Source organism: Diplotaxodon limnothrissa, linkage group LG9 (assembly GCF_057381915.1).
Source record: "Diplotaxodon limnothrissa isolate DT_005_m linkage group LG9, D_limnothrissa_male_GT1.1, whole genome shotgun sequence".
In the NCBI taxonomy this organism is placed as follows: Eukaryota; Metazoa; Chordata; class Actinopteri; order Cichliformes; family Cichlidae; genus Diplotaxodon; species Diplotaxodon limnothrissa.
The window spans coordinates 8,583,831-8,654,142 of record NC_140604.1 but is presented as its reverse complement, the minus strand read 5'-3'; the positions used below and the strand labels follow the sequence as shown (position 1 = coordinate 8,654,142).

The following is a 70,312-nucleotide window of genomic DNA, read 5'->3' as shown; positions in this document are numbered from 1 at the left end:
GCACAAATACTTGCCAGCACCTCATTGTTTGTTGAAATCAGCAATTTAACAATCAGTTGGAATCCACCGATTACTGAGCGTGCCGTTTCTCCTGCATCCTAGAGTCAAAAAGTCTGTTATTAGCTGCAAACAAACACAGAAGATGATGAAGAGGGGAGCAGTCCAATGAATGAGGAAAGAAGAGATGAAAACGGCAGGATCCTTTTTAAAATTTAAATAAAAACAGAATGCAAGCATTTACAAATCATTTACACAAAGAGAAATGATCAAATGCTGAAACTTAATTCATGAGTTGAGAAATGGGTAACAAGAGAAAACTGGAACGGTTGTGTAATGTTAAAAAATATCACATCTCAGAAATGATTAGTTAATAAACAATGAGGCCATTGCATGATGATGATGATGATTCAGTGTAAAACAAGTATCCCAAAAGAGGCCGAGTCTTGAGTTAGCATGCAGAAGGACTGTCCTTTCTGTTTCAGACCACTTTGGAAAAACGGTTCAACAACAGAATAACATTTCTCAACATAAAACTAAATCAAGTACACGTATTACAACAGCATGGATCCACTGTAAAAGACTAATTTTGTGCATTGTTATTATTTACATTTTGAACCATATTCCAGCCTTTTTGGAAGTAGAGCTATATTCAGTGTCATTAATCTCACTGGTGGATGCTATGCAGTGTATTCGTATTCCAGTTTCCTGTCCTGTGTATTGGCTTTTGTTGAGCAAGCCAGATGCTCACAACCTTTTCCTTACTCCGGCCATAATTTGTCATAATGAAAAAGAAACATAGAATTTAAAGCTTAGAGGTGACATTTAAAACCTTTCCCTCAGTGTGAAACAATGTACATTTCATGGCTTCATGGTTTGAGTTCACGGTACTCTCTTCGACTTGTGGGGTGATGCCTACCAAACAACCAAAAGCTGGTGGGGAGCGCTGAGCGAACCACAGCGGAAGAGCTGGCAGAGACACCGGCTTCAGTTTGGTTTGGCACATCAGACCGCTGTTTAAAATCACAACTCACCATATCGTAAGCCACGGAAGAATACATCAAGGTGCCCGAGTCTGTAATGTTCAGTACTTTGAAAATAGAACCGAATTTTTCTCCAAAGCATACAATTATGGATCGCTGGATGCAAATCAGAAAGTACGCTTAATTTTGAGTCTGTCTTGACATCAATCTACATATCCAGAGCTGATGATGGGATTCTATCAAATTCAGCAATGAAAAATAGGCAGGAGCTGATTTACAGTTTTAGTGCACAGCTACTTTGGAAGAGCTTAATGTACTGTTGTGTTCTCCTCTCTTACAGAGAGCTCACAGCTGAGATCAAGCCAGGATGCGGTGTATGGGCCCTGTGATGCTGTGCCAGAGGATGAACCATGTGTGCAGTGCAGACCAGTGAGGGGGGTGCCAGAGCCAGGAGCTGACCCCCCGACGCACAGGAAGCTCTTCCTCAGGAATACTGATGATGGCTGGCCAGGAGTCCTTGCGACAGAGGAAGCTCTCTCAAGCCACCAGCTGCGACAGACTAGCCAGAATCTCTTTCATGGCCTGGACGGGCCCCCAGATTTGAAACCACAGCATTATGAGGCTGCACACGGAAAGGCCTTTCTTGCTATCCTCTCTCTCCCCTCCTCTTACCCAGGATGAAATGAAATAGAAAACACATTATGTGCTGTGCGTGATCTCAAGCTGAGGGGAGTGAGCCAAGCCCAGAATGGCAGCAGCATGCCCTGACCCCATCTCTAGAGCAATCAGACTTCTGTAGCATACATGGCTACTATGTAAAGGAAAAATAAATCAAGCATCTAAATGTGCCTCAGCATCCAAGGCAAATTAATGATACACCCCATTACGTGTGAGTGGGAAGGTTGTATTTCCTTGATTTAAGAACAAAGATAAATGAATGATTCACTTCTAAGTCTTTAGAGTACTTTTATGGTACTAAATCAACTTAAGTTGTAGACCTGTGGACACAGAGCATAGTGTCTGTCTATGTCTGTGTCCTTGGAGGGGCAAAAGTACCGTATGGGGCATCCAGCAGATGCATTTATACCATGGCTCTTTCATAAATCCACTATGGAACTGCTAACTCAAACCACATGGAGTTTTTATCTAAATAACAAATGCACCAAAGCAGCAGTATCAGGTTTCCCATGTCAATGGGTAAAGAGCGCTATTTAGCTCTTCTCATTGCTCCTGTCCCAGGAAAATCACCCAAAAAGCATGTTCATGAATTTCCCTAAAAACTGGCACACTGACATCCAGACAAACATTGTCAAACTTTGTTAGCACTCAACGGTGGGTCTGCAGTTCCCCCTCACCCTCCACATGGCTGCCATGCGTACACTTCTAGGCCAGAAAAATTCCCACTAGAAAAAGATTTCCCCCCCCCCGAAGACACCTGCCTGGGTCCAGTATGTTTAAACTTAACCAGACAGTTCTACTGACATGCTGTTTACTTTTAATCACTGCTATAATCTAATAGAACAACTTTAGGTGTGGCTGGAAACAATACAGCTGCTCAGGAGATCAAAGACCAGATGATATGTAACCCAAATTAAGGTTGATTGACGACACTGATTTGTAATAGTAAGCTAAAGACCTCAAACAACAGCATAAAGATGCTCATTATAACTTAAAAAAACCTAGATTGAATTGGATGGCAGCAACACATCTCAGAAAACCTGGTAAACGGAGCAATGTTTACCGCTGTGTAGCATCCTCTCTTTTTTTTTCTTACGGGGGGGGGGGGCACCCATTACTGACCTTTTCCCATGTCCCATTCTTGTACAATACAGCAGCTCAACAGCCCTGGGTCTTCTTTGTGACACTAATGCACCAAATATTTTCAGTTCGTGAAAGCTCTGGAGAGCCCTGGAGAAGCTATGCTATTGTAATAGGTGCATCACGCAGTGGCTACAGCTGTATATTCTATAAGAAACATGTCCTGTTTAAAAACTATTATGTATTCCTATTCTGTGCATGGTTCTATCTAAACATATATGAACAACATTCAAAACCATGTAGTGGATTGTGTGCCTCTGGAGCTAGTAGCATGATAAGGGAAGATTTTCAGCTGGGAAATCAGAAGCCATGCCACAGGATATTACTCAGTCTTTCTCCCCGCCTGCTTCCTAATTCACCAATCCCTTTGTGCCAAGGAAGCTTCTCTGCTTCATATTAGTCCAAGGTTCATGTAAGCCTCTTCTGACACAGCTCTGCCCCTGCTAACCTCCCAGCAGCAGCAGGTTGAAGGAAGGGCTTAGGAGACAAGCTTGATGATATAAGATGGCTTCTGTTTTGTGAGAAGGATAACCCTTCTGAAATGACACGAACACTGCAGAACTCTTTGATTTACAGGATAAATATGTGCTGGTGATGTGCCTTACTTCGCAGGAACAGGACAGAGGCAGAAGGCCAATTAACTTTAAGTCACGGATAACTATAAGAAATATGCACTTCACTGTATTTCTGCATTCTCAACGCACAAAGAGCCCAAGCAGCACTAGACTGAACATCTGCACTGGGGTTTTTTAGCAGCGACCACACCAGACGGATTCCATCAAGCTGGTCAATGATTCTGAAGAAAGAGAAAGACATGAAAGTGTTGTGATGTGAGAGGGAATGAAAGAAAAGAATGAACAAGCAAATATAGAAAATCTTAAAAAGTGTTACATTGTGATTTCATTTAGATCTTTCACTAAAGCTAATTCTCTGCTTGAAAGATATATGATAATATCTTTTTAATCATGTTTATTTCTCAGAGCCCCTGCTGTATCAGCCCAGCCAGCACCAGGCTCAATCCAAATACAACCAAACAGGATCAAAGCGTCAATCGATTTCAGCAGTGGCTTTTCATCGCAACTTGCCTTCAGTTTATCTAGGTTTCTTTCCAGGGTCTGAAACCCTTCTACTGTGTGCTCACTCAAATCATTCTCCATGGAAAAAGATCAGTGATGCTAGGGCCAGAGGTTAACTCACATACATCTATGTGTAGTGTTTCATACATGGATTTATAAATAGAACCCGAGACAAATTTACACTTTACATTGGTGGCTTGTTTTTAAACCAGAACCAAAAAGAGGAGCACTTTCCAAATCAAACAGAGCCAGAGACAGGTCGTTCTATATTTCATTCAGTCTGAGTGAAGTTTACTTAAGCGTGAGCTGTATTTCATGTAGTATACATGCCTGTTTTCAAAACTGCAGTCAAGGTCTGAGAACTCAAAGAATTACGCCACAGTGCACCCGTTGTCTGGTATAAATAACATGTAACGTGTTCCCCATGTGTGCTTCCACCAACAAGGCCGACATTGAATGTTGTCATAATTACTTAAACACTCCCTAATCACAGTATCTCCGTGACTGGCAACGAGTGAACACTCATCAGGGACGTCCCTTGCGCCATCTGTCTTCCGTTTGCACATAAATCAGTCTAGAGGGATCATAACATCAGATTCGAGTCTGCTGGGCCTCTTAAATCCGGCCCCAAAACAAAAGTGAAGCGTCATATCGACCGCCAAAACTGCTCCGTCTTCCCATGAAGCAGGTATGAAATAGATTAGCAATGAAGTTGCAGCCGACAGTGATGGATTAGAGGAGAAGACCACAAACCTTGGAGGCATTAAAACAACGTGTGTTCGCTCTTGTAGCTACACAAGATTCAGGAAGTGTTCAAGTTCAAGTTCAAGTTCAACTTTATTGTCACTTCAACCATATACAGTTTAAAAATACACAGTGAGGCGAAACAACGTTCCTCCAGGAACCAAGGTGCTACAAGACAAGTTAGTGCAAAAAAAAATAATAATATATAATATATCTAGTAATAATATTGTGCAAAAGAGCATTTACAGGTTGGTGTGTGCGATGGTTTGGTGGTGTAGGTCAGTGTGTTTGCGCTTGTGTTGGTTAGTCAGTCCAGTCTCAATGTTTTGAGGTATTTGAGTTAAGCTGAGTGATAATGTTAGTGTATGTGTGTGTGTGCGTGTTTATCAGTCAGTCCCTTTTTGCTGGATGTGCGTGCCCGAATGCTTCGGTACCTTTTTCCAGATGGCAGGAGTGTAAAGAGTGTGTGAGAGGGGTGTGTCCGATCAGCCACAATGCTGGTGGCTTTGCGAATGCAGCGTGTGGTGTAGATGTCCTCAATAGAGGGTAGAGAGACCCCGATGATCTTCTCTGCTGTTCCCACTATCCGCTGTAGGGTCTTGCGGTCTGATATGGCACAGCTCCCAAACCAGACAGTGATGCAGCCGCTCAGGATGCTCTCAATAGTTCCTCTATAGAAGGTGGTCAGGATCGGTGGTGGAAGCCGGGCCTTTCTCAGTCTTCTCAGAAAGAAGAGACGCTGTTGGGCTTTCTTGTGCAGGGAGCTGGTGTTGAGGGACCAGCCGAGGTCCTTCTCCAGGTGTACGCCCAGGAATTTGGTGCTGTCAACGATCTCCACAGAGGAGCCGTTGATGCTCAGCGGTGAGTGGTCGCCTCGTGTCCTCCTAAAGTCAACAACCATCTCTTTTGTCTTGTCAACATTCAGAGACAGGTTGTTGTCCTTACACCAGTCCGTTAGTCTCTGCACTTCCTCTCTGTACGCTGACTCGTCGTTCTTGCTAATGAGACCCACCACGGTCGTGTCATCAGCGAATTTAATGATGTGATTTGAACTGTGTGTTGCTACACAGTCATGAGTCAGTGTTATGTCATTAACCACACATTGCCTACTGGTTGAGAATGAAAACAAACATGTGAGTATTTCATGGAAAACTTGAAAGTAATCAATGTTTGTTCTGGGTCTTCTGTAGTTATGGATGACCTAAACGACAATGATGATGAGAAAATGATTGTGATGATCAACCAAAGGGGGGTTTAGAGAAAAAGTTTCTTTAGTTATAATGAATTCATGTTAACTGACAGGATTGTTGTAGCTAACTGTGTGGTATCATTCATATATCATCGTAAGTGTTAGCTAGCCAAACACTGTTTATCATTGGTAATCTGAAAAACAGTGCTAGCTGTGTTGGGTTGAAGCAAGAAATGGCCAAATGTGAGTTATGTTAATTGCTCAGCAAACTGCCGTACACATTCACACATGTCTCAAAATAAACTATAGCTGCAGAACATAAAAAGGTGGCTGCTGAAATAAAGAAATGTCTGTTTACAGCTAAGTGTGAAGGCAGAAAGGTTCCACACTTTGGCCTAAATATGATCATCGTGAGAAAACATGGAGAGCGTGATGAACAAATGTAACACATTTTTCCCCATTGTGTGAGACTTACCACAGTAACTGGCTATATTTTATCGTGCTGACAATTTTTTTATTGAGCTCCTTGGTTTTTGACTCCAAACAAATGTAATAGGTTCACACAACAGCATTAACAGCCAACTAACAATGGGAATTCTGACATTAGGCTGCATTTGTGTCCACTGCTAATTAAGACGGGTATTGTAGTCCTTAACAGCCTCGTAAAAGCAATGAGGTACAGATGGAAGCTCCGCAAAGCTCGGCGGTATTGAGGGTGAGGTTAAATGAGCAGAGAATAAAGAGTGCTCTGGCCTCTGCTTCACTGTGTTTTCTCACTCATGTAGTCTTGGACAGGGCAGGGTTTAGGTATGTTAGTCTGACCAGCTCAGCTCCTAACAGTGACCGCAGGCCTATAGTAAAACACTAGGAATTAAACCGCAACCATATTTAACACAGCAGGTACAATAAACAAAGCTTTTAAAATCTGTCATTAAGCCGGGGATAAAAGGGTAACCTACCTGCATAATTACAAATTTTAAAAACAGGAGATTTCTTGAAGCATCAATGCATGACCAGTTAATGATACCGTGTTTAGATCCTAGACTTGATGTCATTCTTTTGTAAAACCGTATGACATCAATGCAAGGTTGGGAATATGTATGTTTGGACCTAATTTAGTAATAACAGTGAGTCAGACATATCACATTTTAAGAGACACCTCATATGAGGCTGTTTGTCTTGTCTGTAAATTATACTGCAAACTTTAAAGATCATGTTAGCTAATTGGATGTACAGAGAGAGACATAGCCTTACAACATATTATCCTAACCAATCACAGTGGCTGGTGAGATTGCCTAAAGTGGATGCATAAATCAGTATGTCATGTTTAAAACATGGCATCACCCTTAAGATAAAAAGGAAGACCAGTTCATGTGATGTTATCGAAGTCACGTATTGGGGACCTTGTTTTCTCTGCCAAGAGCCATGTCTTTTTCTCTTTTTCTCCTTTGTGGTTGACAAGCAGCAGCTGTGGTGAAACAGGTCTGAGTTGGAGCAGCAATGAGCAGATGGTCAGCTGCAGTGACAAAGAGAAACTGTGGTTCTGCAGTGACAGAGCAGCGCTTGACTGTAGGAGGACGTAAATCAGAGTTGCAGTATTGGGTAATGCCAGCAGCCAAGATTTGATGAAATGTAATCATGCAAAAAAGCAAACTTAAATATCTTTTAATAAGGGTTGCAGGCTTCCTTCGGACCCAATGAGTATTTCTAAAGCTGGGTACTCCTTCCTCAGACATCTCAAGAGTAAAATTTTAATCTGTGCTGGTGCATGATCCAATTGTGCTTAAGCTTCGGGAATGAAATCATGGCCAGACATTCTCCTTAACGATTTTCTGATAGGGAGCAGAATTCATGGTTTCACTGAGTATAGCAAGTCGCCCAGGTGCTGAAGGAGCAAAGCAGGCCCTGACATTACACTATCATCTTCTCTGTTCTGTTGGTTGTTATGAGTTTCTTTGGATGGTGGCATGATGTGTTGTTGTTGGGTTTTTTTTAGATTTTTTAGACTACTTCACTTTATTTGACAGGCTTGATTCTTCAATCACCTTCTAATACATTTAATAGTTGCTGAGAAATTTCTAGACCACAGTGTGAAGTGGTTTAACCAACGGGGTGGCTGTAGCTCAGGTGGCAGAGCAGCTCAGCCACTAATCAGAAGATCGGTAGTTCGATCCCACGCTGCCTCCTGGCTGCATGCCAAATATCCTTGGGCAAGATACTAACCCCATGTTTGCCTACTGGTGGTGGTCAGAGGGCCTGGTGGCGCCAGTGCCCGGCAGCCTCGCCTCTGTCAGTGCGCCCCAGGGCAGCTGTGGCTACAACGTAGCTTGCCATTGCCAGTGCGTGAATGTGTGTGTGTGAATGGGTGAATGACTGAATATAGTGTAAAGTGCTTTGGGGTCCTTAAGGACTGAGTAAAGTGTTACCCCACACAAGGCATGCATGCCTAGGCTTAATTGCATCTGCAAACCACATTGCAACCCACCTCATCTTTGCTCCTTTGTAACTGCTGTTTTTGACTAAATCAACATAAAGAGCTCTCAGCCACACTACGTCCTATATCTTACTGTAACTCAGCAGTACAGACAGCTTTCCCATGGTTCCTCACAGTTGTCCCTTGTACATTATTTGCATAACCAAAGCTTTGCTGCGGCTTGGAAACACTTCCTCCCTCTTTTGCTGTGATTTTTCCTGTTTGCCACTGCTATAGAGTGGTAAACTATAGTAAACATTTAAAGGGGATATAATGCGGTTGCAAAAACCTCAACAAACCTCTGATGTACAGTTAAGTTCTACGACTGTTTTTATTCACAGTTACGGTTGCTGGCATCGTGGCCTGTAAGCTATTGTAGATGGCCAAGGTCATTTGGTTTTGGTCAGGGTCCACTGACAGACAGCCTATTCCTGCAAGTGAAAACACAGCTAATGAACAGAAGAGCTGCCAAAGATAACTTCAGTGAAATTCACCATAACAAAAAACAATGGTTTTCCTGTGCCATTGCTGAAGTGTCTTCTGCACTTGACTACAGTAGAATTGTCTTGTAATCACAGACATAGCTTTTGATAAATGAACAGTAGGCTGTGTCTGTTTCTGTTAACCCAATCCCAGCTGAAGTAATCACGTGATGGCAAGAGCAACATTACACAAAACTGCCCGAAGCGGCTTTTACTGCAAGGACTGGAAGTTTATCTGAAGACGCAGGAATCACAGTGGAGCTTCTGTGGAGCAGATTTTCTTTTTTTATGATTGATTGTTTGCCTTTTCCTGTTTTCATTCATCTGTTCTAGTCATAACCAAGTGACCAAGTCTAACCAAGTGGAGAAAGATGAAATTGTGCTTTATAGATGTTTTATAGAGTTTTTAGGCAGGCTGAAGTGAAAGTAAGATATTACAGGAATGATGAACTTAGAAAGAGAAAGTTATCTGCTGAGATTGAAATTAACAGATAAATCACTCTATTTTTAAAAAAAAATGTTGTAGAGCATTGAATGACTTAGGTGAGCATAGAGTGTCTGTGAGGTAAGGGGAAGAATCATTTAGCCAGGCAATTATGGTCTGCTCATCACAGGGCTGGAACAGAGGTAAGATGGAGGGGTAGTCAGTAATTGGAAGCGAACCCCACAATCTTGACCCCGAGCATTACTGCTCTGGCAAACACAGTCCGCAACTTGGCAGTTGTGACTTTCCATTGCAAAGTTATTCCCTCACCCTTTTGTTGAGGCTTTTTACAGGATTTTTGTGTGTCCATAACACCTCAGCATACAGACTCAAGGAGCCACATCTGGATGCATCCATAAATCTGCACAAAATAATGTTGCAGTGTTTCCAAGCAGGCTTTCTACTAAGGTTTTCCTCATACATATAGCTTTGACCCAGGCATCGTGGTACTCCTATGAATAACATGAGGTTATGGCAATGTGGCTTTTTTCCAAACGCACTTACATTATGAATTTAATTATATTTCAGGACATCATCTTTCATTTTGATCCATCATTAATCAAGAAAATGGCTAATAAGTGCTGCTCCTTGTCTTGATTGCAAGTCCTCCCTGCCTCATTCTCTACTGTCCAGAGCATGCAAAGCATCAGTCACAGTGTTGTATCCAGGTGTGTGGCAGACGGCGTGAGAACCCCATCTCAAGACTCTGGAGACAGACGTGCACTGGAGTGTAGCTTTATTGCTGAGTTACATATGCTTAGAATCCTACACAAACTGGGGCATTACTACGAACAGAACACAGAGAGTGACAGGAAGACCAACAACAATGTGACAAAGAACTAAGTAAACTGAGGGCTTAAATAAACACAATGGGCAATCAGGGAGACACAAGGTAACACAGGTGAACCAAATCAGACTAACGAGAAAGGGAAATAGAACTGAACATAATGCACACAGTACAAGAGACTGCCACAATAAAACAGGAAGCTTATGGCTCAGGCACAGGAAGATGGGGAAAGAAACACTGAGACGAGACTGACTAAATATCGAGAGCAAGGGACGCAGAGAGCAGAGAGAGAGACAGAGGGTGACATAACACAGACGAGACCAAGACAACCAGGAGGCAAAAGGGAGCTGACTTAATGAAAAAGTAGCTAAGAGTGCTGTTGTTTGCAGTGGGCCACAGGCTCTGTTTCCTCTGACTATGAACTTAATGAAAGAAAAGAGAAGAAAACAGACTCTGCCTCTCATTATTGCTGTAACAAAACATATTCCAAAATGATTTTCATTTCAGTACGCCACTCAGCCTCTGATTGATTCTGAAATGAGCAAATGCCCCTAAAACCCTGTTACCATTAACAGCCTTTCCTTTTTGACAGTAATGGCTTTGTCGCTTCATTCCAAGCTTTTGCCTGACCTAGACATTTTAAGTGATTCAAATAAGCCTGAGAGAGTACGAAAAAACAGATCCACTTACAGATTCAAGTGGGCATTAAAAACATTTGCTGTGCATCACGCTGGTTTCCTCCCGAAGAGGTGGCCAATTTCACCTTCATTCATATCCAACTGTGCATGTCATCCAAAAAACAAAATATAACACAACACACACGGGAACCAAACCACAAAATGAGAGAACTCTATTCATATTACGGCCTGTTGATACTCTTACTAAGATACCTTTGTGACATGTTAAATTTAGAGTGAGGGCAACCAAAGTGTTTTTTAGTGTTTGTAAATGAAGTGTCACTAAATGTGCTTTACATAAGATTAATGGCATCATTATAATTACTTCTATTATTGTTATTATCAGTAGCGGGATAACTGTTTTACATAGTAACAGTGTGACAAGTCATTAAGTATGGCAGAGAGCCTGTACTGGCAGCAAGTGTATTAAGCTGCCACATTACTCATGGCAGTTAGGATGTTTTATCACCATGCCAAGCTGCAGTTAGCCTGGTTCCCAATTTTAGTTGTTTTTTTAAAGCCTTATTTGTTTAGAAATGACTAAGACGTCCGCTGAAAGCCTTATTTTGTTCCATGAAGAGGGAACTTCTCTCTTTAGCAGTTATGCTTCTATCATTAAGTATAAAGTGTGTGTTAAGGAGATACTGATTTGTCCATCTTGTTCTAAAAGGATAATATTCTCGTAGTTTTGCTTCAAGTGAAGGTATTCATGCTAACTCAGTGTGGCAGCAGACACTCCAGTTTCAGTTGGGAGGACTTAACCTAGACTTTAAATGCAGGATATCATTGTGTCAGTTATGATATATGAAGTGCAGAAAGCCTTGTGAGTGCTACTGAACCCTTTTTCTTGTTATTTTTAGAATTCCACTGAAATCGGAACTACACATAAGAAAAAAGGGATTTTCACATAATCTTACCTCTGGAAAAAGACTTCAACTTCGTATAGTACTTTTTTTTTTATCATAGCAATTATTAAAACAGACTAGTTTATCAGCTCCTTTGCTAAACTGAAAGGACTTGATTCTGAATTGATTAATGTGGTAGCAAGGTGTTAAGTCACTGCTTGCTGTATATTATAGTCCCACACTCACAGTGACTAAGAGAATAAATAATACTAAATTGTTCTTTTAAGAGAGTACTAGTGGAAATGTGTTGAGCTGCCAGGGCATGCTCTGAGGACATTGTTTATTTAAGAGGGAAAATTACTGATTTAAAAATCATCTGACACTAAAGTGCAAGTCCAAAACCATCGCACAAATGTCATTACTATAGGAACCAGGCTAGATGACAATTAAACAAACCCCTGCCTATCAAGACAAATGATTAAAGGCCCTGTCAGCCTGCATCTACTGACATTAGAAAATCAGAGAAAGTCAGTCTGCAGCTGATTCTTTCAGTATGCCCATTTTTGGTTCATTTCTAAAAGGCCCTAACCAACACATCACTTATGTCTATAAAATCAGCACGCACGCTTGATCCTTTGTTAGCAGCGGAAAAGACTGAAATCTAAACGCAAAGACTTACATAAAAGATCAGAGCGGATAGAATCCATACAAAAACTTTACATTTTATACAAATAATGACTTCAAGGAGAGACAATAGTAAAGGAGAGATATGACAACAGCATGCGAGTGGAAAAAGTGACACAGCTAGTCGTGAATGAGTGAAAGCCCCCATAAAAATAACATGTGGTGATGGTATAACATCCTTGATGCACGCAAGTTGGTGCTCTATATCCATCGCTGCTATTGATGTATTCACAGACTGCTGTTAATAACATCTTCCTGGCAAACATATGATCCAAAAGTAATGGGCACATGTGGATAATGCAATGGTTTACTGCTATCAACCAGCTTTTCCACTGAGGGTCATCAAGTGATTTGTCAAAGTCATACTAATTGTTGTCACTGCTTAGGTTTCCTTGATCATGCCTAAAGTCTGAATGTCAGTCCTGTAGCTCTCCTGTAGTTAGACAAAAATAAACAGATCACATAACCATGAATGATACCACCGGTCTTAAGTTTTGAACTTAATCTTGACTTTTATTATCATTATCGCAGCTCAGCTCATATATATTTGTTAATCTTATATCACTGGTTGTTTTAGTTTCACTGTCTAGACTGTTAGATGTGTAGCATTTAATAGAAGAAAAGTGTACAAGCATAATGAAATCACAATAGTTTAAACTTTTAAGGTGCCAAAAGGCACCTTATTTGATTGTAATGTGAAAACTTGAAACATCCACCACACACTGGGAGCACTTTTCAATTAACTTTACATATAAGCAGAATTAATGAAATAAAAAACAAAACGGGGATTTCTTGTGAAATAACCTGTCAGACAGGAGTTATTATTTAAAGCCGAGTATTTTAATATGTCTCAAAAATGTGTTTAGATGGGGATCAATAAAACTTCATGGAAAGACCGTATCCAACAATCATGGAATCATCGTCTCTTAATACTGCCTGCACTTACTAATTCAAGCAAAGACAGAAATGGAAGATTCCAGATCTGTGCTCTCCTTCCGGGAGTCAGAGCTATTATACACAAGCTGCTGACTCATGCTTCTGATGTACTTGATGTCAGAAGCATGTCCGTCTGACAGACAATTTCACCACTTAATACATACTTAATCTGAACATTGAGTGTGTTTGTATCTTTATCTTTTTCTTTTCTTTCTTATAAAGTGTCTTATTGTGTGCTCTGTTCAATCATCTCAAAGAAAGTCAATGAACAAAACAGCAAACGCAATGTCAGATGAAATTCTGTCAAACTACCACTGGAGAACAGAATTTACAGGAGATGCACCAAGTTTTGTTTTCAGAGTCGCGCTTGTTGCTGCACCTGCTGCACTACCCCCAAATCAGCTAATACCAGAGTGATGGCCTAGTCTCTACAGCAAGCCAGGACTATGAAGATTCTCAGCATGTCATCATCCAAGTTAGCTGACTGATGCTATAGTAGTGTTTGCTGATGGTAGGTTCAAACAATGCCATGCTCCATACAAGTTAATGATAGGCAGGCAAAGAAGCAAAAGTATTGCTTTTGATGTGGAACTGCTACTGACTGCAAAAGAAAAACAACCTCTTCTAGAGTAGGTCATGATTACACCTGCACTTTGGTCCAAAGTGAAATTCAGACAGATTTACTTGGGGCACATTGGTTCACATCTAAATTATTGAGCACTTGAGTCGTACAGAGATTCTGTTAAATGTTAAAGTCACACATGCAGCTTAGGTCTTTACATTATTTTTTGATGACACTGCAACTCAGGAGTATAAAGGGATTAGGAACATTAAGCTCTGGGCATAGAATCCATGTCAGTAGGATCAGCTCATTGTTGGTTCTGGACTTTCAATAAATGTATATGCAATAAAAAAATCAAGGGAAATGGTTAGCCTTCTCATTTCCTTTGCAGTATATGTTTTAACACTTTTAATAGATGGTTAATTCAATATAGAATCACACTATTGTGCAGAGTATGACTTGACAAATTGTTATCAATCATAGGCCCCTCTCACCTCTGATGCATATTCCTGTAGGTTGCCAGTCACTGGAATAAGCATTTTCTGAAGTGGAGACTTGAGCTGGGGTCCCAGCAGAGGGATACCCCCAGCCTTACAAATGGTTCATAATGCTAAAGCCCCACAACAGGCCACCTCTATATCGTCCTCCTGGTTGGGAATCAGGCTGGCTAAATTAGGAAGGCAGTCCACCTGATTGGAGATATAGACGCCCCTAAACTTACATGTAGATAGACAGTTAAAGCCGAGTAAAATCTCTACATGGAAACTCAGTGAGACTGATATAAATTCAGGAACTAAACTGAAAAGTTTGTCTGCAAGATTTGGGTAATAATTGATGGTTCCAGATGGAAATAGCAAGTTTTTGGCCCTGATTACAGGTGTAATTAAAGTTCTATTACCACTGGGTCTGAGAGGATGAAAACACCAGAGATGCTAGGAGTGGAAAACTGTCAGGATAGATGTTGATGTTAGGTCTGAAAAGCCCAGTGTGACCATTTATGGCCATCATTCTGTGTTCTAATCCATAGTTCCTGGCCAGCAAGACAGACCAGGCAAAGCTATTACGGACTGCACAGTTCAAAGGTGGTCTTGTAGCATAGCGTGAAATTAATCTGCCTCCGTGAGCAACTTGCACATGAGAACATCCGATTTGGGGCTGAGGAAAATATACAAGGCATGGTGGCTTTAATCAAAGGTCCCTCCATCAACAAACATAAATGCAGGTTAGAGGATGTAGGAGACATTCTATCTGGTACCCAGCACCCACTTTCTAATTTAAAAAAACTGGATGACCACTATCGGGCATTTACTGTGTGAAAAGGGAACATAATTCTTTGATTCAAGGAAGCTAAAACAACAACAAATTTTTTTTACCCTTTGAACTATGTTAATATATAGATTTCATCAGAATAAAACACATATTTTCACAAAAGTGTCCAAGTTTTCTGAAGTTAGTACAAAAAAGTACTACATCATAAATAAGCTGACCTGTGTTTTCAAGGAAAATCTGCCACTGTTGGACATTTTTCGTTATTACCAGTACAGAAAGATCAGGCTCAAATCTGCAGTGTTTTTTCCTGCTGCATTCCTCACCATGGGATTGTAGAGCTTGAGCCATGTCACACTCTGAACTTACATTTTACTCTGCTTACACTCACCAGTTTATTGATACCACCATATAACCTGACATTTCTTCTTGCTCTGCGGAACTTGGCCACGTTAGCGATGGTCTCGGCAGCTAAGGCCTTCAGTTCCTTGACTGGTGAGTCCAGGATCTTCACTATGCTCTGCACGCCTCTCATGTCAACAATAACCCGATGGATTAGAGATCCAATCTAATCACAAGAACACACATTAATATTAAATATGACTAGTTAAAAGTTAGGCAGCACGGTGGCACAGTGGTTAGCACTGTTGCCGCACAGCAAGAAGGTCCTGAGTTCAATTCCACCATCAGGCCGGGGTCTTTCTGTGTGGAGTTTGCATGTTCTCCCCGTGTTTGCATGGGTTCCCTCCGGGTACTCCGGCTTCTTCCCACCGTCCAAAGACATGCAGTTTGTGGGGATAGGTTAATTGGATAATCCAAATTGTCACTAGGTGTGAATGGTTGTCTGTCCCTGTGTGTTGGCCCTGCGACAGACTGGCGACCTGTCCAGGGTGTACCCCGCCTCTCGCCCTATGACAGCTGGGATAGGCTCCAGCGCCCCAGCGAAAAGGATAAGCGGAAGCGAATGGATGGATAGTTAAAAATTAAATTTGTTTTATGACAGAGAAATTTTTAAGCAGCCAAATATTCATTTCCACTAAAAGTAGATAAAATGTTGCAGTACAACCCAGTTGAAAAGCACCAACCCACACATCTCATTAGGAATGCTATAGAATAATTGCTACCCCATTTTTTAAACAGCATGCTTTCTACCTTGCACTCATGTTTCTGAAACTAAAACACAGGCTGGCACACATGGCCAGCTCTGTTCATGCCAGCAGGCCATGCAGGTCCAACTTTGCCATGGCAACTCACTTTGCATTTGTGTTCATCTGTATCCAGCAAGTTAAGGAGGACTTTAAGGCCACCTGTGTCCTGGATAGCCATTTGGCATGACTCCTGCATCAAATTAGTCCATCATGGCACAAAGAGTGTCAACAGTCTGGTCACCATCCTGAAACAATAATTTCAAACACAAATGAATTAAAAAGTAGGAGAGGAGGAAATAACTGAACATTAAGAAAAGCCTCCCTCCATTCCCTCGGACTTCTCCTTCCTCTTACACTCATTGTGTTGTTTCTCTTTATAATGCTACTCCTGCTGTTTTGTTTATGCCATGGTCTTGTTCTATATGTGTTTAGCGTTGTCGTGGTTAACACTGATGGAATGAAATAATTTGCTAACAAAGAGCACGGTGCTCTGGTTTCATGCAAAAAAGGACAGTATTAACACTGAAACCCTGACACTAATTTTAAGTTAGAATTCAAAAGTTGTGTGTTTTGTCAGTTGCTATATACACACAAATCAATTTAGACCAGTGATTAGCAACTTAGTAACTACAACACTACTCAGTCAACAAGTGGTTTGAGGGAGGAAAGTCTGGTCTTTGATTTAAATTCAAGCCCCTCGACAAATATGGGAGAGGAAATGGAACTGATTAGATTTTATTGCCACTTAACTTCAATGTGTTCACAAAAAACAGAAAAAAAGAAAAAAGAAGAAAGAAACAATACGGACTTAAAATAGTGCATGTGTGGTCAAATGCTGTCATGCGCCGCAGTTGCAGAACCTTAATTTTATTTTATTGTTTTTTCCTTAAATTTAGAGTCCAAATACTAGTTTTTGTTGGTTTTTTCATATACTCTTTACATAAATCCACATAATGTCCTAGCTGTGGATGGATGATGACAGCATTACAGCACTTGAAATACCAGCGTTACAGTTCTTGCTTTGTGATGGTTAAATGCAGGCAGTGGTGGTGTTTTTGCTTGTTTATGACTGTGTTTAGTCTGAATCACATGCAGTTATGTAACAAACTTGGTTCACATACAATGTTTTCCATCATGACATTGAGTGTTCACAGCAAAAAATGCAAAAGTTTTATTCAGCTTTGACATTCATTTCAATTCAGCTTTATTTATATATCATCAAATCACATCAACAGTTGCCTCAAGGCGCTTTATATTGTAAGGTAAAGACCCTACAACAATGCAGAGAAAACCCCAGCAGCCAGATGAGCCCGAGTGGGAATAAACAATCCCTTTTAACCAAAAGAAACCTCTGACAGAACCAGGCTCAGGGAGGCTTAGGGTTGGGGGTCAGGCATGTCACTGAAACGTCCAGTCTAAAATATTCTGGCAAGTGAACCATCAAATATTGCTCCCTTTATTGCACTGATTAAAACATGGCACTGATAGATTCTCCTATAGTAACTTCAAGGCTGCCTCTATGATTCCAAGGCAAACTTTGCACAAACAACTGTGAGACTTCACGAGTTATTTCACGCAAAAACAGGACATGAATCTATCATGTTCTGCTAACAGCTACCCATATATGTAGAAAACAGCCAGCGAGTTTTAAGCAGCTGTTGGAGGGGCTGGCTGATCTGGTCAGGCCTATAGCATGGTCTCAAGTAGTGTTTGATCATATCTCGCTCACAAAGCAGTACTCAGCAGGATAACAGGCACATGTGTTCCCCATATCATGACGCGAGCCTAAATGTGAACCATTTGTCCATTAACAGCAGTGGATCTACTGCTTCCTTTGTCTCCTTCACTCTCACTCTTCAAAGGGTTCGGCGGGCGAGTTTCGTACCTTGTAAAAACAACAAAAAAAGCTGTGTTTAGGAGTGATAGCTGGGAGAAAAACAGATCATGTGCTTTCAGTTTTGGTAGCTTTGGTCTTGAAGTTTTGTCGACATTCTTTAAAATACCGACAACATCTGACAATCTTTTATGGTGAAAGATCTTTGACTTTCTCCAAGCGTGATACAGGCAGATGCTCAAGATGGAACAAATTCAACCACCATTCGACCTCAGAACAAGAAATTCAAAGTAGTTCCAGCAAGTTTAATATCTGTTTCATGAGGCCTGGTGAGTGTTTGCATGTTTGGAGGGGGCAAAGACAAGTGAGTCAACAATGTGTAACAACAGCCGTCACGCAAATTCTGCTACATGATTCACCAGTAGGCTGCAAAGGTCTTTAATATCAAAGACTAGAAGCCATAGGCGATTTAAGACCCTTTTTTTTTTTTTTATCAGAGCACCCCTAAAGATAACTATTAAGAGTATTAACAATAGTTTATTTTAGTATTATTTTCTGTAATTATCTTCAAATGTTAGACTTTCCTAATTTTCCTATTAACGACAGTACAGGATAGATTGATATCATGTTAAAGTCTCTCACACAAAAGGTGTTGGTGTTTTAGCAGCATCTTTTATCATTACCCTAATAACTTTCATTGTTGCTGCAGAAAGAAGATGCTGAGGTAATTTCATGACACACATCAGTGGTGCTTATTTAAAATTATAAAGCTGTAGCTTCCATTTTACCCACATTCATTGATGATGAGGATTTCACAAATGTAAGAAGTGTGTTGTCCTGTGGTCAACTTTCTCTTATAAAAATTATTATAACATTATATTTTTACTTATACTTCTTCTAAATATAGCATATTGATATGGATGCTATCATTTTATAGGATTCCTACCACTCTGAACATGGCTCAAAGAGGCTGGCTGCCACTACATTGATGTGTCCGACTACAAATCTGTTTACATGATGCTCTGTGCTGAGTCTGCATAATAATGGGAGAGGTTGTATGAATTCCAAAACAGTTTGTGTTGTGGAAGGGTGATTTTTCAGTGTCTATACTGAATAATGTTACTTTAAGTGCTTAATGATTTGGTGGACTGCCTCTATGTGATTACCAGACTGAAATAACATTGTGCATGTTTCTCAGCTGCTTTGCTACAAATAGTTATTTAACTTCTTTAAGGACTGAGCCTTTGAGTAAACACAAAATTGCAGTTTTTAAATGATGATTTCATTTATAAAGAGAAAAAAGCTATCCAAACCTACCTGGCATTATGTAAGTAATCAACATCTAATACTAACAAGAGGTTGTGCCACCCTTGGCAGTAAGAACTGCAATCAAACATTTGTGATAAATGGCAAACCGGCAAGTCTTTCACATCGCTGTGGAGGAATTTTGGTCCACTCTTCTTTGCAGACTAGATTTAATTCAGTCATGTAGAGTTTTCAGGCATGAACGACCTGTTTACGGCTATGCCAAAGCATTTCAATTGGATTCAAGTCTGGATTGGACCACTCCAAAACCTTCAATTTGTGTTTTGAGCCATTCAGAGATGGACTTGCGGGTGTATTGTTGGGTCATTGTTCGGCTGCATAACCCAAATTCTCTTGAGCTTTGAGACACCAACGTTTTCCTTCATAATTTTCTGGTAGAGAGGAGAATTCATGGTTCCATCAATAGCGTAAAATTGTACAGGTCCTGAAGCAGCAAAGCAGCCCCAGACTATCATGCTACCACTTCCATGTTTGAATGTTGGTATGATGCAGTTTTTATGAAGTGCTGTTAGTTTTATGCCACATGTCACGGGACATAAACCATTCAAAAAGTTCTGTCTGATCAGACCACAGAATATTTTCCCAGAAGTCTCAAGATGTTTTTGTTAAATGTGAGATGAGCCTTTCAGCTGTTTTGGCTTGGAACATTTTGCCCAGTGTCTTTGTCTTTGCTGAATCATGAATGCTGATCTTGACTGAAACCAGTGAGGCCTGAAGTTTTTCACATGCCGTTCTGTTTTTTTTTTTTGTTTTTTTTGTATTAGTCATCAATGCACTCTTACAGCAATGTTGTGTGAAATACTTTGTCAGATAGGCCTGGGTCCCTTTAAACTTTTTTTTCCCTTAATAAATTAAATCTTTATTTAAAAACTGTATTTTGTATTTAGACAGGTTACGTGTTTGTAATATGCAAATATGCAAAGAATAAAATAAAATCCCCCCCCCCCCCCCCCCCCAAAAAAAAACAAAAAAAACTCAGAGAGCGGCAAACACTTTATCAAAGCACGATATCATGTGAATTACTTCTGATAGTATCATTACTGTGAATCCTTTTAGCTGCATTAATTATGGAAAAGAAAGAAAAAAGTGCCTTTTTTAGTTTGCACAGCTCTTTGGTCAACCTGGCAATGAACTTGCCTTGACATTGAGTTGTTTAAAGCCATACAGTGAGGCTAGGGAAAAATCATTAAAAAAAAAATCATAATACAAATAAATTCATACTACATATACTGTACAGCTTAGTTAATGTATTAAAATACCAGGGACAGATACATCCCAACCACTTTCCTATTAAGAACACTTTGGATTTGTCACCATGTAATTAATAAGCTTCATTAATAATCATATAGCAATAATTGTAATAATAATAATAATGTCTGATGAATTGCAGTAGAAAATGGGTTAAGAAGGGATTAAGCAGTAGAGGATCCAATTGCATTCACAAGCTCCAATGGTGAACTTGATATCAGCCACATAAAGATGCTTTACACATTTTTTCTCTTCCTTTACTGCAGGTGTCTCGGCCTTGAGCTACTAAATAGCTGCAGCCTCCACAGTACTGAATGGAGGTCTTATTCTAGTCTGGTTTCCTCTGGAGCAGCAGACTAGATACTGCAGACACAGACTGCCCTGGCTGAGCCTCTCTCGGTCTATAAATCACAGCACTGAGTATGTGGGAGCTGGGATGGGGTTAACAGTGCTGTCAATGATAGCCTGTTGACCTCAGGCATTTAGACATTTTGTGTATGTGTGTATGTTTGTGTATTAGTGTGTGTGTGTGTGTGTGTGTGTGGGGCTCAGTGGGATATTTCCTTTCAGCAGGGGTTAACATGCATATTAAGCATGGTGCTCAAATACATAGGAATGTTTCAGCAATGCCTGATTGGAGACAGGGGGACTTGGGCCACTCAGAGTGTTTCATACCAATTATTGTAACACAAAATGATTCAGACTTAGCAGTTTTCATACCTCTGTGCAGTCTACAGCAGACATAGAGAGAACAAACCCATCCCTTTCATGGGAAGAGTACTAAAAGGACAGAATGACTGATTACACGTTGTTTCTTGACTCATATTTGATCTCCTGTAATATTAAACCTGATCACTTAATAGGGTTGGCAGTCATAAAATGAGCACAGTACATGTTGGGCAAAGACTCGGGTCTTTGCAACCCAAAGACTCGGGTCTTTGGGTTGCAAAGACTCGGGTCTTTGCCCAGTTGAGCTGAACAGTTGCTTGACTTTTTTGTAAAAATAAATCTCCACATTAGGCATGCTATAAATGCATTACAGGCACTAAAAGCACAATTGTTTTAACTGAGTGCTGCAGTTATTAAAAGCAGCATCAGGAACAGATAATTATTCACAGTACAACATAATTAACTCCAAATTCACTGCTGTTGAGAAAATGACATGACATTGGGATTTTGCACACTGGAGATGAATTTCAGTGCAGCCATTAGCAGGACGGCCGTCATTAGAGGAGCACAGGGCAGTAGTGCTGGTAGTACTGGGACTGCCCAGCAGAGGGGGAGAAACCATAATGAGGGCTGAGCACAATGTTGTGTGTGTGTGTGTGTGCGTGTGTGTGTGTGTGTGTGTGATGTGATGTATTTTAAAGCTAAGGAGAAAGTCTGCTCTAACAGTGACACCTTAGAAACTTTAAAAATCTGATGACAAAAAACATTTAGTTAAGAAAAAACGAAAAAGCAAATTTTCTTGTTTTAAAATGACAATTATTAAAATCTTTACAGCACAAAGTTTATGTGTGAACTGGTAACATATTTTACATGAGACAAAATATTTTGTGAGAGTGTGTTTGTTTTGTTGTTGTTTTGTGTTTAGAAAGCCACATGTCTAACATCACTGATAGCAGCTAGTGTATTTGTATTTGTTTAACATTGCTTAGTCCCGATAAGTAAAGCAGCTCTTCTTTTGACTCCTCTGCATTTTTTCCATAGCCTGTGCGTTTATAATAATTCGCAGAATTCTTGTCCTAGCATGTTACCATAGCATAGCCACAGGTCACCGTTATGCGGGTACAAAAACAAACACGTCGGCAAATATTCTTACATAAATATCATTAAAACACAAAACAGAACATCCATGTGTCACTTTATGAACGTGTTAAACATCCTAGAGTACAAATGGCTGTCTATAGTGCGAAGGAGAAGGAGAAAAAAGATCTCCTCCTAAAATAAAACAGATATTTAACTTGGCTCATGGTAGCTTTCAGTGTCTGATGGTAATGATATTATAAAATGACGACTAGACAAACCCCATAAATAACTGTGCTGTGTGGCGTCCAGACAGATAGAAAGCTGGGACATGTTGGTTACGGCATTGTTGCATTGTATTGAAGCAGGATTGCACACACAACCCTAAAGCTCGTGCCACAATCCCACTGAAAAGCACAAAATCTAAAAACCAGAGAGTTTTTTGTTTTTCTTTTTTTAAATCTGAATTTCGTATCGTTTACATCTTTTTTTTTCTTTTTTCTGGAACGGAGCAACAGCCTGCTTTTAGAGTGGGAATTTCCTTCCATTATATTCTGTTTAGCTAAGCTAAAAATATTCACCAGGGCTTGTACTTTATGGCAGTGTTTTCTATAAAAGTTTTACTTGCACTGTGAATGATCTTATTTAGCACCAAGCTATGGGCTTCGGAAGCCAAATCAGCAACATCAGGAAATCCCACACTGTGTAAAAATATGAAATCTAGACTGAAATAACACTCATTTTCTTTCAACTGAAACAGCATTTGAGGTATTGTTACGGCTAAATGCCAAAGGACAGGCATGCAGCAAAATACGTTCCTTGAATATCATCTGTCTGAATGATGCTGTGCACATAAACAGATAACTGGGCCCACTGAGTGAGGCAGGGTAATTGCTCAAGTCAAGGGGTCGGAGGTATTCACAGCCAGTCTGGGCCATTGTCATTCTGTCCTCTTTTTCTTTTCCTTCCATGTTTTGACACATTAATATTCACCATATGCCCCGTCAGACCTATCACGAGTGCATTTCATTTTTATGCTTCTGCGGTGTGGGCAAACGATGCATGCAGCTGCTGCCGTCAGACAGCTCTTTCCCCCTGTGCACTTGGCTCGCATGTGCAACCAAACAGGCCTGTGTCAGAAACCAGGAATCCACGAGCCGAGTCTACCACTTCAATAAACATCTCCCTGCAAAGCACCATTTTAAATGGGAGCGACCTACACTTCATTTCATCTGACATCCCTTTTGTCGCTGAGTGTGCCTTGATGTGATTGAACAAAACAGACAGGTGGAATTATGTGAAAGGAAAATATCCCATTATAAGTTCTGGTGCACATCCATGGCTAAATATTATTTTCCTTGAAATGCAATTGTGGAGAGTTTGTGGAAATTTGTATGCTGATTCAGGTCAACATCAAGATTCTTGTACAGACAGCAGGAAAAGATCTAGTATGTCTGTGGCTCAGTTCAATTCACTGTTTTTGGATGAAATCCATGAGAGGAAGGAAACACTGTTGTGCAGAGTGAACTTCTCATACCTTGAGATACTTGACCAGTTGAATACTGGACTTGCCAGTATTCATAGGGCAGGTCTGTGTTAGTCTCTGGATGGCGATATGCCTGCTCTTCTTCCTCTTCACTCTCAGTGGAGCTCTCACTGGAAAGTTCCAGCTTTGGACTAAAGATTACAACACCAAACGTTTGGGACAGACAATAGAGATAAATAGAGGGATGGAATATAAGATCATAAAATCTCTTGTCTGGTGTTTTAAGCAGGAAATAAAGATGGTTATCCCACACAAGAAGATCCATTAAAGACCGAAATTCAAGTCTTCACAGAATTTAAGTAGCAGGAAAATAAAATTGGAGTCAATATCATGAGGGGAATGGAGCCGTTATCATACAGAGTCAAAGTTCTTGCTGTATACTGATGCAAACAGAAATGCAGATGGTGTTTTAAAGCTGCATGGGCCATTTGGATGAATGTATCATGAAAATATGGCACTGTAGAGCAATGAAATCTGGTACACATTCAAATGGGCCCACTGAGAGGCAGTTCCCAGGTACATGCAAATAGCATTTCCAGGGGAGCGTATTATCAGACGGGGCTGGCTGATAGATGGGGTTTTTTCCACTACACAGTATGATAAACACTGAACAAGACCTTCCTGTGGCTGTCAGGCCTACACTGATGTGAGGTGATGAGTGTGACTGAGTGAACGCACCCCGGAGTCTTTATTGCATGTATAGAAAATGATGATCAGCAAAGATTGATGTCAGTGACTTAATGATTTATTACACTTGCAGTTTGTATACAGACAACATTCAAGTATGGAGATGGCTTATGTGCTGTACCTGCCAAAAGCCAAACAAGGAAAAACCTTTTACTTAGCTTCTTGTTCAGAACAATTTTAGCAGCTGACAGTTTTTAAAGCAGAAGTCACAAATGGTGAAAAACATCCAGTTAATTCAGTTTTCACTGGGGGGGGGGTGGGGAGGGGGGATATGACTATATAACAAACTGTGTCAATATTGAAATAGCAAACGGATGGTTAATAAGTCAAAATTCTTTAACTTAGACCACATGTAATATTAATGCATTTAAGTGTAGAATGAAGTCACAATAAAAATTCAGCCAAGATTTTAGATTTTTAAAAGAATCTCATCTTTACCAATTTGGGCCAAGCTTTAGTGTTTTCAACTTAGAGAGAAATGCCCTTCTCTTGCAGCCTGTTATCTAAGAAATGTTATCTAAGACCTGCAGAGTCAGAGATGTAACTCTTGGGTAGTCACCTGCCGTTGTTGTTGCATCAAGGATGGCAGTCTGGTTTCTTACTTGGTAAGTCACGTTGCATTAGACAATTATAAGAGAGCTGTGCTGTTCATGGGTCACTTTATAACTCCATTCGTAATTGTAATTACCCTCAATCAGAAATTACATGTGTTATTCCTTTTTGTTACCATGGCAACAGGTGTACTTACATTTGTTTCATTTTGTTGCCTGTACTTCTGACCTATTTGGTTTTAATTAGACGTACAATCAGAACTTCTACGGTTCTAACCTTTACTGAGTTTAATTTGCCCCAGCTGCAGAGCAAAAACGAATCCTTATAGTTTCAGAAAAAAGGAAGTTTCTGGTGTCCAGGTAAAGAAGATGCAGAAAACTCTGCTTTCATTTTGGTCATGGCTTTTCTGTCTCAGAATGTTCTTCTTCTCTCCAGAACTCTTATGGCATTTACTTTCCTGTGTTTTACTGTAATGCTGTGAAATAAGAGACATTATGGCTGCTTCTATTTTAGCAATGGTTAGTTTTCAACATAATCTTTATTTAACAATTCAAAAAAGACCTCAGCAGATTTATTTTTTTTAGCCAGTGAGACACGTTTATCTTGGTTGTATTTTCAAACTAATCTCTAAGCTCTTTGTTTTTAATTAGACATACAATCAGATTCCTTGCACTTCTAACCTCTACTGAGTTTAATTTACCACAGCTGCAGTGCAAGAAGGAACCTCTATAGGTTCTGACAAAACAGAACTATCTTACCATGTCTGGGAGGACATGTGTGCAGGTGAAGAAGACACAGAGAATTTTGTTTTCATCTTGTTCTTGGCCCCTTGTCCTAGACTCTTTTATCCTCTTCAGAGCTCTTACGGCCTTTATTTTCCTCTGTTTTACTGTAATGATGTAAAATAAGAGTCATTATGCCTGCTTCTATTTTGAAAATGGTTATTTTTCTAACATAATCATTATTTAACAATTCGAGACAGGGCTCAGCAGACTTTTTTTTTCTTTTTCTTTTTTTTTTTAGCAATTGAGATACTTTTATCTTGAGCCAGTTTCTCCTCAAATGGGTACAGTTATCACAAGGTACAGCTGCAACAGCTCAGCCCTTGCTAGATCTATTTATCAATCAAAGACCATATGTGATAGATCTTTTGGGGATATTTTTTCTCATACTTTTTCCCAAGTTTTGCATCTGTAATTGAGCAGAAAGGGTTTCTATTATATGGAGAATTTATTAACTCTGACTATTGTGTAATGAGGAATATTTGCACTTGCCCTTAAATTTATAAACCATATAACCATCTCTTTATAATGTGTGACTGCTGGCAGATGCACTAAGCACATGTGTTGAAGGCCTGGCATCACAGTCATCTAAAGTTCATCTGCTATTCAAGAAGAATCTCTGCAATGCAACAAAAATTCAGGACACTTCTTACGTGAGGAATTATCACATACCCACATGTAGAAAAGACACTAAGTCCACTCCATCGTGGACATGGTTCATATATCTTCTCGCGGTCTACCCTGTAGAGTGTACGCTGTAGTTTCTCATGCACATTCTTTTCCTGTTGCTCGTAAGACCTCTGGGGTTGGCCTTGTTCCTCTCCATCAACCGATTCCACATGCTGAATCTTTTGTGTTGATAGTTCTTGAACTGCAGAATCCTGCTGGTAAGGGGGAAAGCCAGAAGCTGAAGACTGAGTGTAAATACCTCTTCCAATTTGCAACAGAATGAGCAAAATCTGATTGTGAAGTGCTTTGTAATCTGGCTGTAAATTTGTCAAGTTTATGCTTATTAAAACAAAAATAGCTATTCTGATTAATCTGTTTCGCATTTATTTCACTTTTTATCAGTCAATGTGGTGTATTTTCCACTTACGCTTTGCAATGATTTGTCTCATTATCGGAAAGTCATCGCATATCTATGTCAGACAAAGAATTGCTCATGCTACTCAGAAGGCGAATACTAGAAAACCCTACATGTGGCAAATAAAAACATGAAATTCACATAAAAGCCCCTTCTCAATCCTATGCAGACTTGAAAAAATCTTTATTTTCTCAATATTATTCTTTATTGAGGTATTGAAATAAAATAACAAACTCTCATTGCTTTGCACAGAAGAGGTCTCTCTTGGTTAAATGGCTGAACAATGTCAAGAAGTTCATTGTTTCTCGACATTCACCTAAAACCTTACAGCTTGGCTCAGGCTAAGTAACGCCTTTGTGTCACTGTTATTCAGGTAAAGTTTTCAAGGTCTTTATACCAAACTTTACAACCTACACACAAACGCCAGTAAGACACATATGAAAGGTTTGCAGGCATGAGAGTTTTTAATCACAGACACCTGCTTTTGCAGAAGTAGCTCAGTCTGTCATTGGCTGTTAGGAGCTTGAGATTTTTAAGGGCAGGGGAAAAGAATTAAAACGTATTTCTTTGGGTTGTGTTCATGCACAAACTGGAGCCAAGTTGCCTGATCACTTTTCCAAAGACTTGTTTTTCATAAAACACAAAGTGACCTTCTATTGGAAACATAAGTCAATACACCCAACCACAGACCCACATCCTGACTTTATTAGACTAACCAACTTTCTTTAATTCCATTATATGTGAAATGGACAAAGTCCATTTGCTTACACAGAAGGGAACACTCGACATTTCTTAACATGCTGCAGTAAAAAAAAAACCTTAAACCAGTACAGGTCCAGAGACAAATGCTAAGCAGGGCTGACGCCTGAAATCTGAAGTTAAAAAAATATTTTTATAGCATGTAACATTACACCATTAGGACTTTTCAAGTTTCTTCATTTGTCGTTTTCATAAAGCAATCGACTACTAAAACCTAAACCCCAAATGTTTACATGTGTTTGGGGCAGATTTGTATCTAATTACTTTATCCATACTGATGGAAAATCAGCAGGGCAACAAATTGTGAAGCCAGTGGCCATAAAACATCTGTCAGTGTGAGAATTCCAGCAGCTGCTGGTGAATGGTTATGGCAGTGAGGCAGTCTGTATTAATTTCAGGATGTGAATAACAAAAACAATTGACAACCCAGGGATTTTGTGTTTTTCAGTAAGCATCTTGTGCATGCATACACACAGCATGTTCCATTTCCAATCACGCTGTGATGTCAAAATGAATCCGCAACACTGAACAGAGAAGGCTAGTCTGCTTCCTCCCTGCGTTGCAGCCACCATCTCCGTTGGCTGCTGCAGCTCATTTGATTGAGGCTGTCCAATCTAATAGAACTGTTAAAAAAGACCTGCTTCCTCAGACTGAAAATGAGCAGATATGTTTGGAGATTAGGTGTTGTTATCTTTGGCTATCGTCTTTTGGGTTTGGGCTCCATTCTGCAATCAGGGAACTGAGGCGGAGCAGTGGAAGACTGTGTTCCTGACTGTTGCTTTCTCAAATTAAAACTGCAATGGGCCAGACTGACAAGAAGGACTACAATTATTCACTATCTTGTATGGATGATATAGATTTGATTGATGTTGTCAGCAATAAGTCAAATGGATTTCAATGTGATGCATTCTAGCCGCATCACATGAAAAGGTTTAGCTGAAGTAGTTACAGGACACTGCATGCTGCACATATCAAAGGAGTTAAAGAATCCAAGAGAAAAAAGACCTTGACAGTGATTTGTGCCTCCACACACTTATTCACAGCTATTTATACGGCTGTTGTCCATCATTTTTAGATCGTTCAGACTAAAGGCATCATTCTTCACAGAGCACTCATGAAACATAAAAGCCTGAATATGTGTATATAACTTTCTTTGTTATAAATTTTTTTTCTTTCACACAGGTCAGCCCCATACTTCTTATTGGTTTATTGTAGTCATCATAAACCCTATGATGGGTTTCGTAGAACACTTTAGATCTTTACATTGCCTACTGTATGAAAACATACAGACATCACCACTATGCCACAAATATGAAGAAACTACTTTTAAAGGGAAAGCTATGAAGACTAAAACTATCTAAATGATTGATATTTTGAGTCTTACCTAATACGTGTAGAATTTAACTTATATTTTCATTTCAACACAAAAGAAAGTATGACTGTTCAGAAAAGTGACTGGTACACTGAATATATAGTTCTTCTCTTAAAGGCAAAAATGCACTTTAGCCCCCCAAAATATCACACTTTGACAATCAGCTAAAATAGCTGAGAGAACACCACGCTGGTGTAAACTGAGAGTAAGTGCAGATCCTAGACTGATTAGCAAAGTCTGGTTTTGAGACCTCAGAGAGGAGTCAAGCATTGTCACATCACTGTCTTTGTGACTTCAAAAAACTGAATGTGGCAAACCCTGGTGGGATGTGACAAACTAAGGGACACTGCAGGCTCATGCCATAACCACCCAAACACACTGTAGTCATATCCAAAAGCAGACCCTGCTTTGTCGTTTATTTGGACTCTAACAATAATTGTAATTTACAAAATGAACATCATATTTTATTCAGTAAGAGGTGAAACTACCAGTTAAGACCATAAATACATCAGGAAAGTGTTCGGTGAGGTCATAAATTGAGAAAGCAAAAGAATGTTTTCCCATAGATTTCCTGGCTTGTAGAAGAGCTGCCTCCTGCTGGCTGCTAGAAACAATGCAGATCTAAGACACTTCCACATTAGATCACTTTTCAAACTTGTGTTTAAAACTGTGTCCATTTTTTGCGATACTGCGCCGATGTAGCCTAGAAATCTACAAACATGAACAGCTGTTTAATGGTAATGGCAATGCAGTGTATCAGAGTAACCATCTGCTTCCAGTGCTAATATTTACGATAAGAGCAACAGAGTCTGTTGGAAATTTAAAGAATTTGGCAGGTATTTGTTCTTGAAACAAAGTACTGAAAAAGAGAAGAATTTTGACGTGAATGTGATGCAAGATGAAAACCAAAGAGAATGAGAAAGTGAGCTTAGCCTGATGGGACTTTGTTCCAGTCCAACAAATACATCTTTTCACTGGATAAATAAAAGGCTGAAGGTTCTGATACACGTTGCCTTCTTTCACCATAGTTTGTGTTTTTCTTCATCTCCTTGTTCACCTTATTTCCCCTCACAGTTTCACAGTAGATTGTTGCCCTGGGTGTGGTTTTGTCTCTTCCTGTTAAACGGTAGTTCTTTCTCCCCACTATCACCGACTTCTTGTTTATGGGGGATTTTTTGATTGTTGGACTTTCCTCTCTAGTATTGTAGGCTTTTTGTCATAAATATAATGTACCTTGAAAAGCCTGTTGTTAGTTTTATATAAATAATATTGAACAGAATTGTGCTAAAGTCAGTGCAGATATTTGGATTATCCATATGAATACCATTAATGTCTGTAAAGTGTTTTGAGGGAATCCGTCCAACAGTCGTTGGGAAATTTAGAAAGAGGTGGCGGACAACAAACATCCACCACATCCGCAGAGCCATGCTGCCAGTGTGTAGTATTTCTATGAAGCAATACTAATATTAGTATTAATACCTGGTAATGACAGTTCGAAGCATGAGATGTAAAGCAAACATCCAAATAAATCCCGACATTAAAAATTATTCAAAGAAACATTTTGTTTTGTTAAAATGACTTCAGCTTTCATCTCAAATGTAGTTTATATGTATCACAGTGCTGCAAAACCACACTGTAAATACATTTACATGTCAATTCTGTTTGATCTTTTGTAAATGCTATTACTCATACTGATCTACTTTTGATTCTTGCTTTGAAAAGCTGTGCAAATACTATTGTTCTTAATTACACTCATACTTTATTTGGATAAGAATGACAGCCAACAAACAAAAAACTAGACAGTGATGAAATACCTCAAACAGACCTGATATCCATGCAAAGCAGACAGTAAGCAGTAAGTGCTTTTCAAAGGACCTGATGAGCTTGTGATGATGCCACATTTTCCAACAAACATCAGCTCAAGCAAGAAAAAAATATGTTTTTAAATGATTAACAGATTTTCGAGAGCAGATGGAGTCCATTATTGAGGCGATTTGTTATGTCGTCAAATTTCTAAAGCAGGAAATAGCACTACTGAATAAATCACACAGATTTCAATGTCTGGAAATGAGCAAGTGTGTGTGCGTGTGCGTGTGTGTGTGTGTGTGTGTGTGTGTGTGTGTGTGTGTGTGTGTGTGTGTGTGTGTGTGAGTGAGTGTGTGAGTGTGAAGGGGGTAGGTGGTGGGAGGGATGTGGCTCTGCTGTTTTGATGTTGGAACAGGGAGGAGGTCAATTCAGAAATTTTTCAACACAGTGACAACCAGACACTAGCTCACTAGCGTGGAAGAGCACAGACGCTGATTACACAATCTGTTTACGAATATGAGTCACACAGCATCAGATATCAAATCGAAGTATTAGAGAGAAGGAGCTTGTTCATAAGACAAAGAGGCGTTTCAGCACCCACACATTTTTGCTTTGAGAGTTATTATTCACAGCTAAAATAAAAAGACAAGCCTTAATGTGTTGATGTTAATTGCTTATATTCCACTCCACCTGGTTGTTTGTGTTCTCAGCAAAGTGTGGAGATCTGCTCTTCAGAAGTGTTACCAGGTCTTTGTAAGTATCACTTGTTCACTCATATCCATGCTCCTGCCCCTGCTGTTTTATGCCCTGTGAAAACAAAGTGAAAAACAGCTTCATTAATTCTAAAAACCACAATTTTAATGTGGCCCACATGTCAGCTGGAATAGCTAAGGCTAGAAGCTCCAAGTATCTGAAAGCAGAGGAAGTGTAAAATCATACAAGTTGCTGAATTCGGTTATGACAAAGCTCCTCTTTGAGGTTTCATTTGCATCAATGTCACCTTTTCAGTTTCAGAGTGGACTTTTTTCAACTTGTGTGAACCATTTTCAGTTGAAGAAACAGTAATAGGAGTCTTAAAGTTTGTCAGCTAAATCACTGGTGGAGTGAAAGGTGTTGCGGCATGTAAAATCCTCAAATAGAAAAGAGTGCAAAGCATGAAAGAAGCTCTCTTTACAATAACGGGATAAGAGGGAGTTGCATTGTGGGAGGCCAATAAGTCAATATTTTCACCAGACAGGGTACTGTGCAAGACTCCTGTGTGCGAGAGTCTCCAGTTTCTTCATATTTTGCTAGGACATAGGAAATCTATGTAACTTGTGCAAACATACATGGAAGTACATTATTTAAGATGTCTATACACTCACTTTTATACCTCTCTGCCTCCATAATGACATCTCTCACCTTCCTAACTTTTCTGAATGTGGTGTGTCGAGCTGCCTACCAATACACAAAACAAAACACAATTACTCAAAAATGGCCAGGGATAAGAACTAGACTAAAATGACCAAAGAAGCAGCCAATGTCCAAAGAAAAACTTTAAAAGGGCTGGAGAAGTACTCCTCAAGGCCACTCTAAACAAACACAAGTCTGACTTCTTGGTAATAATAATGAAAATTTTAAAAAGTCAGGGATGGAGCAAGACTTTGCACATTGATGTGTTTATAACAGATATAGTTCCAGCATCCAAATACAGTGGTAAGTTTTTTTGTTGTCTTGAGCAATTCAATATATTTTAAAATGTCTTAATTCTGTCTTAATCAGTTCTTACAGAATAGCCTTGTCTGAAGATGCAGCATAGCACAGTGCTTCATATCTGATTATACGTTTGCACTGTGCTTTATTGCAATATGCTGCCTCTTCCAGCTGGAACAATGTACAGAGGGACTTAAAAATGTCAGAAGAGATTACTGGTGGTGTCAGTTTTTAATGGTGTGGAAAATAGCACTTGTGTTGAATGCATCTGCTTCTTTATTGTCTTTGCTTTGTTCTGGTAGTTTTAGAAACTGCTTATACATCCCAACTTAATATTGTCTAAGCTCTTTTGCTATGTGTCACACACATTGTTTGTTTGTTGCTATAATAATGTACTTTCTGCAGTCTTGTCTTAAACTCACTAAAATATTTCTGCTTAGATCAAAGGAAAGTCTAATAATAATAGAGCATTAAAGTTTGTGGACAATTTCTGTTTAAATGCAACCCAATCACAGAATTTTTACTTGACTTCTAAAATGAGTTAAATAGAAGACAACTGAAGAACTGAGACAAAGATTTTATAAATTACAGTTTTTTTAAATCCAGAAAAAAAATCCAGTGTTTGCAGAAGGAAAATTAGCAAATTTAAAGATAAAATTTGAATTATCAATTGCAATAAATGGGATGACAAACAGGTGTCAGTGATCACCCTGTTTTGATGATGACAGTCTGTGTATGAATGGAAGAAACTGAAGCCCATCTTCTATTGCACAGAAGTGGTTAACAGACCAAGGTTATTTAAACAGTGGGGGTTTTGGTAGACTGGGAGGTAAAAATGGAAGCCAGAGTAACTTCTAAATGGCTAAAGATCTCTTTAACTCTGGCCAGTGTCCATGTGTCCATAATCAGGAGAACACTAAACAACAATGGTTTGTATTTCATGACCACAAGAAGAAAGCGACTTCACCCCAATGAGAAACTGTAGTTTCTGAAAGGTCACATGGACAAGCCAGAAGACATCTGGAACAATGCAAAGCCAAAATAGATCCTGCTGGTTTAAATGAAAATCATTCTGTTCCATGAAAGGAAAACACTGCACTGCAATGAATGACTTTCACTGTAACTGTGAAATATGGTGGAAGTATCAAAGTTTGGATCTTCTGAATTGCATCAGTGATTTCTAATGGAAAATTTTAAGACAGTTCTCCTTGAATTACACATAAAGAGAAAGTGGGTCAAGCATCTAGGCACTAATCCCATCTTGCCAGAGAATAGTCAAAGAAGGATGAAGAAAATGTTTTGTATTTTGTCAAAGTATTGATCTTTAACCAACAGAAATGATGTGGAAACACTTCACGAAGTTGATTTTTTTTTTCTTTAGGTCACGAGCAGTTGTCTAAGCATTTCACTGCATATCGTACTGTGTATGACTGTGTACGTGACAAATAAAATTTGAATTTGATATAACACCCCCCACCCCGCACCACCCCCCAATCAACATCCTGGAGTTACAGCTGCACTTTCATTCCTCCAAGCTGATGTGAAAGACTGACCAACAGTCACTGAAGGCAAATAATTTAAAGGTTTTGTGTTATTTGTGTAATTGGTTTCCTTGCTTTCTGGCTTTGTGTGAAAATGTGACTATGTTGTAGGTTTGGATAGAAATATAAAAGATCAAAATGTGGATCACAATGCCTTTAAACATAGTTTTAGCACATTGTGCCAGCTGTGCTGCACTGTCACAGGGCTCAATCACAAGGTAGCAAATCTCACCCTGCACCTGTCAAGATGGTGCACCACAGCCCCACCCCCACCAAAAATAAATAAATAAATAAATAGATGAATAAAAATAAACAGGAAAATAACTCCTACTACTCCTACTAAATTGTTTAAGTTATGAAGGGCAGCATGATATCATTTCACAACAGATTTGTCCCCAAGGAAGGAAGGAAAAGGAAAAGGTGAAATCATCACGTGTTTGGTCTGCTAAAGAGGAGAAGGAGAACAGCATGAGCCCAAGGCTGAGCCATGGTTTTACTTGTAATATAAATCATTCACTAAAAAACTAAGCCACGTAGTGACAACATCATCTTTCAACGCTGATTTGGAGAGTACTTTTTTTTGGAAGTAGAGGGTGTCACTTTAACCAGAGAACACAGGACATAGACTGCATTTATCACTTGGTGTGTGATAAATGCTGCTGAATGCTTTTATGAGCATGATAAATCCGCTGCAATGAAGCAAATAGCGTGACTGAAAAATGACTTGCAAAACTGGAATCTAACAGATACACCTATACACCTATATTGCCTAACAGATACACCTATTCTGTCCACTCTTTGGAACAACAACAGATTCAGTTCTTCTGAGAAGGCCTTCCACAAAGCTTAGGAGTTTTTATGAGAATTTTTGGCCATTCTTCCAGAAGTGTATTTGTGAGATCAGACATTGATGGCCTGACTGAGAGTTTATGCTCTAATTTCTTCCAAAGGTGTTCTGTCAGATTGAGGTCAGCACTCTGTGCAGGCCAGTCAAGTTCTTCCACACCAAACTCACTCATCCATGTCTTTATGGAGCTTGCTTTGTGCACAGGTAGCCATGTTGGAACAGGAATGGGCCAACCCCAAACTGTACCCACAAAATTGGGAGCATGAAATTGTCCAAAATGTTTTGGTATACTGAAGCATAAGAGTTCCTTTTATGAATCCTCCCTTCCCCCAAACTGTACACTTGGCACAATTCAGTAAGACAAGTACTGATCTCCCAGTGACCGCTGAACCCAGACTTATCTATCAAATCGCCAGTCACTTGATTTGTGCCAGATATTGCATTTTCACTGTTCTAGAGTCCAGTGGGGAAATTCTTTACACCACTGCATCAACATGTGCTTGGATGCATCTGTTCAGCCATAGAAACCCATTCCATGTCGCTCTCTACGCACTGTTCTTGAAGTAAATGGAAGACCACATATGGTTTTGGAGGTCTTTAGTGATTGACTCTGCAGAAAGTTGGTGACTTTTGCGCATTATGTGCCTCAGCATTCTCTGACCATACTCTGGGATTTTACATGCCCTGCAACTTCATGGGTGAGTTGTTGTCATTCCCAATCGCTTCCAGTTTGTTATAATACCAATCACAGTTGACTATCCACATATAGCATCCAGTAGCATGCTGGAAAAGACTGAGCAACACATTCTTTCACAGACTGCTTTGCAGAAGCAGTCTGCATGCCTAGGTGCTTTATTCTTACCCTTTGTAAAACGCAGATGGGAAAAAAAATCTGAGGTATTGTCATCACCCCATCAGACCAGTGGTTGGGCTAAGTGGACACCCAATTTTGTGGATGTGATAACTCAAGAACGAAGCCATGTAGGTGTTTGAAATTGATACCACAAATGTATCTATTAAAAATCTTGGATGAGTTTGAATCTCAATGATGAATTAATATAATGAAAAACTGAATGAATTAGAGGAAGTGGCTGACATCCAGAAATCCTACCAGTGGCTGGACAAAGCTGGACTGAAAGACAGCACAGAGGCAAAGCTTGGGGAGTGGCTCCAGCAGATCCCAGGAACAACATCTGAGATCTCTCTCCAGAAGAGCACAGTCCTAGGAACAGCAAAGATACTGCATGGGAACTTCAAGCTCCCAGGCTGCCGGCAGAAGACCCAAGCTTGAAGCATAAAAGACTGCACGCAGGGGTGAGAGGGTAATTTATATATTTAAAAATGTTTTTACATAGTCTGTGTAATAACTGATTACTGAATACAAATAAATATCAAATATTTCTTTAAGAAGGTTTTCAAGGATCTGTTTGTCCACGTTTTGGAACAACAGAAACAGTTTGACCTTGACCCCCAAGTCGTTGGCTAGGCCTTCCTCCTTTCTGTCTACCACACTTACTGCATCAGCACGGGCTTCTCTCTCCAGGCCAAAGGCAAAGCTCCTACCAAGAATCCTAACCACGAGCTCTCTGTTTTCTGACAACACAAGAGGTGAGTTGGGTTCATTTTAATCTATCAAAACAGCTGGTCTTGAATGTACTCTGTTTTTTCTTACAAGCTAAGCTAATATTATCTCTCCATAACAAATCCACTGGCAGTATGAAATAAGTATTACTATATTCATCATGTATCCATCTGTCAAAGAAATATATATTACTTTATCTCTTCTTGGCAGTGGCCCTAAAGTAAATGCATATCTGTAAAGAATTACCAATGGTGGCATAATTGGATGGCTGTACACAGTAACAAGGAGGACAAACACATTAAGTCTGTGGGTTATGGAGGAATGCTGGTGGTTGGACTGCTTAGGATGCAAATTGGACTCAAATTTACCTTCTAGACATGCCCGAACCTCCGCCAACTTCTTATCATCTGCCAGATGAAGCAGTTTAGAGAGCTGGCTGAAGCTGCGTACATAAACAGTCGGTGGAGAGAGCTGCAGGAGTGGATGGCCCTCACTATCTCTTTCGTGGGACTGAACATCTGAGTCACAAAGTAGGAAATAAAACAAAAAAGAAACTTTAATTGCCTGAAATGCTTAATGGAGATCTGAGTCTTTGTTTTTGTACTTTTCCAGGTTCATACTATGAGACACAAAGGAAACCACACACTTAAAGTAGAGCAGACATTCTGATGAAATACAGTGGAACGTTCTCAATCTTACTGAAGCTGAAAAACAAATTAATTACAGTCCACATGCAGCTTTGAGTATGTCTAAGGTAAAAACATTTGGACACCATGGTGACAGAAAATCCTGCACAGACACATAATACTGAGAGCCAGCCAGCTGCCCGCTTCATGATTAGACCAACCTGATGTCGTAGTCTGTTTTGAAATCAGACGCCACTAAAGTGGTACTCCACTGGAGTGGCTCCTCAAACACATGTTCAGCTTCCTGTGGGTGTTGGGAACTAAAGCGCTCCACAAAGTGCAGGATTTCTTTCAACAAGGACTCATTCATTGGTGTGGATGCCAGTTTGCCAGTACTAAAGCTGGCCATGGTCCACTGGGCAGCCCTGGTCAATGATATCCCCATCGCTGTGTCTGGGATACTCTAAAACTTAACATTAAGAGCATGTGGTTCTTAAAGATTCAGCATGGCTCTTCGTTTCCGAGTTTGGAGCCCCATGTGGACCTTCATTAAAAAAAACATAAAGGTCAGCTGTTTCATATTCAAACCTTTACTGTCAATCGGTGTTCTTGGACTTTTAATACACACTTTAATTTTCTCCTGCCTCACTTTTCATGAGCATCTCAAAGTCCTCCATAGCTTGTTAGTTCAGGACAAAGCAGCAAGGCTGCTAACGGAAATATCCGGCGGTCACATATTAAACCTTGCTTCCCTTCACTGTGAAATTCAGAATCTACTTTAAAATTCTACTATTAGCATAAAAACATAGAGCTCTACATGGACAGGCTTATATAGCAGAGCTTTTAAGACCTCGTGGATGCAGGCAGCCTCGCCAACCAGGGTCTTCTCGCTCTAAACAATTAATCTGATTAGAAATATATCATGTGAACTATATCACTGTCATATTGGGGGCGATTGTGGCTCAAGAGTTGGGCGTTCGCCTTGTAATTGGAAGGTTGCCGGTTCGAACCCCAGCTTGGACAGTCTCGGTCGCTGTGTCCTTGGGCAAGACACTTCACCCGTTGCCTACTGGTGGTGGTCAGAGGGCCCGGTGGCGCCAGTGTCCAGCAGCCTCGCCTCTGTCAGTGCGCCCCAGGGTGGCTGTGGCTACAATGTAGCTTGCCATCACCAGTGTGTGAATGTGTGTGTGAATGGGTGGATGACTGAATGTAGTGTGAAGCGCTTTGGGGTCTTTAGGGACTAGTAAGACGCTATACAAATACAGGCCATTTACCATATTTAAAAGGGAACTGAAGTCTTTACATGTTCAGACTGTGTGGATTTTGGTTCCTTTCAAGCCATCTTTCTCCTGATTGACGTTCCCCTATAAAGGTTTGATCTTTATGTGCATAGTCAACTGTGCTTGGTATCATAACAGCTTCATTTAGATGTCCATATTAGGAATGTGGCCTTTGATATTTAGAAAGCCAAGAGTAGAAAAATGTCCTAACCTGGGTATTTAGTGCAGTTTGAAGTCTGAGTTTTTGCCTTACATACATTGACGTCGTTATTTGAAACTTTGCTGGTGATAATAGACTGGCCATGAGGACTCATTCAAAACAAATAAAGGCATGTTTTTGTTTTGACACAGTTTACTCTGCCTCTTTTTTTAAATTTTTTTTTGCACTATACTGGTAAACATGATGGCAAACGAGCTAAGTCAAAACTTACCAAATCCAAACTAAGGACAGCTTTGCATATCTGTGTGTGTGTGTGTGTGTGTGTGTGTGTGTGTGTGTGTGTGTGTGTGTGTGTGTGTGTGTGTGTGTGTGTGTACACTATCAGCAGTGGTACTTTACCTGTGTCAAGTCTAACTTTACAGTTAGACTTGCAATTGTGAGAGACTCTAAAATGTCAAGTCAAATGTTGTCACAATAATAAAAAAAACCCTGTATGCTTTCCTTTTTAGAGTGTCCACATGACCGCATATTTGAGAGCCTATTTCCTCTCTCAGTACTGGTTTGGCACTGTACTGCAGGCAAACACTGGGTAGTGAAAACATTCTATTTGAGAGGATATGCTGTATTTAGGCACAGCAAATAAGTTCACGCAATTCACTCAAAGTTATTAATATGCCTGTCAATGCAGGTATGTGAACTCTGATAAAATACTACCTTTGTATGTGTAGACTGACAGTACCTCTGCTGTTCTTGTCAAATTTTAAAGCACCCCAGGCATTTTTTTCCATTGCCTGGGGTGCTTTATTTGTGATTCATAGGTGGGCAATTATCTGTCTTTGGGAACAAATTGTGTCTTCATTGTCAGACAGGTAGCCAACCAGCATGTCTACAGCCTTGGTGCAATGCCTACCTAAATAAAGTGGAATTATTTTTACACCATTGGGGTGAGTTGAATTGAACAAATCACTCTGAGTCTCTCAGGAGAAGAGAGCCTCAGAGTGCATCAAGAGAGAGGATTCTCACTGTTGTTGTTGTTGTGGATTTATGATTTGCTGCCCTCCAGGTATCACATTTGGAAGTGTTTTTAATTTAGATAGCTTGTACATTAAAAACACTTCCAATGTTGCTTGAGTTAGAGAGTTGGTTCAGGCAATGAAGCTCAGACACCAACTCTGACATTAACCACATGCAACTGTGTGTAAGGCAGTAAGAAGAAAAAAATCTAGTGAAGACGGATGGAAGACTAAAAGAAAACAGTGAAGGAAAAAGAAGGATAAATGAGGGTCTTAATACTCAGGGTCTCATTAACTTGCCTAATTGCTGTTCCTTAAAGGGGATTAAATGAAATGTTCCCCACAGCCTGGGTCTTTTACAAAGTAAAACAAATATACACTGTGCTCAGAAGCACCTGCTCACTCTTAGATCTTCTCAGACTAAAACCTAATACAGCATAATAAACACAACTGCTCTCTGTGCTTTTTCTTTGCAGAGTGAGTTGAGTTACTGATTGGACTGCATGGAAACACACTGACGACACACTAAGAAAGTCAAAGTTGTGTCTGTACACACTGACATCGTGATTGCATCCGCTCACTGTTCGTCCAGCCGCCACAACACTCCATTAACACCCAGATTAAACATACACTAAGGTTGTGCATGCGTAACAAGAGTGATGATGTGGAGGTGCGCAGACTCCTTCCTGCTCCTGCTCCTGCTCCTGGTTTGAAAAGAGCTGGAAAAGCGTGTCTCCTGTATTTCTTTCTTTCTTTGTTTTTCAGGCAAGAGCTCTGATGTTTTTACAGGCATCTTGTCAAATCCAGTTGAGCGCAGCTTATAGCTGTGCGGTTAAAGCAGGAAAGGAAAAGGGTGACACTGGTCATTGTAATGAGCACCTGCGAGATGTGTCTCACTAATTCATGTGAGTTTCTGAAATAGAAAACAGTTTAAGGGACTCTAAGAAGAGGCTGTGACCACATCCCCAACTTGTAAAAAGCTCCAGAAGCCTGTCTGTTTTTTCCCATAATCCTCTGTGTTTTTAGGCATGGAGAACAGCGGGCAAGTGCTTTTAAATTGGATTCAGCATGGGTGACTTATGATTGATAGGAAGCTTGAAGACATGTCATATAATTTTTTTCCCCAAGGAACAGTTCATGGCACATATGTACTACTCTATTGAGCAGCCTTGCTCTGGTTATCTTGTTTGAATATGACAGACAATGGTGAGGTCATTTGGTGGCTATAAGAACTGCCTGACTTATTGACTGTTTAAATAGGCACTAGTGCAAGAGGCCAATGGAAAGATGCATTAGTCCCCCATTACATTGTAAAGAACAGTGATAGAAGCAAACAGAGCACTGCCAAAGAAAATTGAACATAATTATGCCTCAGCACACACAGAGATTTTACCCGCATTAAACAATCATATTGTGATGTTACAATAGACTGAAATAAAGGTAATTCAGGCAAAACCAACCAACACAGGCCTACGATGGGAAGGACTTTAGTTGCCTTCCCATGTGCCCCCTATGCCTCCTAAAATGGTGTTGTCAAGTCCATGCAACCTTGGCAAATTATGGGTCAAACAGAGGTATCTTATCAACTTTTTTTCTGGGAAAAACAGTGTTAGAATCCTCAGTGTACAACTTTTAAAAAATTAAATAATATAATAATATGCACAGACAGTGCATATTTATCTTGTGCTATTTATAGATGAGAAACAATGCATTTTAGAAGTTTTGAAAAACCAACTCCTGTTATATTTTTCACAGTGGTTGTCTCAACTGCCTATAGTATAGTAATAGTATAGTTATAATCTGCTTTTTTCCCTTTATTTTCCAAGCTCCATTACTACCATGTTAATTTTGTTTTTTATTGTGGCAGTGCAGCCATATTGCCCAATGAATAAATGGAACCAGTATATTTGCTGAAACATCAAATAATTGTATCTCACCAAATATTCAAATAAATTTAATAGGCCCCCTTTGACTGCCCCCTATCCCTGTGAATTCCCATTTTCAGAAATCCTGGAAACGCCCCTGAACCATGTGAGGTAAGCGTTGGAGTCATAACAATCACTACATGAAAATGATCAAAAATCTGTTCCAAACGAATCTCAGCAAACATAATCCGATACTGCTGAGAAATTGTATTTTTTTGAAACTATGTCATTGCTTGAGCTTCTTATGGACATAAACCTGCAATTGTGGCTTCCAAATACTGTGTACAGTATGTATTTCAAGTGGCTATCGCTTAGTGCCAGTGCTTTCTTTGGAATGAACAGACTCTTGTCAAATATAGAAGTAATACAAGATTTATGACCATAGGCTTTATGGGGAAAACCAATGACAAAGTCTACATCTACATGACTTAAAGCATATATTGTATATTTAGGTTGCAATTCTGCAAGGCGACACTTGGCTCCTCTAGGAATTCATTGAGGGACTTTACTCGAACTTTTATGTATTTCCAAAGAGGCTGAATGAGCGTATGCAACCACAAAACATATCTTTGAGAAAATCATATCACCCTGAACTAGAATATTCTCAGACCCACTGACTGGCTGATGGGTATGTAGTGTTTGCTTTAAATGTGCACGTTGTCATTTAATGTAAAAATAGTAGGACAAATATGAGGCCATGTTAACATCATGGATGTCATGAGCATAGTTTTGTGCTGTGCAAAACAGATCACGAGTACTGTTTGGATTTCAATTTTATAATTATAGAATTTCAATCATTTTCTTATATATGTGACCTATATTAAACACTACTGGACATACTTAACATTTAGTCTTGCACGTTGTAAGCTTGTAAGCATGTTGTAAAATACATATCCATGGTATTTTCTGTGAACTATCCATATATGAAGTGTTTCATGCCAAGTAGCTAGGTGAAGCTCCAAGCAAACTCCCTGCAGCAGATTTTGGGTATCCTGGGCGAATACTGCAACCTTATCTGCTCTCACATTTCTCTCATGTTCCTGAAAAGTGAGTCAATTTACAATGCATCTGAAAAATATTTACATTTTCCACATTTTGTCATGTTACAGCCTCATTCGAAACGGGATTAAATTCATTTTCACATCAAAATTCTGCACACAACACCCCATAATAATAATTAAAAATAATAATGTTTTCCAGAAATAAACTGTATTTTAACTGCAGTTAGTACAATCCACATAACCGGCCAACGCAAAACACTTTCACCTTCTAGCTGGAAAACTGGCTGTGTTTCTCAAAGATCCAGCGTTGCCCGTAGCTCAGCTACTCTGTTAAGTAGCACACTATTGGTTGATCAGCAACAGGTGAGTGTGATTGCTCTACAGGTGTATGGCTCCAAGATGGGAAACACTCTCTGGCTTGATGTTGCAGAGAAACGCGAATGCCACCACAGACACATACAAACATGTACAGTAGGAAACGAGATGCCAAGAGAGAAGGACATCAAACACAACATAGACATGGCAGGTCGACCGCCGAGGACTAGCGGACTTGGTCTTCTGCTACTGTAGTTCATCTGCTTTAAGTTCCAGTGTTTCTGAGCAACTGGACATATAGCCATTCTCTTCTGACATCAGACAACAGCATTTTTTCAACTGATATTAAGTTAAGTTATATTAAATTATAATCCCAAAACCCTATTCCAGTAAACTAAAACAATTAACATTGAATTATGAGCCTCTCTGCCAGAGTACCACTAATTAGTTTATGTTATAATTAAGTTGTATAAATTCACAGAAAAAAATGCAGTTAATCAAATGTCCAGATCAGTGGGCTAATTGCAGCTATCTGATTCAGCCAGTTATTAATCTGGTCTCGGCAGTGGTGGCTATGTGTGCTATATACTAATCACTTGGAGATTAAGCTGTCCCAGTCCAAGTTTGTCTGGTTATCTTTGTTGCATGCCTTTTTTCCTCTACCTTGTTTCTGTCTGTCTGCTAAGGTAATAGCCAAAATGCTCCAAAAAAGGCCTTTTTTAAATTAAGTTAAAAAAAAACAAAACAAAAAACAAACAAACTGAAAAACGAACAAAAAAACTAATATAATGGTTTTCTTTTGTGTAGTTCATGTGAGGTTATGTTGCCCCCACCTTGACCTGTTCATAAAGTCCTATGAGTAACCTTGAGCTGCCAAAATCCATTTTGTTGGACTGATTGCCTCTTTTTGCCTGCAGATAGCAGCTGCTTCTACTCTTTTAAAATGTTCAGAACACTTAAATAGAAACACAGATCTTCACTCTTCCTTTCCTACTCCCTTTGCCTCCTTGCTCCTCTGTTCCCCTCACTTCATCTTTTATACTATAATTATCATTTTGAGACAGCAGTCTAAGAGACCATCATTGTTTGGCATTGCCACACTTGTTAATGCTTGGGGATCTAATCATTATACAATTTGACTTTTGCATTATAGACATCAGAGGACATTTGTTCTGTCCCTCTGCTGTGTTTGAAAGATGGGAAGTTTGAGGTGTTGAAAAAGAGAAAATAGGCTAGGCAAGAGGTAATAAAATGACCGAAGGGTAGAGTGAAGGAGTGGTCGGCTTGTTTTTGGGAAGAAGAACACGTTGAGGAAAACTTAGACGTGAACTGAGATGAAGATAGATGTTGAATGGAAAATGTAAACGGAAAAGGTGAGGAGAGGAATAAAAGGAGCGACAACAGACAAAGAGGGCAACTTATTTAACATTGGTCTCCTGTCCTCCCATCATTAGAGGAGGTGCTGCTTGAGACCTTTATGTTGGTGCGCTTCCAGTGTTGGCGCCGCCAGGCCACGAAAAGAAAAATATGAACTTCTTGTGAACAGATAGAATTTAAAGAAGACTTTGCCTGGAGACAACTCTGTTGTTCATCACATCATTTATTCTGAGCCCAGAATAAATGTTGGCCTTTGTAATTTTCCTTCTAGCTTTTATTTAATTTTTCTGAAACTATCCATCTGATCTAACTTAAAACTTTCAATTCTGACCCCTTAGTACAAATCAGCATTGACTTCCATACAGTCTGATCAAAGGGTAGTCTATGGGTTTTTTTTGTTTGAATACAATTATTTTTAGATGGTGAGCCACTTCTGGATTGTGTGGACTGCTTTGGTTACATTAAAAAGTGAACCAGTGCACTAATTTCGGGTGGGTGCACTTTGATTTAGGTTTTCTTCAATGAAATTGCTGTTTTTGTCCATCTAGATCAGTAGTGACTAGTAAGCATGACTAGTCGGATCATAAGCATCGACTGTCGTTCCACAGAGATAGTGCTTAGATTTCTGCCCTAATTGTTACGGTTTCAACTTCTCAGATCAAAGAATCCACTTTCATGGCTGCAGCTGCAATGTTAAGCCAGAAAAACCACACTCAGGGAGGGGCAGGCATTCGCCATGACCAGTTGAGGGAGAGGGGAAAGAGAAAAGAGCAGAGAGCGAGAGAGAGAATAAAAGACACACTATGGGAGGAAAAGCCTGAATTTGATAATTACTATTGATAAAATACAGTGATCTACAGTGCACTAACGTTGTGAAGAAGAACAGCTCAGTGCATCACGGGAGGCCCAAGGCAGACCAAGCCTATTCCAAAATAACAAAGGTGTCCCTTTGCTGTAGTAACATGGACATAGCAGCAGGTCAGCCTGGGAATGGGGAGAGTCTCAGTGAGCTGACTCTTATCTCTGCGGACGGTGGAGGGAAAGCCGAGGCGGTGGATATGAAGTCCCTTACCAGGGGGTGTACCGACTCCATCAACCAGGGAAAACCTAAGATACATCCATGCAACTGGCAATTCACTTCCTTCCGGTCGTGAAGGGTAGCTCCAACCACTCACTGCATAGTGATTCCACAGTCTGGATTATTTCCTCTAGGAGCTCATCGGAGGGATTGAGTGTCACTGGGTCACTCAACCCCATGGTCAGACTGACACACTGAAGACACAACACTAACCTACATAGTAGGGAAGACACCGACATGGGAGGAACATAAATAGGGAAACATAGACTTAAACAGAACTAACTGAAGTCTTTCAACATAATAATAACCCAAAACATACGTCACTCCTGGCAAAGAACTATCTCCAGACTGAGATGCACAAAGCCCTGAGTTAAATTTCATTGAAAATCTGTGGGGTGAACTGAAGACCAAGGTCCATCAAATCAGGAGGAGCTTGACATTTTGTCAAAGAAGAATGGATTGGGAATGCTCAGGAGGCATGTGTGACTCTTGTTGAAAACTGCAACAAATGACTGCAGGCTATCATTTAGCAAAAGGGATACACAGTTATTTCCATCAGGGTGATTGAGTCTGGTTGTTTTTATCTTTTATGATTTTTCTAATACTCTATTGCTATTATACTACAGGGTGGGCCATTTATATGGATACACCGTAATAACATGGGAACGGTTGGTGATATTTAAGTCCTGTTTGTGGCACATTAGTATATGTGAGGGAGCAAACTCCCCAAGATGGGTGGTGACCATGGTGGCCATTTAGAAGTCGGCCATCTGGATACAACTTTTGTTTTTTTCAATAGGAAGAGGGCCATGTGACACATCAAACTTATTGGTAATGTCACAAGAAAAACAATGGTGTGCTTGGTTTCAATGTAACTTTATTCTTTCATGAGTTATTTACAAGTTTTTCTTTGTTCACAGCCATTGACATGTCGAAGAGGTTAACACGTGAGGAGCGGATCGAAATTGTGTTGATATCTGGTGAACGCAGTAACCGGGTCATTGCAGCAGATTTCAATGCAAGACACCCTACGAGACCACCCATCTCCCATGCTACAGTTAGCAAACTGCTTGCTAAGTTTCGTGAAACTGGTTCAGTGTTGGATTTGCCAAAATGTGGACGCAAGAAAACTGTCACTAATGAAGAAACATCAGTGGCTGTCCTAGCTTCATTCAGCAAGAGCCCACAGCGCCACTCGCATGTCACTGGAGAGCAGTGTTGGGAAGGTTACTTTTAAAATGTATTCCATTACAGAATACAGAATACATGCCCCAAAATGTATTCTGTAACGTATTCCGTTACGTTACTCAATGACAGTAACGTATTCTGAATACTTTGGATTACTTAATATATTATCATGCTTTTTACAACAACGTGAATGTACTATTGCTGTGTGATTTATTACTATTACTGAAGGTCCGCGACTCCGAACTGTAGTAAAGGGACCTCTGACTAATACGGCGGGGTCCCTGTCGGCTCGTAGCCGAAAAATAGCTTTACTTTGTTGTGTGGGTCAACTTTTCTTGACAGAGAGAGGTGTTGAAAGGCTGCTCCAACGGAACTTATTGTTTTCGGAGGAAAACACGAACACGGTGTACAGTCGAGTCTTAATAGCTTACTTACAACTGGGCTCGTCAGGCACTCTTCTTGGCTGAAGTGGTTATTATTATATTTACATGCTTCCAGCTCCCGTTTTTGCTCGATGACAACTCGTACCTTTCCACTCCCCTTTTTCTCCCTCCTCGCGCTCACAGACCCATAACGTGTATGGCAGTCCATTCTCCCTGCAACACGGACTACACTGCCCATGATGCTACATTCTTTAGAGCTATGCTTGTAGCATTCTGCCTGTTAGCTTAGCACAACAACAACAACAACGAAAAGGCGCTCTCTCACCCAGGAAACACACAGTCGCAGAGAGAGAGAGAGAGCGTCGCCCTGTAACCATGGCAACCATAAGGCTGCCGCCTGGAACAACAGAACGTAGCTGTCAAACAAACCCAAACAGTCCTGACCCGCGACAAAATGAAACAGGAAAGTACCGCAGTGTAATCCATTTATTTCAACAAAGTAACTGTATTCTGAATACCACCTTTTTAAACGGTAACTGTAACGGAATACAGTTACTCATATTTTGTATTTTAAATACGTAACGGCGGTACATGTATTCCGTTACTCCCCAACACTGCTGGAGAGTGGCATTAGTCGAACATCCCTTCGGCGGATATTAGCTACTCACAAATGGCACCCTTACAAACTCCAGCTACTGCAGCATCTCAACGAGGATGACCCAGATCGGCGCACAGAATTTGCAGGATGGGCAAAACAAAAATTGGAACAGGACCCTCAGTTCACACAGAAGATTTTGTTCAGTGATGAGGCAAACTTTTATGTGAATGGTGAAGTTAACAAACAAAACCACCGCTATTGGTCTGATGCTAACCCACATTGGATGGATCCCTCCAAGACTGTTGGAACAACAAAAGTGAGGGTTTGGTGTGGTATATGGGGTACAACGATAATGGGTCCATTCTTCATCAATGGAAACCTCAAGGCCACTGAATATTTGAAATTGCTACATGATGATGTGTTTCCCTCTTTATGCACTGAAGCTGGCACGTTCCCTGAGTTTTTCCAGCAAGATGGTGCACCACCACATTATGGGTGCCAGGTCCAAGCATTCCTAGATGAACAGTTTCCTGGAAAGTGGATTGGTCGTCGTGGGCCAGTTGAATGGCCCCCAAGGTCTCCCGACCTGACCCCCTTAGACTTTTATCTTTGGGGTCATCTGAAGGCAATTGTCTATGGTGTGAAGATACGAGATGTGCAGCACCTGAAACTACGGATACTGGATGCCTGTGCTGGCATTTCTCCTGCGTTGCTATCAGTGTGTGAAGAGTGGGAGAAGAGGGTTGCATTGACAATCCAACACAATGGGCAGCACACTGAACACATTTTATAAGTGGTCAGAAACTTGTAAATAACTCATGAAAGAATAAAGTTATGTTGAAACCAAGAACATCATTGTTTTTCTTGTGACATTACCAATAAGTTTGATGTGTCACATGGCCCTCTTCCTATTGAAAAAACAAAAGTTGTATCCAAGATACAACTTCTAAATGGCCACCATGGTCACCACTCATCTTGAGGAGTTTGCCCCCTCACATATACTAATGTGCCACAAACAGGACTTAAATATCACCAACCGTTCCCATGTTATTACGGTGTATCCATATAAATGGCCCACCCTGTACTTATAAGATTGTTAATAGGTATATCTTATTGTAGCATTCTGTATTTCTACTGCTAAAGTGCTCAAAGAAAAGGACCACTGTATTTAGGAAGTATTCCACTAGCTACTGAGGTTGAAGAATTCTGAAAATAAATATTGCTCTTTACAAGTTGTCAACAAGCCAAGAAAGGGTAGTCAAAGCCAGTGCTGTTCCAGTGCTAACAATGTAGGCTGATCACAAACCTCTGAGGACTAATCAGTCTGTCTGTGGCCTGCGTGTGAGCCCTTCTACACAGACTGGAGAGGGGGTTGAGTTCAGCCTCGAAGGCAGGATACTCTCCCGTGGGAGATCTCTTAGCAGAGTCGTCTGAGTGCCAGGCAGCCAGACTTTGGACCGTGGGCATTTCCTCCTTTCAGATGGATTCAGTTAAAAGGGTGCTTCATTCTCTCAACTTCTGGCTGCTGTAAAACAGCCTCTCTGAAGAATCACTCATTACGGTATGTTGTCCACAGCCAAACCTCAATCACTCCCCAAGCCACTGCAGCACCACTCCCCACCATCAACACCTGCTAACACATGACACATATGCTCCAGCTGACTGCTGCAAGGAACTCCCTTCTGATCTCCCGCCTTTGCCTAACAAGACCCAAAGCATCTTTTTCTGTTCCTGGCGCCTCTACACGTCATTAGATCCACTTTTGATTTTTTGACCCCATGCTATATTTCCATAGACTCGCCTTAGAGTTCCGAAAGTCATCACACTGGAGTGTAAAACTAACTATTATTAGTTGCCAAAGGTGAACTGCTTTAGGCTTTGTTTGTCCTAAGACCCCGCCACATGGTTTCTTTCATATGAGTCATGACTGCTTTGACAGTTTAACATGTCATGCGGAACAGACGTTTTTACATTTTTGTCATCTGTCCACTAGATCTAGCCTGCACAAGAATTGGTAGCCCAGTCTCCTGTCTGCTCAACACATAATATACTGGCATCCTCACTGGACCAATGGCTCTTTATTGGAAATTACATCACGTCGTAAAGGGACATGACCCATTACAAAATCACACAACTTGTCGTTATTTTTCCTTTACAAAAAAGAAAGTCTCTCATCCTATTTTCATTTGGTCCCCTTTTAATTGTTTGTTTGTTTGTTTTTTATAAATATTTTTATTGAGAGACAAATGTGCATTAGTTTACAATGACAATACAATCTGTTCCCCTCACATATTTGTTAGTTTTTCTTACATGAACAGATACAATAACAGACACACACACACACAGGCACACCCACACACACGCTTATATAAAATTGAGAAAAAACAAAATAAAAATAAAACAAAAACAAAAACTAAGAAGAAACCCAAAACCAAAACAAACAACAAACCCCAAAACACACACAAAAAAAAAGGGGGGGGGGGGGGGGGGATGATATTAATCAGCTGGTAGAACATTTAATGACTTGCAATAGTTTACGAAGGGGCCCCAGATACGATAAAAGTCTCTGTATTTGCCCTTCGCCACAAGGCCTATCTTTTGCAATTTAAGAAATGACATCACATCTCTAAACCAAAAAGAAACTGAAGGTGGCTTTGAAGATTTCCAAAGGAGTAAGATGCAACGTCTAGCCAAAAATGATGTAAAGGCTAATATTTTGAAGTGTGTAGGGTCGGTTAGACCAGTGTTGACTGGAAGCCCAAAAACAGCTAGAAAAGGGTCCATGCAGATTTGGGTCCCAAGAGCTTTGGAAAGAATAACTGAATACTGACTCCAGAAGCCATGGAGTCTTGGGTACAGAAAGAACATATGACCTAGGTCCCATGGGGTGGCATGACATCTCTCACACTGATCCATCACTTGTGGGTAAACCTCAGAAAGACAAGACATTTTGAATAGTAAACCCTGTACAATACCTTGAACTGGATAAGTTGCAACCTGGCACAGGACGTACTATAACGGACATTGGATACTGCTTTCTCCCATTGCTGATCCGAAAAAATTACTCCTAACTCCCGCTCCAAAGCCCTGCTAATTTTAACAACTGAATGGACATTTAAATCCATAAGTTGTTCATATATTAAAGATATAATTGAATTCTTATTGGGTTTAAGGGATAAGAATTCCTCCCATGGTTGGACATTTGGAAGAAGAGGGTAGGAGGGGAAGAGAGCAGAAGTGCAATGCCGTGCCTGAAAATAACAGAATAGATTGGTAGCCAGAAGATTTGTTTCTGAACACAGGTCTAAAAAAGTTAAGAAAGTGCCATCTTTATAGAGATCCTTAAAGGTATTAATACCATGATGCTTCCACTGTACATAGGTACCATCAATGACACCAGGAGTAAACAGATGATTCTGTGTGATGGGCATCTGTACTGATGCAGAGATGTACTTAAAATGACTCCTGAATTGTGACCAGATCCTTAGACTACACTGTACCACGGGGTTTTTCGTGAAATGAGAAGGCTTAAGTGGTAGTGGAGAGAACAATAAAGCTTCTAAGGATGAGGAAGTGCACAACAGGCGCTCCAGTTTACACCACAGCAGTTCTTGAGATTGAAGCTAATGGGTCAATTTGTGAATATGAGAGGACCAATAGTAAAATAAAAAGTTAGGCAAGGCAAGACCACCATCAAACGTCAGTCTCTGTAATTGTCAGGGTTCCTGGGTCGTTGACCCAGTGATTTCAGTTTGTTCATGTTCAGTTTGGTTCGCCACATTAATGTTCTCACTTCCTGTTTTTTCCCGTGTCAGCTTGTCTCCCGTGTCATTAGTCAGATTATGTTCAGCCCTGTACTCACCTGTTTCCAATCATTGTCATCATCCACCTGTGTATTTAAGTTCCTCGGTTTCACCAGTTCTCTGTCGTGTCATTGATGTTGATGTTCATGTCGTCCCTCCGTCTGTATGTTCAGTTAGTCAGCCAGCCATTCTTCCAGTCTTTCAGCCAGCCAGTCACTCCATCTGTCCTGCTTTGTTCACTCGCCCTCCAATAAATCCTCTTCATTTCTGCACCGTGAGTCCAGCGTTTGGGTCCTCCTTCTTTCGTCCACGACCTCATCCTGACAGAATGACACGACCCGTGCCACGAAGACACGATGTGGACCCAGCGGACTCGGACCTCTTCGAGCGGCAGGACGCAGCGCTCTCCATTTGGGCGGAAAAACTCAAGGAGAGACAGCGGCTCTTCGCGGAGCGAGAGCACGTCTTCGAGGGCACTCGCTTGGCTCTGGGCGGGCCTCGGAGACGCCGCGTTCCCCCACCTGCTGCCTCACCTGCACCGGAGCATTTGCCGCGGAGAGTGGACGTTTCACGCCGCGTTGCGGCCGCTCCCTCTCTCGCCGCTCCGCTCCTCGCTCACACACCTGCCGCCTCATTCGCCGGACCTCCACCATCGCCACGGCACAACGGCTACGCCTCCCACCTCGGCTCAACGGAGGCTACCGCGCCAGAGGCTCAGCTGTTTACCCCGGCCGCTTCCTCTTCCCGGAGAAAGCGGCGCACACGCCGCCATAAAATGGACTATTTGCAGCAATTCCCCGTGGTGAGTTCCAGCGACTGTTTTCCACCCTCATTTGACTCTCCACTTCAAACCAATAGTAAACCCATCTCTGATTCATGGGACGTTTCCCTCCTAGAGGATGAAGTGGACTGGGAGGATTTTTTCTGCTCTGCTCCCCCAAAGACTGTTCAGTCAAAAACTGTAAATAGTGGTGGCAGAAGGACCGGAATAAATCCCAATAGACCTGTCAGTATCACTCACCCGGTCATCATTTCCACTCCTATCAGTCAGCTGACACCCACACCTGTGCCTGCTCCCAGGATGAGGGCAGCTGTGACCACGTATACCTCCACACTCACTTCTGTTCCTCGGGTGGGGGTGACTGGTGTCCAGCCACCTCCCGTGCCTGTCCCAGCACCTAGGCTGAGGGCGGCCAGAACCCAGCCTGACCCCCCTAGAGGCGAGGCAGAGCTAACCGGTTCAGCTGCTACTTCACCACTTCATCCACCTCCTAACCCAGCCTTTCACGCCCTCGCAGTATCCCTAGTTAGGTTAGCTGAACTGTCCCCTGCCCAGGCACCAGCCTTACTAGCCCAAGCCATAATTTTATCTCCGTCACTAGCTCAATCTGTAGCTCAGCCAGCAGCCTCACCTACCCCTGTTCATCCCTTAGCATCTCCACTCCAGTCAGTTCCCTCACCTGCTGTTCAGCCTCCACTCCAGTCAGTTCCCGCACCTGCTGCTCAGCTTCCACTCCAGTCAGTCCAGTCACCTGTAGCCCAGTCTCCACCTGTCCTCCAGTCACCTGTAGCCCAGTCTCCACCTGTCCTCCAGTCACCTGTAGCCCAGTCTCCACCTGTCCTCCAGTCACCTGTAGCCCAGTCTCCACCTGTCCTCCAGTCACCTGTAGCCCAGTCTCCACCTGTCCTCCACTCTTCTGTAGTCCAGTCTGCCGCCCAGTGCCCTGTAGTCCAGTCGCCTCCTGTTTCCCAGTCACCTGTCCACCATCCCGTCCAGTTCCCGGACCTGCAGCCACAGCACCCAGAACCAGCTGTGAGCCTTCCTGCTCCTCAGCCAGGGGTTTCCGCACCCGCTGGCCCGGCCGCTCCTCAGCCAGGGGTTTCCGCACCCGCTGGCCCGGCCGCTCCTCAGCCAGGGGTTTCCGCACCCGCTGGCCCGGCCGCTCCTCAGCCAGGGGTTTCCGCGCCCGCTGGCCCGGCCGCTCCTCAGCCAGGGGTTTCCGCGCCCGCTGGCCCGGCCGCTCCTCAGCCAGGGGTTTCCGCGCCCGCTGGCCCGGCCGCTCCTCAGCCAGGGGTTTCCGCGCCCGCTGGCCCGGCCGCTCCTCAGCCAGGGGCCTCCGCGCCTACTGGCCCTGCCTGTCTCCGGCCAGAGGCCTCCACGCCCGGCCCGGCCTCTGCCTCAGCTGCACCCACGCCCGGCCCGGCCTCTGCCTCAGCTGCACCCACGCCCGGCCCGGCCTCTGCCTCAGAGCCTTCGTCCGCTGCAGCCTCAGAGCCTTCGTCCGCTGCAGCCTCAGAGCCTTCGTCCGCTGCAGCCTCAGAGCCTTCGTCCGCTGCAGCCTCAGAGCCTTCGTCCGCTGCAGCCTCAGAGCCTTCGTCCGCTGCAGCCTCAGAGCCTTCGTCCGCTGCAGCCTCAGAGCCTTCGTCCGCTGCAGCCTCAGAGCCTTCGTCCGCTGCAGCCTCAGAGCCTTCGTCCGCTGCAGCCTCAGAGCCTTCAGCCTCGCCTGGCCCAGCCTCAGAGCCTTCAGCCTCGCCTGGCCCAGCCTCAGAGCCTTCAGCCTCGCCTGGCCCAGCCTCAGAGCCTTCAGCCTCGCCTGGCCCAGCCTCAGAGCCTTCAGCCTCGCCTGGCCCAGCCTCAGAGCCTTCAGCCTCGCCTGGCCCAGCCTCAGAGCCTTCAGCCTCGCCTGGCCCAGCCTCAGAGCCTTCAGCCTCGCCTGGCCCAGCCTCAGAGCCTTCAGCCTCGCCTGGCCCAGCCTCGTTTGGGTCTGGAGCTGAACGGCCATTTTCTAGACCGCTGGCTGGGCCACTGGCCGGGCGCCATCGCCGTCGTGGGCGGCCCCCGGACCCTCTTCGCCTGAGTGGCCGCCGTCGCCTTCCCCACGGCCGGCCCCCGGACCGCCTTCGCCTGAGTGGCCGCCGTCGCCTTCCGCGCGGCCGGCCCCCCGAACTGTGTCCACGTCGCCGCCGTCGCCTTCCGCGCGGTCGGCCCCCTGAACTGTCTCGTCTCGGCCACGGGCCGCGTGGACGCCCACCTGAACTGTCTCGTCTCGGCCACGGGCCATGGGGGCGCCCACCTGAACTGTCTTGGTGTGGACTCCGTCCCTCCGTCCTGGGCCCCCTCCGCCCGCCCTGTTCTGGTTTTTTTTTTTTTCTCTTTTGGCCGTCGGGTGCCGGCCTTTGGAGGGGGGGGTACTGTCAGGGTTCCTGGGTCGTTGACCCAGTGATTTCAGTTTGTTCATGTTCAGTTTGGTTCGCCACATTAATGTTCTCACTTCCTGTTTTTTCCCGTGTCAGCTTGTCTCCCGTGTCATTAGTCAGATTATGTTCAGCCCTGTACTCACCTGTTTCCAATCATTGTCATCATCCACCTGTGTATTTAAGTTCCTCGGTTTCACCAGTTCTCTGTCGTGTCATTGATGTTGATGTTCATGTCGTCCCTCCGTCTGTATGTTCAGTTAGTCAGCCAGCCATTCTTCCAGTCTTTCAGCCAGCCAGTCACTCCATCTGTCCTGCTTTGTTCACTCGCCCTCCAATAAATCCTCTTCATTTCTGCACCGTGAGTCCAGCGTTTGGGTCCTCCTTCTTTCGTCCACGACCTCATCCTGACAGTAATAATGATTTCCTCACCCTGGGATGTTTCCCTCCCCACAAACGATACAACTAGCTGGTCCAACGAAAAAAGCTTTAGGTAAAAATATAGGAATACTCTGAAACAGCAATAACAATCGAGGCAAAATGTTCATCTTTACAGCATTGATCTGACCAATTAGTGACAAAGGTAGTGAATTCCATCTCTGAAAATCTGATTGAATTTGAGTCATTAAAGGGGAGAAATTGGAAGAGTATAAAGAAGACAAAGTACGAGTCACGTTAACTCCCAAATATTTAAAGCCGGCAGGGCTAAGTCTAAAAGGAATGTCAGATTGTTTAAGTGTAAGACTTAAAGAATTTATGGGGAAACATTCACTTTTAAGAAGATTTATTTTGTAACTTGACAGAGAGCCGAACTTGTTTAATAGAGACACAATCGATGGTATGCTAGATAAGGGATCAGAAACATATAGAAGCAGGTCATCTGCATACAAAGACAATTTTACGTCAAGGCCTGACCGGGAAATACCACGAAAATGAGGAAGGGCCTTCAAAGCTATAGATAGGGGTTCAATTACAATAGCAAAAAGTAGGTGGGACAGGGGGCAACCCTGTCTCGTGCCGCGTGACAATGAGAAGTAGCCAGAGGAAACACCATTTGTCTATACACTGGCTTGGGGTGCCTTGTACAACAGTCAGCCTTGAAACCAAATCTTTGTAAGACCGCAAAGAGAAAGCTCCACTCTACACGATCGAAAGCTTTCTCAGCGTCAAGTTAGATATCTGCTTCTGGATTAGTGGTCGAGTGTTGGGAAAGAATGACATTCAAAAGCGTGCGAACATTAAAGAACAGCTGGCGGCCTTTAATAAAGCCATTCTGTTCATCTGAAATAATAGTAGGAAGAACCTTTTCAAGGCGAATTGCTAAAATTTTAGCCAAGACTTTAACATCCACATTCAGCAGGAAATAGGCCTATATGAGGTGCAAGACGTAGGATCCTTACCCTTCTTTAAGAGAACAGTAATTAGTGCTTGAGACAATGTAGGGGGCAATAGACCACGTTCAAAAGATTCATTATACACTGAAAGAAGTAGTGGGGCTAACTTGTCTATAAATGTTTTAAAAAATTCAACTGAAAACCCGTCATGTCCTGGTGCCTTACTATTGTGCATGGTCTTGATGGCATGCACTATTTCATCCAACCTAAAAGGGGCATCTAATTATTCAGACATAACAGGATCAACATTATAAGACCGTTAAAAAAAGAATCCACCTCAGAGGCGTCAGCAGCAGATTCAGATTCATATAGGGAGGAATAATACTTCTTAAACACCTCATTTACTTCCTTTGAATCAGAGACCAAGTTGCCTGCCGCATCTTTAATTTGAGAAATTAATCGAGAAGAGGCCTTCGGGGCTTATCACCATGTTCATAATATGCGCACGAAGTAAAAGGCTTTCAGCATCTGCCGTAGAAAGTACCTGATGTACCTGAGAAAAGAAAGAGTACGCTCTGGTAGTATGGTTAGAAAACCTCCAGGGATCTTCAAAATCATCCTGGAACATAAACTCTGAAATAGACTTGGACATAGAGGATTGGGTCAGGGTCCGAGGATTCGAGCGATCTAAGGCAGGATCAATAACACAGTTCAAGTCACCACCCAATATTAAAAGATGAGTATCAAGGGAAGGGAGACTACTCAAAAGTGCATCTGTAAAACCTGGATTATCAAAATTCGGCGCATACACATTGACTAAGAGGACGGGTACATTGTACATGGTGCCTACAACAACCAAATATCTCCCGTTTTTGTCAGCTTTAATCTCAGAGGCTGTAAACTGTACTCTTCTGCCGACTACAAAACGACCGTGTCAAACTAAAGCTCCAACAGAGTCATTTCTCAATGGATTAAAAGGCACAAATAAAATAAAAATAACACAATTATATTTTACTATTAGACAGGTAAAACAAAACAAGAGTTTGGCAGAGTAACAAACTTAACTTACCACAATGACGTTTGGATTTGGATCATTCGCTATTTCAAACAAACAAACAAAATAAACATTGTCCCGCTATGTCTTTATCACGTGGTTATTGCCTTAATATATTCCTTGGCCTCTTCTGGCGAGACGAAGTCGCACTGCATTCCTTGATAAGTGATTCGTAGCCTTGCCGGATAGAGGATCCCAAATCGGACTTCCTGGATGCCACGAAGCTGGCGACGGACCTCATTGAAAGCCGCACGGGCCCGCGCTGTCTTAGCGGTGTCGTCGGGGACGTTCACTGGTGTTAGGTTTGGGGGCCAAAGTTCGGTGGGCTCTGTCTACAAGCGGCTCCTTCCCAAGCTGAAATGTCTCCATCAACAGCACGGACACATCTGTAGCAGACAGGATGTTCTCTTCTGGCAAACCAACAATGCGTATGTTATTGCGGCGAGACCTGGACTCCAAATGCTTGCATTTATTCTCCAATTTGGCCAACTCCTTTGACATCGCATTCACTTTGGCTTGGAGGTGGACAATATCATTCGTGCATGTAGAGAGAGACTGCTCCATCTCCGTAACTGTGCTTCTGAGGCCAGCGAATTCCTGCCGCATGGACGTTATGCCTGATAGACCTGAGATTCTCCTCAAACGCTGCCGTCAGTTCCTTTTTAAACAGTGCTGAAATTTCTTCACGAAGTTCAGAGAGGAGTTCAGCCTTCATGAACTTCTCCGTATCGACGAGCAGCGTGTCGGGCGACCCAGGCAGTGGCGAAGTTTTACCACGAGGCGGGGATGCAGTGTTAGCAGCAGGCCGCAAGTTCGGCTGAGAGGTGTTTGCGCTCTTATTAACCTTACGCGACATTCTAAACGCAAAAAGCAAAAACTGTTTTGTCTCAGAACTATACAAAACAGTTGATATATTTTAAAAAAACGTCAAAATGTGCCTGGAAACACTCGATAATAACTAGACACTGTAGGAGCTGCATTCGGTGCGACCTACGCCATGTTCACATAAACCGGAAGTCCCTTTGTTTGTTTTTTTATCATTTGCGTTCGCACCAAATGATATAAAATAGAATAAATTAAAACAGAATTCAACTTTATTGTCATTGCACATGTCACAGGTACAGGGCAACGAAATGCAGTTTGCAAAAAAAAAAGACCATCAAGCCAGGGCAGTTACTTGATTAGAAACACACAAAGTAAGCACAAAGGAAGTGTGTGCAGCCATCACGTGCTCTTCTTCATGCCTAACTATCCATAAACAAGGACGACAATATGTCAAAACATGATGTGTAGAGTGCATGGCCTCGAGGTCAAAGGCTTTGAGAACATGATGAAGGATACATGTGTGATTGTCATGAGTCCATGTTGGGCCTGCACCATGTTGATATAAAGATGCCAAAAGCTTCTGACATGTCCCCATGTTTCCCAGAACAATGTAATAACAACTTGACGTCTGACTGACTGTTACAAGGTCTTTGAGTGCAGCAAGAATTCACACTGGTGAAAAGAAATACGTTTTTTCAATCTCTAGGGGTTCACAAGAAGGCTTGTTACATCTGTGGATATGTTTCAGTACGTGTACCTCTCTTTTCGTAAAGGCACGTGGGGTTTTAAAACAAGCAGTATATTAAAAACAAACATGTCTACAAAATTCTATGGGAAATCCTAAACTGTCATACTATTAGCTCAAATATTTCCTCTAACACTAACACTATATTGCTAACACTATCATGTTAGCAATAAATAAATATTCTGAGAAGGTCAAGTGGACTATTTAAGAGAATGATTACACCCGAATTGGTAGTCATTACATTAGCCATCATCAACTGCTAACAGCTACTGGTTAACATGTTAGCAACTAGCAAGACAAGTCATGCCCTGTGAGCCAAACATTTACTGCATTATTTTTTAATTTAGTAATCAAAAAGGTCATGATGCTTAAGGTAAACTGAAAATTGATAAACATGTACCAAATAATATTTGTCTTTAGTGACTTTTGCAAGTAAATAAAAATCTCCTATCAGTTACAAAAGGTTCACGATTCAGCCTGAGGAAGGTTGTTGTTGTTAACAAATTAGATAACTATAAAAATGACTGTAGGAGAGTATACATGTGTGTGTGGTGCATGAATTATTGTGCCACATGTGCACATGCACACAACTCTCACAACTGAGGAAAAACTCAATTGGATGTGACAAACATAAATCCAGTTTTACTTAATGTTTGTCAAACCCAAATCAAGCTACATTCATTGATAAGTCTTCTTCACAAACTACGACTCAGTTTGACTTCTAATCATTTCATTTTCTATCTCCTAGTGGAGTCAGACTGCAGTACCTCATCTAGGCTTCATGCTACATTTTCTCTTGCTTGACAGCGAGAGATGAGGAAGAGAACGGCGGTGAAATCTTTAGTGGTTCATACATCAGCGTCACCACATGTATCTTCCACTGCATGCAGGAAAGTCAAGTGTGAATAGGTTTTGCAGTCTTACGTCTTCCATTGCCATGGTGTAAAATTTCTTCTTTTGGATCCAGAGAAAGAAAATACAGCAGCAGAGAGCTGCAGACTGTGGGTGGTGAGTGACCCAGTCACAAACCAGAGGAACCAGATTGAGTCCAACATTGTTGCAAATAACAAGAAACCTGAAATGCTCTGAATTCACCTTGAGAGACCAGGTTTGTAAAGTATGTATATAGATTTAATAATATTTGTCCATGTTGTATGGATCAATTTGAGCATGGGGTTGAACAGGAACAAATAATAACATTTCCACCATGTTGGATATAAATATCCCATACAAAACACCACAGGCTTGCAAAATTCATCAGTAAAATTACATCCTGTTCGTATACCAGCAGTTTCCATTTCCATTACCATCTATAAACATATAAACAAACTTGGAATTTTACCTATAATTGTTTGCCTTTGGAGAACTGTATTTGTGGCCTTCATGTAGTTTACAGGCAGTGACCTGTCAGGATATAAGTATTTGTGCCTGTGAAAATTGCTGTGACGCAATGGGCAAATAAGCACTTAGCTCTAAGAATTGTGTTTTGCTCAAAGGATTCAGTGCACAATCTCCACCCTAAGATCTAATCACTAAAATGTTTCTATATTGTAACTACATTAATAGGTCACTAGTGATACCATGCATCATGGCCCTTATGGACTGGACAATTTGACAATATTGATTGTAAAATGTCAGATGAAGACATCGTTGGCCTTTTTCACATGTGACATACAGCTTGTCTGCTTCAGATGTGGGCTCACTAATGAAAATTCTCTTTTAGACTGAATGTTGAGTTCTTTAGCAGCCTTTGTTAAAGGTTTTGACTGTCAGGTTCTGATTTTTGTTAAAATTTTAAAATAAAAAGCTGTTTGAATCATTATTCCATCACTGTAAACTGAAACATGAAAATCTAAAATATTCCACACAGCTTTCTGTGAACCTGTAACCTCATCTGAGGCGCCTACATGGAACAACACATCTTGGAGGTCCCGAGCTCCATCCCTGTGGTATAGCTGCTGCCACATGGATGTAACTCTAGAAGACTAATGTAGACTAAAGTATTAATGACCAGTGTCCGTGGCCTTCTTGTAATCCACTTAACATCGTCACACAGGGTCGGCATGGCTACTGCTGCAGGGCTCTCATACCCTAGCTGGACACGGTGCTACATTCCATTTGAGTGATGTATTGCTGGAAGATGGAAAACCAGTTTTGCTACTTAAATTTATATTTGGTTCTACAAACTTGTTCAAAAGAGGACGCTGCTAGAAACCCAACAGAATAACACAGACTACTAAAAGAATGCTTCATTGTGACACTGTGACCAATTTGTAGCAAACACAAGATAGTTCCTGACCCAAAGAGCACTCTAACCTTAAAGATTACGTTTCCAAATCAGTGCAATTAAAACTGCTTTAACAGAGGCCAGTAAAAGACTTGGGGGAGGGCCACAGCAAAAGTTTAAGAAAATACAAGTGGACAGCTCTAACATAGACAGTGCCTTGGTCCCTTGACCCTTCTATCGCACCGCATGTGTAGCAGGAATTCTTCATCTGCAAGAACCCTCATGATGAACTTTTACCCCTTATTCTAATTTTCAAACATGCGCAGAGTTAATTTAACCTGCTCAGCTCCATCATCAGTGTATACATACACTGCCCTGTGTTAATGAATGGCCGACTGCACAATGACTGAGACATGTTGTTATGATTTCCACACATTCTCACATTTTCATGCCAAAAGAGAATGAAGAGCATCCCCTGTTCACGTCTTACTCTCCACCCTCAGGTTCCTAAAGCACTGCGACTGAGAAATACGTCTAACGGTAGCATGCCCCAAAGACCCTTTGCCCACAGACATGAGGTAATGGTGAGGCTAATTAGGCTGAGGAGACAGTGTTGGCGGAAGCTCCTGGCCTGAAGCACCATTAGTCTAGAGTACAGTCTCCCAATGGTCAAGGGCATTTACTTTGGGATGAGGAAAACAGAGCAGCGTCCCAGGCTGGCTGCTATGGTAAAGCTGCGGTGATGGACTGAGTCACCACATGAAAGACTGGGCACAGGGACGATAGTGGAACGAAAGAGAAAAAGAGAGAAAGGCTCATTCAGGAAAAGGATGGAGACTCTCAGCGGGACTCCTCTTCCTTCTTACGCACACGGCATTCTTCTGATGCTCATGATGTACAGTTTGTTATGTTACAGAGGCAGGACGTATCTCATTGAGCCGCTTTTAGGATATTGGCCTCAACACAGTCATTTTAAGGCAGTAAATCAAAATGATTGCAGCACATATCGTAAAGCGAGGCAGAAAAATTTTGCTTTAACAGTTTCAGAATCAGGGACGTTCAAGGAACCTCTGTGACACATCGCTGGGCTCAGGATGGGATGGGCTTTCTGACTTTTACAATGTTACTCCTCCTTGCGCTGGCCATAATCTGCTAAACAGTGGGTTCAGTTAATGCATGGATTTATGGACATGAAAATAAATACATCAAGTACATCAAAAGATTTGTGAGATATTACTGCACTGCAACAGAGCAACATTAATCTTACGGATTTAAGGTAAAAGCAGAACTTTGCTTCCTATAAATCCTCAGATTCATTACAAGTTCTGTTTAAATGGGGAATAGAGAGGGAGCAAGTTCATGTGAGAGCTGGAGAAGGCACTGCTTGGCTTTTTACTCACATGGCAGCTCACTTCTCAAGGAATATCAAAGAAAGATGATTAAAGAGGAAGAAGAAGATTTGTTACCATAAATCAGTCAGGGACTACAGGCAGACTTTTATAATTTTTATATGAAGATTTATGAGCTCAAATCATTCTTTGCTACTACTTACAGAACTGCACTGCCACTTACCTTCATCATATATGCAGACCCGTATGTATATACATAGTATTGTTCAGTATTACATCATCGCTCTTCTAAAGTACCTTGGCATATGTGGCTGTTTCTCCTCCCTTTGTTATCCACTTTCATGGGAAACCTAATCTGTGAACACATGTTTCTGGCCTCCAGAGCTGGAAGTGAATAAAGCACAGCATCTGGGCAGATGTAACCCCTCATCACTCTGAAAATGGTGTGGGCTCCTTTAGGTTCATGCTAACTGCATCAAGGAACCAGGAAACAAAACAGTATGTCAGTCACTACCTCTCATGACACAGCATCAAGGAGCTCATCGTTTGTTACTGACAAATGTCTCGGGGGTGTGGGGAGCAACTTTCCTTTCTAGGAGAACTGTAGTGCTATCAAAACATAGCTTGTCAGCCTTAAGTCAGGCAGAGTCAAATAAACATTTGGAAAAACCTGCAGCAGATGAGATAGTAGGTGAATAAAGACATGAACTGGAGTATGCCGAGCAAAACCATGACGTGCAACAAGACCTTAGATAAAAGCTAGGTAGCAGCTAGGCTGCTTCAAGTCTGTGACAGTCGCTAGCCTAGAGATGGTTGCTAAAATGATGTAGAGCACTGGAGCGCTTTTCATATTACTTCCTTAACACCTCCAGAATATCAAAAGCTATCACAGTTAAGTATTTGTACCCTGGACAACTTGATAGCTTTTGGAGAGAAAAACTTTGCTTATTTGCCCATTCATTCACTGAGACTGTGTTTAGCCTGGGGAGCATGGAGGGTTAGTGTCATATTACTGTATATAAAAGCAGCCTTAGAGTAGATATGTTTCTCTGTTATCCTAATTAGGAAGAAAAAGTAAGTGGAAGTCATTTAAAAGAAGCAATGTATGGACTAACTACTTCCTCCCTTTGGCCTGAGTAAGTACCATTACCTTCTCCTGACCTTCCCACTACCTCCTCCTCCTCCCTCACCTTGCTGTGTCCTTATCCGCCATGACCGTAACAGCCCCCTCCTCTCCTTCTGCTCTGTTCTTTTCTCAAAGTGAGCACTGTGGAAAAGAGGAAACATTAAGGCTAGTGGAACCTGATTTGGATCTGTGAGGGATTTCTTTGGAACATCATCAAGCGGAGGCCTGCTGAATCCTCCAGTGAATTGCTAGCTGAACTTCTCAAGAGCTCCCCTTTACCACCCCCACCGACTCCACCTTTTCACAACCTTGGTTCTCAAAGGTCCAGTCACATCTGAGTTAGTAATTTGGCACACATCTATAGCTGGACGCTGGGGTGTAAATAGATTACACTTGCCTGGAGTTTTCCTGAATGAAATATGAGTGGATTTTTTCCTGAGACTTATATTCTAGAAAACAAAGAATATAGCTGAAATTTAGCTAAATGAGTCCACTTGATTTTAAAGACATAAAGGGCAATCAGCTCATACCAGAATTGAGAAGAAAGAAAAATCTGAAGCTACAAGAGTTGTAGCAATGTTGATAATAGAGTCATACTAAGTGGCTAGCTATGTTGGAAATCAATATCCCAGATGTTAAAGTTATGTTAATCTATGAATCTTACAAAGTAAAGTGCTAGTTTAAAAATGAGGAAGGGAGGCCTAGAGAGAGTGACTCAAATTAACAATAAACTCCTAATAGTCATAAAATCAGATCCAGCTACTTAAGTTGAAGTCCTGGAAGAGTACTTGGAGTCAGTATTAGCAGCTTTGATCAAGCTTTTTTATGTAAGTAAAACTAAGGACTCCACCCTAATAAAACATAGTTGTGAATATTTTCTTCCACCTGACATCCAAGAGTGTCCAGTTTTGGAACTTCAAATGATAAAGATGCAATGCTGTTGAATGGACATTACAACACCAAATAACACAACTGTGTGTGCTCTGTAAGAAAAAGAAAAAAAAAACTAGACTGGAGTGATCAAAACACTAGATTGAAAAAAGAGATTCTTCTAGTGAAAGAAAAAAAAATAGAAAAAAAAAAAAAAAAAAAAAAAAAGAACAGAATAATGTTAAAATCACAATAATTGTATATGAAATGTATTTTTTTTAAAAACTACTAGCAGATATTAGAAAATATATTAATTTATTTTAAATAAAATTACACTTATTGCCCTTTCTCAAGAGTGTACCTGACAGTGTTTTGCTTGAAATAACAGTCATGGAAGATTTTAGATGTACAAAAGTCTAATAAGACAGAAGGCAAGTATGTTTTCCTTTCTCCTCTTTCCCTGGTGCTGTGCTCTTTTACAGACAAACACATGTAAGCTGTCCACGAAGAAGAAATACATCAGTCATTGGGTTTCTAATGGTCTAATGTTATAAAACCACTAAAGAAGGAGTCCTGGTTGGCCGGATTACTGATGTGCTGGCAGGACAGCTGGTGCTACAATGGTCCAAACTTGTTCCACATTCCGGTTTGGACCAAGGCGCTCCAAGTTGTGGCCATGGATGTGTGACCCAGACTGAGACCCTGATCAATGTCAAAGTCTTAGATTCTGGAAAGAAGCCTGCAGCCACAACCCGATCACATCTGGTCAGACCTGGAGCTTCCAGACCACAGCTGAGGTCTAAATCCAACCTGATCCCAGGCAGAAGCTTATTTTTAGCTCGATGCAGTTCAGGTATGGCGACACAGCAGCCAGGCACTGTTTTATTCCTGATTTACTTCCCAACACCGTCCCTGGCAAATATTTTTTTTAAAAGATAGAAAACCTGCATATTTTTGTCAAAGCACTTCCCTTTTCTCCTTTTACAGTCAGTATGTCTCTCAGGAGTGAGTCCAGCTGACTGGAATCCAGTGTGTCTCTGTCTCCACTTTCTTTAGTGCCAACTGCAGCTCGCTGAAGGCAACATCGAGGTTGTCGTTGACTATAACCATCTCAAAGAGATGGCTGTACTGAGTCTCCATTGTCTGGGCCGTGTTCACCATCTCCTGAAAGTCTTCCTCCTGGGAAAAGAGGGAAGAGACAAAAGAGATGGAAGTTAAAAACACAAAACAGATAAAAGCAGAGACCCTGAAATGAGAATCCCATACAGTCTATCTGCTGCAAAAACAAAACACTTGCCATAGTAAACAAGATGGGGGATAAGTTCACATGCTGTAAACACAAATTGCACAACCTTGAACGCACAATAAACACAAAGCACCAGATATAAACTCCCAAAGACATGGCACCCACACATGAACCCTGGCACAGACCACGCACTAAAACCTCTCCATACAACTTGACCTCAAGGAATTTTCATTATTTCCTGCACCAAATACACATGGTCATCCAATTCACAAAGAAAAGAAAATATCTTAAAAATAAGCTAAGGACAAAACATAACCATCATTTTACAAAATGCAGACATGTAAAACATACATCATTGCCAGTCTGGATTTTATATGCACGATGGGGAAATGACAGCTTGTGGACAGCACTGAGTCTGGGCTGTATGAACTTCCTGCACAGCTCACCAACTCTACTGGAGTTCACACTGAAGTAAAAGCTGACAAAAATGGACATGGTACAGATTTGGTTTTCAGTCTGCAATTTTTTATTTTTGAAGGCATATGCCTGGAAGCGATAATGATATGGTTCAGAGCTGTGGGTTCAGTACTGGATCTGACTTGATTTGATGTGAACATCAGATTTGACCTTGATGTTAACACCAGCGACTCTTGAATTCATGACCCCAAGTGAAAAATGAAAAATATGAAAAAATACACACTGGATCAAGTCTTTTATACATATATAATTGTTATGCTGTGTTGTGGTTTTATTCAGAATTCACTGACCTGTTACTCGAAAATGTCTAAAACAACATGTTAGCAACAACACAGCTCTGAACATTAGCCTCAGACAGAGCAGAATTCAACTTTAGCACCGGCTACAGCTATAGCTGTCGGACAGCGGATTGTCACCTTGAGGCATCAGGATCAGTCACTGTGTCTCAGTTCAGATCCTTTTGTAAGTTCAGCTTCATTACTTGGGAAATGTGTGGATTTTGTAGGGGTATCAGAAATTATGTTAGCAACTTTTGGCCATTAGCTTGAGTATTTTGCAAATAAAACTTGTTAGGACTCCGACCTCAAATCGAATACTAAATTCTTTTACAAGACGACAATTCAAACCACACAGACACTAGACTCTTTGGTGTTTATGAATTATCTTCGATTTTCAGCATAAAAGATGGATGAATGGAAACGATGGAAAATGATGCAGTAGCCTTACATCCCTCACATTCAATATATTTATCTTACAAGAGCTGCTTGGTCATCAAATCCATGCCATGAAGCTCCCAGTGCACCAATTTCTGCTGATGTTAGTGCCGGAGGAGGTCTGGAACTCTGCAGTCACATACTCAGCAGAGCATTGGTGAACTTTATGCACTATGCATTTCAACACCCAGAAACCCTGCTCTGAAACTTTTTACAGAGTTGCTGTGGTTCCTAAAGGTTTCCACTTTGCAATAATACCACTTACAGTTGATTGGTGGAGGGAAGAAATTTAAAAAAACTGTTATAGCAGCACCCTCTAATTCAGTGGTCTTGGTGGAACCACCTATTCTTTCACAAATCTTCGGAAAGGCAAATTACATGTCTATGTGCATGATTTTACAAACATGTGGAACTGAAAACACTTGGACTGAAAGATTTAGAGGTATAGCCCTATACTTCTGTCCGTGTAGTGTAGTAAAAACGTTATGCCAGTGTGACCTGCTTTAAACCCATGTTCTTCATATTCATACGATACTCCAACATCTTTATGAGAAACACCATCCAGGTACTCCTAGCGGTAACAAAGTAGTAGACCATTTGAAACACACCTAATAACTTTGCTCCAACTCAGGTACTCAGGCACTTTCCTGTTATTTTTTTAATCTTTAAAGAAAACGAATTTATGAGCAGTTGGCAACGGCCTGTTTTTTGCTTGTTTTTTTTTTGTTTGTTTTTTTGTTTTTTTTATCCCACATTAAAAAACTCTTATTTTGGTTGCTAAGAGTAGATACAAAGACTGTTAAGAGTCAACACTGCAACAAAAACTACATTAAATGACTTTATTGTAAGGTTGAGGGCACGTGACAACTTTAAAAAGCAAACAAAACACTGTAGGTATCGGTATTAAAATCTTTGCTTCCTAACATGGAGTCTTCCACAGAGGTCTTTAAGGGCATGTAGAGTTTTCCAAGTCAATATGCAAATCAGCTATGCAGTGTAAAGAATAAAACCACGTGCTAACTGTGTGGAACAGCAAAATAACATATTTTTATCTGGCTGGGAGTAAATATGGCCTACCAGGGGCTCCTGTATTCATAGATAGAGGGTTCTGAAAGAGCTCAGGTATCTCTCTGCGGTAGTCACTTGGAGACGTTTTGGTTTCAGCTGTGTGGGTCCTGGCTGATTCTGCTCTCAGTCTAAAGTGGCTGCACTGATTTAGCTTTATGTTTTTACTGGGAACACTCAACCTTAGATTTCAGGACAGATATGGGTTTTATAGTGAACCCCTTTGCCAAACAGACAATTATAAATACACAGATGCACATTCATGCTCAAAACCTCTCTCACACACACAAACGCGCGCTTGCAGGATCAAGCTGAGTGTGCACATGTGATGTGTACACACATAAACACGGGCTCGTAAAAGTTTCAAAATCCTAAATGGCTCAGTTTTTGGAGATGCTTCTTCCAGCCAGCAGTTCCTTCAGAATGTTTCTGGTGGTTTTCCGCTTCATAATGGATTAGCTGCGCAGCTAAATATAAACCCTCAGTCGCTGTGACATTCAGCAAAGCCTTGTCTGTTTTTTCTGCCCAGATGTCTACCATGTATCTACCTTACAAACACAAACCCACACACTATCCTACACTCTGTTGTCCTTGGTGAGAAAGATGTGATGGTTTTATCATCCCGCGTAGAAGATTTGTGGGCCTGTGGAGCAATGTGTTCCACAGTGCAGCTACGGTAATCTGTACTGAAGCATCCACAGGACTTTCACTGTTGAAGGGAGTCTTACAGATGACCACTGTGTCCAGTGCCAGAAATACAACCCCCTTGACCTGTCCTAAACAAACCTGGGAAACGGTGTGCAGGTTATATGCATTCCTGTCCCTGCCTCCAGGTAAAAAGAACATTAATCACAGCAGGAAGCTGTTTTAGGGACAGCAAGCTGAGTTTGAGAGATGGAAAGAAAATAGAGACCTTAACAAGAAAAGACTAGTTTGGGAAGAAAGGGGTGAAGAGATAAATAAAATGAGAGTGAACAGAAACTTCAGCGAGGTTATTGTCTGGCACTGAATTCCAGGTCACTCCTCAAAGAGGAGATTGAACTGATGCCTCTTCTGGGGGACCAAACTTGAGAAAAAGCACACCCGGGACTCGTTTATTTCCATTAGGTGGCCTAATTTCCACAAGAAGTTATGTAGCATCTTGTGCCTTTTTAAGTACTTTGTAACAGCATAGATAAATTTCATTGCACAGCAACTAAATACTGAGTCACAGTTTAGGTGAACGTTCCCTCTGTTTTTATTGTAATTCTTTTATTTGTAGCCTTTATACATTTGTTGCTTTTACCTTACAGGACTATAAATCTTTACGCATTTCAGTGGCATGAAGCAGCACGTGTCAGCCTCAGTATCCTCTTTTACAAGCAACCACGTTCTCTGCTGGACACCTGCTTTGTTGTGCCAATAAAACCCACCTGTCTTTGCGTTTTAAAAAAGTGTCAGAAACCAAAGAGATTTCCTCAAATCACTTTGAAATGCCTGTGGTTCTTTCAGATTGGGTGCCAGTTTCTATGCTAACCACATTACAGCTGGGATTTTGCATTACATCAGATTGTTTTGCTTGTATTCACATCACGCTTCCAGCCAGCTCGACTGAAACAATGAGACGACTGTTCCTCAGCCTTTATCATTAAAGCAGACCTGTCTCTTGCAAAGAAAAATACAGCTAGCGTTGGATTGAAAATGTCTGGGACGACTTGCCCAACAACAGCTTCCCTTCATTTAATAGTAAATATAAGATGGGTTTGGGTCTGTCAGTGTACATGAACATTTACACAGAGACTTTGTTTGTTAGCTGGTTGAAATATAGCCCGCTGTCACACAGCTTTATAGAAGTATATTTGTATTACATGAGAGAATAACAGAAGCTAATAAAGGGACGTTAAAACTGCAACAGACTGTTCACAACCAGATTGCTTCTGACAACTAAAGCTTATTGTTCTCAAGACCCAGCTGGGAAATAAGGAGCGGACTGAGACAGAATTATGTTTACCTGTGTGAATAATATAAGCTGATGCTGTGTCTGTATCAAGGTTTAACAAGCTGACCTTCAACCATAAATTCACTGCATGTTCTAGGTGAAAGTGTATTGTACTCTAGCATTTTCCTCAACACTTATTACCCATAAATGCACTAAATTATGCCTCAATAAGTCGGATCCTATTATATTTTGTGTTGATGTGACTTGACTAACTATCAGTACGTCAGTTTTAGCTTTTTATTAGCTTTCAAATTATTTCTACATTCCTAAACAATGACCCCTTTAGCTCAGATGTCTGCTGGTATATTTCGATTGTGCGTCCATCTTATCCTTTTCAGGGTCGCGGGGGGCGCTGGAGCCTATCCCAGCTGTCATAGAGCGAGAGGCGGGGTAGACCCTGGACAGGTTGCCAGTCGCAGGGCTAACACACAGAGACAGACAACCATTCGCGCTCACATTCACACCTATGGGCAATTTTGGATTAATCAATTAACCTTTCCCCACAAACTGCATGTCTTTGGACCGTGGGAGGAAGCCGGAGTACCCGGAGGGAACCCACGCAAACACGGGGAGAACATGCAAATTTCACACAGAAAGACCCCGGCCTGATGGTGGAACTGAACTGAGGACCTTCTTGCTGTGCGGCAACAGTGCTAACCACCGTGCCACTGTGCTGCCCTGCTTTATATATAGTCTAAAAAAAAAAAAACCCAAAAGTTTGATGCTACAGCTGCATAAAGTGTCATACTTCTGCAAGCTCTGGTTCACACCCCCAGTGTTGCCATCAGTCAGTCTCCATCTCTTTG

The 70,312-nt window shown here is 41.4% G+C and overlaps 1 pseudogene; it reads right to left on the bottom strand.

Annotated features, from left to right (window-relative positions):
* Window positions 1–12,621: 12,621 nt before the first annotated feature.
* LOC146625078 (outer dynein arm-docking complex subunit 2-like) lies at window positions 12,622–37,626 on the bottom strand (annotated as a pseudogene).
* Between the last annotated feature and the right edge of the window lie 32,686 nt (window positions 37,627–70,312).